Source organism: Balaenoptera ricei, chromosome 15, assembly GCF_028023285.1.
Source record: "Balaenoptera ricei isolate mBalRic1 chromosome 15, mBalRic1.hap2, whole genome shotgun sequence".
Classification (NCBI taxonomy): domain Eukaryota; kingdom Metazoa; phylum Chordata; class Mammalia; order Artiodactyla; family Balaenopteridae; genus Balaenoptera; species Balaenoptera ricei.
The window spans coordinates 72,655,396-72,725,176 of NC_082653.1; the positions used below are offsets into that span (position 1 = coordinate 72,655,396).

The 69,781-nt window shown below is 47.1% G+C and overlaps 4 protein-coding genes and 1 non-coding gene across 5 annotated transcripts; 1 reads left to right on the top strand and 4 right to left on the bottom strand.

Annotated features, from left to right (window-relative positions):
• Positions 1-3,946: 3,946 nt before the first annotated feature.
• Positions 3,947-27,151, bottom strand: LOC132349824 (eukaryotic translation initiation factor 3 subunit C). The gene is made up of 21 exons (XM_059898633.1): positions 27,073-27,151; positions 26,797-26,936; positions 25,545-25,610; positions 25,249-25,438; positions 24,734-24,859; positions 24,488-24,542; positions 24,246-24,355; positions 23,719-23,846; positions 15,020-15,179; positions 14,780-14,883; positions 14,172-14,313; positions 13,857-13,982; positions 13,631-13,724; positions 12,603-12,793; positions 12,139-12,363; positions 6,354-6,717; positions 4,814-4,973; positions 4,657-4,722; positions 4,480-4,567; positions 4,219-4,381; positions 3,947-4,120 (listed from the first exon to the last, which is right to left on the bottom strand). The coding sequence occupies exons 2-21, from the start codon at positions 26,895-26,897 to the stop codon at positions 4,038-4,040; spliced, it is 2,742 nt and encodes a 913-aa protein (XP_059754616.1). The 5' UTR covers positions 26,898-26,936; positions 27,073-27,151; the 3' UTR covers positions 3,947-4,037.
• An 8,299-nt stretch (positions 27,152-35,450) lies between these two features.
• TRNAE-CUC (transfer RNA glutamic acid (anticodon CUC)) lies at positions 35,451-35,523 on the bottom strand. The gene has a single exon. It is a non-coding gene; the product is annotated as a tRNA-Glu (tRNA).
• A 1,382-nt stretch (positions 35,524-36,905) lies between these two features.
• On the bottom strand, positions 36,906-48,029 carry CLN3 (CLN3 lysosomal/endosomal transmembrane protein, battenin). The gene is made up of 16 exons (XM_059896126.1): positions 47,781-48,029; positions 47,470-47,592; positions 47,267-47,345; positions 44,759-44,855; positions 43,875-43,946; positions 43,383-43,462; positions 43,160-43,245; positions 42,456-42,528; positions 42,227-42,370; positions 41,291-41,403; positions 40,369-40,415; positions 40,219-40,287; positions 40,069-40,124; positions 39,837-39,930; positions 37,394-37,534; positions 36,906-37,287 (listed from the first exon to the last, which is right to left on the bottom strand). The coding sequence occupies exons 2-16, from the start codon at positions 47,513-47,515 to the stop codon at positions 37,168-37,170; spliced, it is 1,317 nt and encodes a 438-aa protein (XP_059752109.1). The 5' UTR covers positions 47,516-47,592; positions 47,781-48,029; the 3' UTR covers positions 36,906-37,167.
• Positions 48,030-49,523: 1,494 nt separating this feature from the next.
• Positions 49,524-53,834, top strand: APOBR (apolipoprotein B receptor). The gene is made up of 4 exons (XM_059896125.1): positions 49,524-49,591; positions 49,932-52,598; positions 52,690-52,952; positions 53,043-53,834. The coding sequence occupies exons 1-4, from the start codon at positions 49,535-49,537 to the stop codon at positions 53,110-53,112; spliced, it is 3,057 nt and encodes a 1,018-aa protein (XP_059752108.1). The 5' UTR covers positions 49,524-49,534; the 3' UTR covers positions 53,113-53,834.
• A 249-nt stretch (positions 53,835-54,083) lies between these two features.
• On the bottom strand, positions 54,084-58,707 carry IL27 (interleukin 27). The gene is made up of 5 exons (XM_059897775.1): positions 58,677-58,707; positions 56,439-56,611; positions 56,256-56,354; positions 55,217-55,375; positions 54,084-54,335 (listed from the first exon to the last, which is right to left on the bottom strand). Exons 1-5 carry the CDS (start codon positions 58,705-58,707, stop codon positions 54,084-54,086), a joined length of 714 nt encoding a protein of 237 aa, XP_059753758.1.
• Positions 58,708-69,781: the final 11,074 nt, after the last annotated feature.

The following is a 69,781-nucleotide window of genomic DNA, read 5'->3' on the forward strand; positions in this document are numbered from 1 at the left end:
TTGGGGGCCAGCAGAGGGAAAAAAAGAAATGGATTTCCTATTATGTTCTCCAGCTCACAGGGTCCCTTTTCCCGGTCCTCTGGCCAAAGCCAAGCTGGGTTCTTTAGGGGGTTTTGCAGCCTGACCTCAGAAGTGAAAGCCATGAAAAAGGAAAAACACCAGGAAACTCAGCCCTGTAGGGATTGCGTAAGTTTTGACTCCCCCTCCCTAATCTGACTTCTTTTATTTTTCAGAATCCTCAGGTAACTTTTTGTATTTTTTCCAATTTTTGGTTATAATCAGTTGGAGATAGGCTGTAGTGGGCTTAAATCTTGACCAGCACCAGAAGTTGGGAAGCAATTTCTGAGAACTCATGATCTGTGCTTTCACACAATTTCACAAGAGCCAATACTGTTGCTTTCCACCTACACTTGCATAAACTGATGCTAGGAAGTCGCATCTGAGAACTGTGAATTTGCGCTTGCTTTCACAAAAATGGCTGTCTTAGCTACATTTGCTCAAATTCGTAACAGGAAAATTTATGAATCTAAGCTTAGCTTTCACAAAAACTGTTTCATTCTTATTTCATCCAAATTTGCTTGAACATACTTTTGAGACATTTTGATTGGAGTTTCTTTTAACAAAAAGTGTTTTTTATCCTCTAGGTTTGCTCAAACTCCTGCTGAAGTCTTGAAAACTTTTGAATCTGACTTTATTTTCATAAAAGACTATTGTTTCAGCTAGATTCGTACAACTGAGAAATTCTGTGAACTCTTGAAAATTTTGAGAAAAACTTGTGAAGTTGAGCTTTTCACCAAAACTGAAGGGCGTGGGACTTCTCTGGTGGTCCAGTGGTAAAGAATCTGCCTTCCAATGCAGGGGACGGGAGTTCAAACCCTGGTCAGGGAACTAAGATCCCACATGCCGTGGGGAAACTAAGTCCATGGGCCACAACTACTGAGCTCGCACGCCTCAGCTACAGCGCCTGCATGCCGCAAACTACAGAGCCCACATGCCGCAAACTACAGAGCCCACGTGCTCTGGAGCCTGCACGCCACAACTAGAGAAGAGAAAACCCACACGCCACAACTGGAGAGAAGCCAGCAAGCCACAACAAAGAGCCTGCGTGCCGCAACTAAAACCTGACACAGCCAAAAATAAATAAATAATCTTTAAAACAAAAACAAAAACAAAAACTGAAGGGCGTGCATTGGCAGAGGTCATATTTTGCCTCCCTCCGTAAGGCCAGGCTGAGGCAAAATCATGTTGAACGTATTCTAGGCCTCCGTCAATAATGCCATGTGGTACAATTCCAGGTGGCACCAATCACTCTGTATCTAGGGCAGGGATTGGGGCAAATCTGGTCCGTGGATTGTTTCTGTACAATCAGTTAGCCAAGACTGGATTTTACATGTTTAAAGAGTTGTTCAAAAGAAAAACGGTATATGTGACAGATCACATGTGGCCTACAAAGCTTAAAATATTTAATATCTAGCCCCAGACAGAAAAAGCTTTGACAACACTGTTCAGTGGTTACCAGTTCTAGACTGGAAAATGGAAAGGGACTTCATGGAACCAGGCAACACGATGACTGTACCTTCTGCCAAAGGGTGCTAAACTGGCCAAATTTAGTACGGGGAAGCCTAGTCTAGAGATGCAGACTCTTCAGCCTTTCCATCACCTTTCCTCCCTGGCTCTACTGCCTCTGTGGCCACTCCTTTCTTTGGCTTCCCCCTTTCTCCTACCACTCACATGCTGAGAGTTCAGTCATTAGCTGTCTCCTACTCTATGCTGACCATTCCTGAAATATAATTATCACTAAGTACAACGGTTAAGAGCTAGGATCACAGAGTAAGGCTGCCTTACTGTGCATCTATCTACCATACTTCCTAGTTACGTGATCTCAGGCAAATCACTTAATGTCAGTTTTCCCAACTATAAAATGGAGATAATAGGGTTATTCTAGAAGGAGTAAATGAAGTTAAGGCATGTAAAGCACCCAGCATGTAAGCAGTCAATAATGCTGGCTCTGATAAATGTTACCCACTACCATACTTTTTACAACCATTTACAAGCCACTCAATCCAAAATCTTTTGTTCTTTTCCTTCTGTGACAGACTAATAATTGTGCCCCCATGGTCCACTCTCCTCTTCTTTTAATAATATAACCCCCAAGTTTAAATGAACACACAACCATCCAGATAGAGGCATTTTAGCCTTCTCCACAGGATGGTTAAGAATTTGAGACTAGGTTCTAGCCCATGGGATCAGGGTAATTTCCAGGCCCTCTATTTTCTCTTCCCCTTCCTATGGGCCTGAACAAAGATGTGGGGCTGGTGCACTAGCTTCAACCATACAGATGAGAACCACCACCTAGGGGATGGTGAAGCATTAAGACAGTAGGACCCTGAGTCCCCAGATGATCCTGTAATATAGTTGCTTAACTGCAAGCCAGGGCCACTCACCTACCTCTGGACTGTCACATGAGAACTAAACTATTTTGTGTGAATCATTGCTTTGGAGTCCATTTGTTAGAGCAGCTTAATAGTCTAATTAATATGCATCCCAAACCTTAACCTCCAACTGCCTTGCTTATGTCCCAGAGGAACCTCAAACTCAACATTCGTAAAACCAACCTCATTATCAAGCCCACTCTGCACCCCTGCTCTTCTTGTATTTCTGAACACAAAGACTAGCCCAACAATTTCTTGATAACATCCCTACTGTCAATTTATCCCCAGACACGAGAATCTGTCGCTCTTACTACTCTCAGATTCAACCTGTCACAGAACCCCACAGCTTGACACATACATCCCTCTTCTATCATTCCCTCACCTCTGATCCCAAACCAATCCTGGCTTTATTTATTTATTTAAAAAATTTATTTATTTATTTATTTAGACTGTGCTGGGTTTCACTGCTTCGCGCGGGCTTTCTCTAGTTGCAGTGCACAGGCTTCTCATTGCGGTGGCTTCTCTTGTTGCGCAGCACGGGCTCTAGAGTGCAGGCTCAGTAGTTGTGGCGCACAGGCCTAGCCGCTCCGCGGCACATGGAATCCTCCCGGACCAGGGCTCGAACCCGTGTCCCCTGCATTGGCAGGCGGATTCCCAACCACTGTGCCACCAGGGAAGCCCCACCCTGGCTTTAGATGCTTTTTACTCTGGTAGGCACTCTGCCTCCAACTCTATACTCCACAGTACTGCTCCATTACCCTTCTTAAAAATGGATCCATTCTATTTTGTTTCCACAAGTCCAAAGCATTTAGCCCTCATGAGGTGGCCCCCAGATTAAGCCTCTAGTTGATCTTCTGCACATACTCCACAAACACTTTATACCAACCACACTATTCTTTTGCTCCTCTCATCCTCTTTAAGTGCTCTTTTTCCTTTGCCTACACCAATGCTCTTCAAATGTGGTGAAGGGCCATTAAAAAAATTTCCAGCCTATTGTGGGTAAATACTTTCGAAAACACTATACACACAAATCAGAAAATCGATCACATGCTTAGATATCACAGCAATGGCAAAGTTTCTCAGTGCTTACTCTTAATTATGGTGCCTGTTTTGTCATGGACAGGCTAACTGTGCATCCACACTGGTCTGAGGACTACACTTCACACGGGTCTAGACTAACTCTCCCTTTTCCCTGCCTGGTGAACCACCACCCATCCACTTGCAACGTCCATCACCACTGCCTCCACTATGCTTTCCCTGACATTTATGCCCCATAATCACATCCTATTCAATATGCCCACCACCTTTTAAAAAAACACCCGTTATAACTTATCACATGTTATTACAATTTTCCGGTCAAATGTCAAAAAGCAGCAAGCTCTCTGAAGTCAGGGATACGTGCAAGTCACCCCTGCATCCTGAGCCTTGTGCCTGTCATGGGATAGAAGCTTAGAAATATAATTAGCAAATAAATGTGTCCAACACACCTCTGGCGACACACAGACAGGCAGAACTGCAGCAACTCTAAATAGACCTTTAATGACTGGGGTGTGGCTGGACCTAAACGTTGAATGGTTTAGGGCACTGGGAACTGAAGTCAAGCAATCAGTAGGCCGTCTGAGACTGCTGCTGGCGGTAGCCACCCCGGCGCATGTAGCCCTCATTTTTGCGGTAGCCATCCTTCTGGTCTGCAGGAGAGAGATGGGGAGGGGAGGGGGTGAATGCCAAGGGAGAGGCAGTAAGGGGGCCAGGACCCTGGGAGCGCAGAGGGGATGGAAGCACTCACCTCGGAAGTAGCCACCATAGGTACCCTGCTTGTGGTCAAACACCCGCTCATTGTTTTCCACCAGGCTGCCCAGCTTCTCAGCCAGCTGCAGGGCCAGGTTCTGCTGGGCAGTGGGCTCAGTGCGGTGCATCACCACTGTCTGTGTCGGCTGGTCCAGGGAGGCCTGACAGAAGTGAGGCGGAGGAAGGGACAGATCAGTCTCCTGCACTCCAATCTCTCCATGACTCCACCTGCCCATGTGCCCATGTTGATGGCCCTTACCATCAACTCCTCGTTAATGATCATCTTGCTGATGATGGAGTGCACAGTGGGCAGGTCCAGTTCAAACATGTCAGACAGTGTCTCCATGCTGGGGAGAAAGAAGGCCAAGAGCAGGGAGCAATTAGGACCCTTGACCACAGAGCTGGGGCTCCTGTGCCTCCTCAGGGCCCATCCTACCTGATGGAGTCATAGACACTGCTGTAGGTGAAGAGGTAGGTCCGCAGTGACTCTTCCTGGATCTTCCTGTGGGGAGAAGGGAGAAAAGGGGGAGATTTTCAGTGAAGGAGACCAAGTCTTTTCTTCCCCACCCACTAGGGTCTTGTTCTCTGCTCACCTAACCAGCATGGATCGGACTTTGTCAGCCTCCGGGAAAAGGTCCCACACTTTGCCATTCATCTTCTCGTTGATGATAAAACTGTGGCAGGTCTTCCAGTCACCCATCTTCATGGCCTTGGAGGCAGCGACCACGTGTTCCCTCATTGACTCGGGGGGACCTGAAAAGTTGGGAATGAGGGAGGGCCTAGGGAAACTTGGGATGAGGGCTCCTTCCCCCACAAGCACTATTTAAGGAGGAACCCAGGCTAGGAGAGCAAACAACTGGATTGAGACTCTCCCAGCTCTCCATTAAGTAGCCATGTAACTGTAATAGTCACTTAATATCAGAATAACTATATTTACATTTAGACTTAGTCTATGATGTGCCTCAGGGGATTGGCGAGTTCCTTGAAAATGCTGACAAATTGCTGTGTGTACCCTTATGCACATTTTCCTAGGAAAGGGTCCACAGCTTTTATCAGATTCTTACAAGGTTCACTGACCTAAAAAAAATGTCTAACATCCACTGCAGACAGTAGTAGAGAGGCGGGGAATGTGAACCAAGAAGCCCTAAGAGATGCTGGACATACAGATTTTCACTGGCAATTTTCCAATGAAAACAAAACAAAGTAAAGCACCACTACACAGCGCAGACAAAATGCGCCTAAAGTGTGCCCGCTCTTAATATGACCATACACACAACCAGTAGAGGACAAATCTGTAGAGGGACGTGGCTGTGGGCAATAAGCTTGGCTCACTTGCCAAGTCCTTCCATGCACCAGCCTTACAGGAAAGGCACAATTCAAAGTCCTTTCCCAGTGAAATCACAACTCACTCAACCTCTGGATTGAATGATCAGATCTCTAAAAGTGCTCAAAGAAGCCAATGTCAGATTCTTGAATGCCAAGGGTCTAGTTAGTTAGCTAAAAAATAATATGGATGAAAGGGAAAAAGACAAAAAGGTCAGAGAGACACATACCAGCTGTGTTAACCCTGGGTAAAGTCACTTAACTTTTGTGCCTCAGTTTCTTAATCAGGAAAAAGGAGGGTCATAATAGTATCTTCATAGGGCTATGACTAATGAAGAATAAATGAATTATTATTATTTATAAAACACTTAGTGCCAGGCAGGAAAAAGTAGTACGTAAGTTTATACTAAATTAAAAATACCGTTGGAATCAGGTCATGGAGACTTTAACTTAGTGACTAAGGAGGCTGGACTTCATTCTACAGGCAATGAAGAACTTCTGAAGGTGCTGGGGGTGTATAACATCCTACACTTGGTAGAAAGATACTACTGACAAATACAGACTGAAGGGGAGAATGATAGGAAGCAGGGAGCTTAATTTGTAAGCTAAGACAACGTGTCCGATGGTAAGAGACGATGGAGACTACTTAGTAAAAATGATGCTTTTATGCCATACATGGAAATGCCATTAAATCAAAGGGAATCATCTTGTGGGAAAGCTTACTCCCTTTATCTTCTCTTACTCCTTTGATTACAAGTAATCAAGGAACAAACGAACAAAGTCTGCTGCACTACAGAGCCCCACACTCACCCAGCAAGGGCTGTCGCTCGCCCACCCGCAGCTGGTGATGGAACTGCTTGCTGATCATGCGCCGGCGGGCATCACTCTCATGGGCGGCCATGTAGGGGATCTCCAGGAGCATGGCCGACACCAGGTAAACACACTCCAGCAGCTCCAGATTTATGTGCAGGTGGAAGGGCACCTGCCGGCGCCGCTCCACCTTCTCCTGCTCCTGGTTGCGCTCTTGCAGGCTGCGCAGCAGCAGACCCTGGCCCAGAAGCTCCTTGGCCCGGCCGCTTGACTGGATGTCCAGCAGGGCATTGTGAGCATCCTTGGTCAGGCCTTGGCGGAAGGCACAGATGCCCAGCTGCACCATGGTGCGGTTGTACAGGATCTAAGAGCGAAGGGCAATGCACTCAGAGGTGATAGCCACAAGGCAAGTCTTTCACAGGGTTAGGACAGAGAACAAAATAGACCAGTTCCTCCCCTTCCATGGAGCTTACACTCTAGGGACAGGGGTATGGAGGACAAAATAAGCATAATATGCAGGTGGTGCCTCAAGCTAAGGAGAAAAATAAAGCAGACGAGGAAGTTAAGAAGGGAGTCTGAGTGGTGGCAGTAGTGGTGGGAACTCACAATTTTATGTAGGATAACTAGGGAAGGCCTCATTTTGAAGGGGATGTTTAAAAACAAAGACCTAATAGAAAAAGAAAGAGCAAGTCATACAGATCCCTGGAGGAAGAAGAATATTCTAGGAAACATGAAAAGCAAGTGCAAAGGCCCGATGCCAGACGTATTCAAGGACAAGGAACGAGATATGGCTAGAGCTGGTAAAAGATGTGACCAGAAACTGAAGGCTGGGCAAGCACAGGGCGTTGTAAGCCATGTTAAAGATTTTAAGATGGGAAACCACAGGAAGCTTTTGAGCAAATAAGTTACATAATTTGACTTTATTAACAGGGTTACTCTGGCTGCTGCATTAAGAACAGCCTGAAGGGGCTTCCCTGGTGGTACACTGGTTAAGAATCCGCCTGCCAATGCAGAGGACATGGGTTCGATCCCTGGTCCGGGAAGATCCCACATGTGGAGCAACTAAGCTTGTGTGCCACAACTACTGAGCCCACACGCCACAGCTACTGAAGCCCGCCGGCCTAGAGCCCATGCTCCGCAACAAGAGAAGCCACCGCAAGGAGAAGCCCGCACACTGCAACAAGAGAAAGCCCACGCACAGCTACAAAGACCCAATGCAGCCAAAAATAAATAAGTTTATTTAAAATTAAAAAAAAAAAAAAAAAAAAAAAAAAGAATCTGCCTGCCAAAGCAGGGGACATGGGTTTGAGCCCTGGTCCGGGAAGATCCCACATGCCGCGGAGCAACTAAGCCCATGCGCCGCAACTACTGAAGCCCGCGTGCCCTAGAGCCCGTGCTCCGTAACAAAGAGGAGCCACCACAATGAGAAGCCCGCGCACCGCAATGAAGAGCAGCCCCCACTCGCCGCAACTAGAGAAAGCCCGTGCGCAGCAATGAAGACCCAATGCAGCCAAAAATAAATTAATTAAAAAAGTAAAAGGAATAAACATTAAAAAAAAGAAAAAGAAAAAGAAAAAGAAAGAACAGCCTGAAGGGATAAAAGGGCAGAAGCAGAGAGACAGACCGGGAACCTGATGGTGGCTTAGACCAGAGGGTAGCAGTGGAAGTGATAATAAGTGGTCAGATAGGGATTTTCAACACAGATGGGTGGGGAATCAAATGTGAGAGAAAAACAAGAATCAAAGGTGAATGCAAGGCTTCTGGGCCTAGGCAACTGAAAAGATGGACTTATCAATAATTAAGATAGGGAAGATTGTAGGTAGTATGGATTTTGGTGGGGGGGAAAGACCAAGTCTTTACTGACAACAAAAATATAGAGGTCAATATCGGTCATGAACTTAGATACAAAGAGCCTTAAAAACATACCAGCAAGCAAAATCCAGCAATACATATAAGAGATAATATACCATGACCAAGCAGGATATATCACAGGAATGAAAGTCTGGTATAAAAATCTAAAATCAAGGTTATTCACCACATGAACAGAATAATGGAGAAATAACTGTGCATTATTTCAATAGATGCAGAAAAAGATTTTGACAAAATTCAACACCTATTAAGGACAAAAATTCCCAGCCAACTAGGATCAGAAGAGAACTCCATCAATCTGAGAAAGTCTATCTACAAAAATACTATCTATAAAAATAGGTAACATTCTTCTTAATGGTGAAATGTTCACTGCTTCCCTGCTGATACTGGGAAGGAGGCAAGATGTCTGCTCTCACTTCTATTCAGCACTAAGTATTAGAGATTTGAGTCTTTACAATATGGCAAAAAAATAAAATAAAAAAGAAAGAAAAGTCTCAGAGATTGGTATAGTAATAAAACTGTCCCTATGTGCAGATGACATGATTAATTCAGTAAAAAAAACTTAAGGAATCTATAAAACACTAGACCCAATACAGCTGTCCCTCAGTATCCATGGGGGATTGGTTCCTGGACCCTCCATGGATACCAAAATCTGCAGATGCTCAAGTCTCTTACATGAAATGGCATAGTATTTGAATATAACTTACGGTACATCCTCCCATGTAATTTAAATCATCTGTAGATTACTTGTAACACCTAATACAATGTAAGGGCTATGTAAATAGTTACCAAACAAGGCAAATTTTGTTTTTTTGGGGAACTTTCTGGAATCCCTCCCCCTCCCCCCAAATATCTTCAATCTGCAGTTGGTTGAATCCGCAAATACAGAGGACAGAAGGCCAGACTAAAACTGAATTTAGCAAGATGGCAGGATCCAAGGCCAATGTAAAAAAATTAACTCTATTTTTAGATACTGGTAGTTAACAATTTAAAAATGAAATTAACAGGAGTTCCCTGGTGGTCTACTGGTTAGGATTCAGTGCTTTCTCTGCCGTGGCCCAGGTTCAATCCTTGGTTGAGGAACTGAGATCCCGCAAACCGTGTGGACAAAATAAAAAATAAAATTAAATTAAATTAAATTTAAAAATTGCATTTACGATAGCATCAAAAATCGTATAATTCTCAGGAATAATTTTTTAAAAGATGTGTATTACCTCTGCAGAGAGAAACTGAAGAAATTAAATGAAGAATAACACGTAAGATCAAAAGGTTCAAAGTTGTTAAGGTGTCAGTTCTCCCAAAATTGATTTACAGATTCAATATAATCCCAGCAGGCATTTTTGCACAAATTGACAAGCTGATTTTGAAATTTATGTGGAAATGCAAATGTCACAGAACATTCCAACTATTCTTAAAAAACAACAAAGTTGGAGGAGTCATACTACCTGACTTCAAGACTTACTCTAGGGACTTCCCTTGTGGCACAGTGGTTAAGAATCCGCCTGCCAATGCAGGAGACACGGGTTCGAGCCCTGGTCCGGGAAGATCCCACATGCCGTGGAGCAACTAAGCCCGTGCGCTACAACTACTGAGCCTGCACTCTAGAGCCTGCAAGCCACAACTACTGAGCCCGAGTACCACAAGTACTGAAGCCTGCATGCCTAGAGCCCATGCTGCGCAACAAGAGAAGCCACTGCAATGAGAAGCCCATGCACCGCAACAAAGAGCAACCCCTGCTCGCCGCAACTAGAGAAAGCCTGGGCGAAGCAACGAAGACCCCATGCAGCCATAAATAAATTAATTAATTAATTAAAAAAAAAAAAAAAAAAAAAAAAAGGCTTAACTCTAAAGGCACAGCCATCGAGACAGTGTGGAACTGGCGTAAGGAAAGACAAAAAGATGAATGAATGGAATAGAATAGAGAGCCCAGAAACACATTTATAGGGTCATGTGGTTGGTTTTTCATGTGGTTTTCCACAAAGGCACCAAAGCAATATAATGGGGAAAGAACGTCTCTGACCCTGACTTCACACCATATGCAGAAAACATAGACCTAAATGTGAAAGCTAAAACCACAAGAACTTCCAAAAACTAAAAATAAAAAAAGATTATCCTTATGAATTGCAAGTAGGAAAAAGTTTCTTTAGATAGGACCCAGAAAATAACCAAAAGAGATAAAACTGATATATTAGAATATACATCAAAACACATGGTTAAGAAAATGAATAGGCAAACCACAGCCTGGAAAAAAATATTTGGAAAACATTTATATGACAAAGGACTGGTATCCAGGATATATAAAGATTTCCTACAATGCAATAATAAAAAGATGAATAATCCAATCTTTAAAAAAAGGGGGGGGGCAAAAGTTGACCAGACATCTCACAAAGGAAGACATATAAAGGGCCAATAAAAATTTTAAAAGTAGTCAATTTCAATAGTTACCAGGGAAATACAAACTAACACCACATTGAGACACCATTAGACAACAACTATGATGGCGAAAATTAAGAAGACCAACAACACTAAATATTGACAAGGTAGAAGTGAAAAATGGTACAACCGGGCTTCCCTGGTGGCGCAGCGGTTAAGAATCTGCCTGCCAATGCAGGGGACAGGGGTTCGAGCCCTGGTCTGGGAAGATCCCACATGCCGCGGAGCGACTAAGCCCGTGAGCCACAACTACTGAGCCTGCGCGTCTGGAGCCTGTGCTCCCCAACGGGAGAGGCCGCGACGGTGAGAGGCCGCGCACCGCAATTAAGAGTGGCCCCCGCTTGCCGCAACTGGAGAAAGCCCTCGCACGGAAACGAACACCCAACACAGCCAAAAATAACTATAAATAAATTTATTAAAAGAAAAAAAAAAGAAAAATGGTACAACCATTTCTGAGTTTCATTCTTTTTTTTTTTTTTTTTATAAATTTATTTATTTATTTTTGGCTGCCTTGGGTCTTCATTGATGCGCGCGAGCTTTCTCTAGTTGCAGTGAGCGGGGGTTACTCTTCGTTGAGTAGAGTACTCGTACTGAGCGGGGGCTCAGTAGCCGTGGCTTGCAGGCTCTAGAGTGCAGGCTCAGTAGTTGTGGGCTTAGTTGCTCTGCGGCATGTGGGATCTTCCCGGACCAGGGCTTGAACCCGTGTCCCCTGCATTGGCAGGCAGATTCTTAACCACTGTACCACCGGGGAAGTCTCACTTTTGAGTTTCTTAAAAAACTGCACATACACCTACACTATGATGCAGCAATTCCACTCTTAAGTATTTACCCAAGAGAAACCATACATCCACACAAACTTACACATAAATCACAAGAGCTTCATTTATAATACCCCAAACTGGTTGATCAGGTATCTATCAAGAGGAAACTCAAGAACCTGTGATAAATTCATACAATGGAATAAAAAATAGGAGTGCTATTCAAAAAGCACCACCAGACAGGCTCACCAAATGTTTTATACATAAATCCCTCACAATTGTTCTAAACACACATTTATAGGATCTATACCTAGACACAGCTGTAATACTCCTACATGAAAATGTCCTCACAATGCTGCCACACACAAAATTTTATGTTTCACACGTCACACTGTATTTGGGTCCTTGTCCTTCTCAGTTTAACTGCTTAAATGCTTTTTCATCTTTTTAAGTAAGATGATCTCCTAATGTTTGTTCCAAACCAGACACATAGTAGTTATAATAAATGTTAGTTGAACCCAAATCCTATCCCAGAGGACTCTATGTTAATATGTAGGAGAATCAAAGAATGCTAGCACTAGGGAAGGACCAAGTGTCTCCCTGTATCTGCATTAGCCAGACAGGTGGCTAATCTGCCTGAGACACTTTGCCTGAACAGAGAGGACGGGGGCCTGGCCTGGTCTTCCCTTTGCCACCAGGGCCAGAACGCCTCCTTCCCACCCTACCTGTACTGGCGGGTCCGCGTGCTGAATGTTGTCTTGTAGGTGGCTCATGAGCATAAGGTCACGGGCCTGGTACCAGCGGGAGTGCAGAGCATGATGGTAGATATGGCAGAGGATGGCGCATGTGCGGATTCGGTCTGTGCGGTCCTTGGCATAGATGTACTTGCACAGTCTCTCCATCAGCACAGCTGAGTCCTCGCCCTCATTTTCGGCCTGGTCTTGCTCTGACTGGAGGGGTAGGGGGTGGGGGGAGATATTGCTGGAGGAGGAGATGCGGCAAGGACAATGGTTCTAAATGGCTCAACCTTCAGCAACCAAAGACAAGACTCCATCCAGCCTCATCCTCGTCCCTCTGCTCCACCACAGACAGTCCCCAGGGAATAGAAGATCTGCCATGAAGTCCTGACAGACATGCAGAACCGACGGACACACCCCTCTCCCCTCTGACATGGTGGCCAAGCACTTACCTTTGAGGAGCCCTCAGGGGGGGTAAGCTGCCGCTGATGGGCCTTGTAATCAAACTTGTAGTAGGTGTGGAGGATGCGCCTCAAGTAGACGCGACAGATCTCGTCAGTGGTGCCCTTGTCCTCCAGGTAGCGCTGCACACGCTCAATGATGGTGCACACCTGTGCCTCGTCCTTCAGGTGCTCCACGTACTCTGGCAGGGAGAGCACCCACCCTCAGCTTAGCCAGGCACCCAGGCTTTCCCAATCATATGTCCCTCATCAACCCAATTACCTCTGCATGTGTTTTCTGTACCCATCAGAAAAGTCTACTCACTGTGCCCTAAAAATACCATCCTCTCCTGGGACATGTCAAGCTCACTTTCCATTGCTGTCAGGCACTCTCTTCTGCTAATTCCTCCCCTGATTAACTCCTCCTCCTCCTTCTCATTCGGCTCTCACCTCAAATGGGCCCTACCTACAGATGCTTCTTCAACCATAATCTAAAGCAGCCACCACTCCAGACATCCTCTGTCACATGTCCCGATCTGAATTTCTAATTCACACTTTACATTATCTACAACTGACTCGTTCATTTTTTCTGTAGAACTGCCTTGCTTCAGCACCGAAATGTAAGCTCCATGAGCATGAAGGCCCCAAGTTGTCTTGTTCATCAATACACCTTTGACTTGGTGGACACATGTAGACACTCACATTTTACTGTGTCAGTGTCCTGCATTTCCCCATTCTAATGCTTAAGGCGTACAAGCTAAACAAGCCAAGTGGACAGAGACCATCATACCCCAACAGTTCTCAAAGTAGCAGACAGCAGCATCACTTAGGAACATGTTAGAAATGCAAAATGTGAGGCCTCAGCCAGACCTATTGAATCAGAAGCTATGGGAGTGGGGTCCAGTATCTTAAAGAGGCCCTGTGGTATGAATGCTGGGGTGAGGAAGGGCTGGGTTTCCGCACATTCTCACTTAGTATAATCCTTCATTTTAATCCCTGCACTTTTCCTCTCACTGATGCCCATGCTTGCTCGGGCTCACCTTGGGAGTGAGGATCAGTGTTTTGCATTATCTTGGTAAATTCTTCATCCATTCGTTCCACCAGAGTTAGGATACAGCCACGGACACGCAGCGGCTGAAGAGAAGGCAAAGGAGGAAATAAATTAGCCCAGATTCCAGTCCTGGACTTCAACCCTTCTGTCTCCAACAAGCCTTCCCAAAGCAGACAACACACACTTCCAAATAGCCTGCCAAATCCCCTCTTTACCTGGTCGGCGTTATGCAGGTTCTCACTCTCTTCCAGAATGTTCTCTCCAACAAAGATGTTGGGGTTTGCAAACAGGATGTCCATCAGCTCATTGATGCAGTCCAGACACTTCTGCCACATCTCAGGCTGCCAAGAGATCAGACAGCAGTCAGAGCTGTGAAGGTGGGACAAGCAGATGCCTCCCAAGAGCCCTTCACCAGAAATCCACGGGTCTTCAACCACCAAGATTGCTCCAACAGTCCTTGAGTCTTGAGTCACTAGCCACCTTCCCATGACCCACCAGCTCCGCCGTGGGATGCTCCTTATTGTTCTCACCTTCATGTATGTGGCCAGGTTGGGGTTGTAGTCATAAAGAGAGGCGATGATATTGAACTTGATCTTGACGGTGACACCCTCTCCCAGGTTGTTTTCAGAGGCAATCTGAACCAGCAGCTGTAGCAGCTCAATCTGGGCTGCACTGGAGGGGTACAGAATTGGGTGAGGCACAGGAAACAAATAAAAAAGTCTTATCCTGTCATACAGCATGCCCTCTTCAGACAAGAAAAGCAGCCTCATTCCCAATACCCACCCCTAGCCTCACCACCTATATACTTGCTTCTCCCTCATAAATTCCAAACAGAAATAGCAATAATGCTAACAATCTACCATCCTCTTTCGTCACTGAATAACTAAAGAAGATGAGTATTACTCCCATTTTACGAATGGGAAAACAGCCCCCAAAGGTTAAGTGATTGATCTAAGGTCAAACAGAATGTAAACAGCAGAAAATAGACTGGTGTATTCCAAGTACATCATTCCTTCTACTGTAACCACACAAAGATTTTCCCAAAATAGCACTATTTCCCCACCAACCTTCACCCTGTGTCTTAAGAGAAAATGAGCTTTCACCCTGTAATGACACAGTCCAGGCCCATGAATCTTACCGATCAGTTCCCTTCTTGCCTCGTGCCTGTAGGATTTCATTCAGTTTCTTGATGACAACAGCGTGGGTGATCTCAGTTCCCTTGGCAAACATTTTTGGCTTCTCCTAGGTAACACACAAGTTATGTGCAGGCTGACAGAAACCTGTTCTTGCCTTAAGTGTTCTCCCGAATCCGACCAGGAGGGTACCTGTATGCTCTCCCAAACTGTTTCCCAATTCCTTTTCATTCTAAAATCCTCACCTTAACCAGGGGCACTCCACCCCGGACCCTTTCCCACTCCCCGCCTTCATTGTCTTCCTCCTCCTCATCCAGGCGCTTGGATTTCCTATCGTGCTTCTTCTTGGCTTTGTCCTCCCGTTTCTTCTCAGCTGCCTTCTTGTCCTCCTCTGTGGTGGGGGCCCTGCCAAGAGACACAGGAGAAGATGAAGGATCAGCCCCCTCTCCACCTTGAGGCTTCTTCCTCCCACGAAATTCCTCTTTTTCTCTTCCTGGGTCCAAGTTACACTCTACAAGAATGACCTATGGATAACTAACCATAACCAAAGCAAGGACCACTAAGCATTTGAATCTGCCAGACCACTTACCAAGGTCTGTTACCATATTACACTAAGCAACTCGTATGAAGGAAAGAGTATGGTCTAGTTTAATAAGACAGAGGTGCTAACCAGGCCACTACAGACACAGAAACAGCCTGTCATGTTGCTCCACAACTAAACTCTAAGGTTTTCCAAAGAATCCATAAGCAACACAGTTGTTCTTTGGTACTAGTTGCTCTGTCCAGACTAATCTTTTTTTTTTTTTTTTAAATAAATAAATCTATTTATTTATTTAGTTCGTTAGTTAGTTAGTTATGGCTGCGTTGGGTCTTCGTTGTTGTGCAGGGGTCCTCTCTAGCTGCGGCTAGTGGGGGCTACTCTTTGTTGCAGTGCGCCATCTTCTCACTGCGGTGGCTTCTCTTGTTGCGGAGCACGGGCTCCAGGCGTTGTGGCTCCAGGCTCTAGAGCGCAGGCTCAGTAGTAGTGGTGCACAGGCTTAGTTGCTCCGCGGCACGTGGGATCTTCCTGGACCAGGGCTTGAACCTGTGTCCCTGCACTGGCAGGGAGATTCTTAACCACTGCACCACCAGGGAAGACCCCAGACTAATCTTTTTATCACCAACTGAGTTATCAGTTTAAAATCAGTGCTTAGAAAAAAAAAAGTTTTGCGGTTCCCAGACTGGCTGCTTTTCCCTGCCTTTCTTTCCCCTCTTATGAAAATTATTAATATAAATTCTGAATTAAAAAAAAAAAAACTGTTCAATACAACAAAATGTCCCCAACAAAAGAGAAAAATATCACTGGCTACCTCAAAGTGGACTTAAGCTATTTGATGTCTGAAACCATTTCCAGACTTTAATACTTATATAATGAAATATAAACCAAATGACAGGGACAAATTATTTTAAACTTTATAAAGATACTGAGGAAAAAGTCTCTCCAGAAAGACTTGAGAACAGACATTCAAGTTATCTATGATTAAAACACCATTTAAACATTTATAAATAAATTTCATTTTAACTGCTTAAAAGGTTTGAATATGCTTTAGTAATCGTTTATAAATTTGCCAGTTGGATTAAAACTTGCCCTTGCCAAAAGATTTATGGCATTTTTTTTTTTTTTTTGGGCCATGCCACGTGGCTTGTGGGATGCTTGTGGGATCTCAGTTCTCCAACCAGGGACGGAACCCGGGCCATGGCAGTGACAGCACCGAATCCCAACCACTAGACCACCAGGGAACTCCCTATGCCATAACTCAATAAAAGCTTAATGGTTTTTCCTCCTGTACTAATGCAATACTCCCTAACGATAAAAACTCTCATTTCATAGCTAAAATCCTTTGCAAATACGCTAAGTGTGTTCATTAAGCTGAAACTGCTTGGTCTGCATCATCCATCCCCAAAGCTCTGAGATCACAGGACCTCATGCTATTTAAAAATCAATGCTGTCTAAACTTCAAAAGAACTTAATTATCCTTGGCCTAAAGTTTTACTCGAAGCCCTCAGGATATTGTGATTCACACCTCAAAAACACAAACTCTCACCCTATGAAATTCTAACTGAAAGACCTAAAACTTGACTTGATCTCTCCCCTATGACAGATTATACCTTGGTATATTCACATCGTTAGAATCGATCAGAAAACTGACATTTATGCTCTCAGGTAGAGGGACATCACCAGATACACCTCCACCTAAACACATAGCTAAGAAACTGAAGACATTAAGAGACACCAATAGAAGTTAGTCCTAAAACTACACTGAAAAGGACCATTCCACACCCTCTTAACCACAACTATGATCTAGAGCCCCTAGACATACACTCTTCCTTAAGATCCTAACAACTTGGAGATCCAGTCCCACCAGAGGTCTATCCTGAGGTTCACTTTAAAAAAGGCCTCCAGAAGCAGGTAGCTCTTAGAAGCAGACAGCATCTCGGCGAGATTCCACAGGGCAACCATATCAGATGTAGACAACTTCCTCCAAAACCCTTCAGATTAGGATTCCTAATTGAGACAACAAATGTATTCTGTGTATTCCTCCTCTTTTAACTTCTTTTGAATCAGTTCATCATTATCGAAGTTTCACAGTAAAAATCTTGGTTGCTCACTATTGGAAGAGGTCATTGAGAGGATGTGACCATGGGCTGACCCAAGAGCTGGACCCAGGGTACTGGAGGCTCATTACTCCCTCCCCTGTCCTTGGAATGTACGTTCTGCTCACGGTTCCCACCTTAGGAGCCACTTCAAGGATGCAGCCTTGAGAGCAATGTGTTGAGACCATCTGATCTGAATATGTGACTGAGCTCTATTATAGCCTCTATATAAACTCTTAAGCTTCTGGAAGACAGGTGCAGAGATCTACTCATCTTGAGGCCACCAAAGATAAACCTTGTATTTAAGTCCCCTTGCTTATTACACCTGCCACCTACCAATCTGGAGTGGTCTGCCTCTTTCTTCGGTCTCTCCTTGTCCTCTGTGCATGGGGATAGTTTCAGATTTTACCAGGGAGCTCCCAAGATTGCAAACCAATATTCACATTTGATTAAGACTCCAACATGGTAACTTATGAGAAGGGGTCCAAGATACTAGATTTCATCAGTTTGTACTTAAGAATTCCTACCCCAACTACCAATTCAGAAACACAAACATGTGATCTGTAATTTACCTCTTGTATGGTCCAAAATAACAAATAATTTAAACATTTCAGCACCAAACTAACAAATTCCTTAGCTAAGAATTAAACTTAAATAGGGAATTCCCTGACAGTCCAGTGGTTAGGACGCTAAGCTTTCACTGCCGAGGGCGTGGGTTTAATCCCTGGTCAGGGAACTAAGATTCCATAAGCCACGAGGCTCGGCTAAAAATTAAAAAAAAAAAAAAAAAAAAAGAATTAACCCTAAATAAAACTGATCTCAAATACTGGTCAGTCAAGGCTAATAAATAAAGATGTGCAATAAATAACATCTTATTGAACCTGGATAAATACTTTGGAAAAAACAAATCAATTAAGAAAAAAGCCACTTGATTAAAAGTTCACTAAAGTGATTCTTAAAGACATTCTCCTAGATAGGCTTAGCCTGATTAGAAAATTAAATAAAGGTCCTAAATGTTTCTTTTATTGTATCTGTGACTATCCTCATATTTTCTGCCCAAACCCACTATCTAATATCCAGGTGCTTTAATGTTGCTAGACAACCTTATTATCCCACATCAAAGAAACTGAAGCTCTTGAGATTAAATGTGTTCCTTTACGTGCTTGTTTTGACCAAAAGATGAAAGCTGAGAAATTCTGATGAGAGGAAGGGTATAGTCTGGTTTAATACGGAGATGTTGAAAAAGGATGCTGGCAGACATTATAGGGACAGCCTGTCATGTTTCTAAATAATCCATTAACAACTGAAACTAACCTTGGCTGGCTTAGATAGCTAATGAGTTTACACACACACAAATGTGCAAACAAAATTCAACATTCCCACCACCGTCTGCGGTTTCTCCCTCTCTCCTTATTCCTCTTTCTCTTATCAAATTCTTTTTTGTCTTGGTTAGAAATCGATCTTAAAAGTTGGTCTACCTTGTTATACAAGTAAAATAGTGTCTCTGAGTTATTCTTTGACACTACAAAGCCACAAACTCTTAATGTCAATAAGGCCTTTGAGGATCCCATGGTTAAACCCAACCTCTGACACTTGACACTTTAACTAAATCTAATTTTAGATTTTTTTTTGCGGCCGGGGGGGGGGGGGGGGGTGGTGAATCAGGTGGGTTAGGTACACAAAGTAAAATTTCACAGGTTAAAAAAATATATCAAGGGTAACCTCTAAAGTAAAAATAATAAAGATAGGATTAATCTTAAAATAATTAGTCTGAAAAATAATTCTGAAAGCCAAATCTCTCCCAACCAAATTACATACTGTATGAATCCATTTATATAAAACTCTAAAAAATGCCAACCTATCTAGTGATAGAAAACAAATCAGCAGTTGATCACAGAAAGGGCAAAGAGAAGTGGGGCAGGAGAGAAGGTTTACAAAGGGGCATAAAGCAATTTTTAGGAGTGATGGATTTTATTTACTCTGATTGCAGTGATGGTTTCATGAGTATAAACATGTCACAACTTATCAAACTGCTAACTTAAATATGTGTGGTGGGCTTCCCTGGTGGCACCCTGGTTAAGAATACACCTACCAATGCAAAGGACACAGGTTTGAGCCCTGGTCCAGGAAGATCCCATGTGCCGTGGAGCAACTAAGCCTGTGGGCCACAACTACTGAGCCTGCACGCCACAACTACTGAAGCCCGTGTGCCTAGAGCCCGTGCTCCGAAACAAGAGACACCAACATGGAAGATTGGAATTGACAATATATACAGTAATATGTATAAAATAGATAACTAATAAGAACCTGCTGTATAAAAAAATAAAAATTAATTACTTAAATTAAAAAAAGAGAGGCCACCGCAATGAGAGCCCATGCACTGCAACGAACAGCCCCCGCTTGCTACTACTAGAGACAGCCCACGCGCAGCAATGAAGACCCAATGCAAAAATAAATAAATAAATTTATGTTAAAAAAAGGAAGTTAAAAATAGTAAGAGGATAAATAAAAAGCACATTAATAAGAGAGCAAGAACAAGACAAAATACATTTATAATCACAATAAATGTAAATTAACCTGCAGAGATTAAAAAGCAGAGATCAAGTTTTGGAGACAGTGGTGGTGGTTGCACAACCGAGTGAATGAACTCAATGACACTGAATTGGACACTTAAAAAATGATTAATGGTAAATTTTATGAGTGGCACAATTGAAAACAGAAAAAAAAATAGCAATGATCATGAGATGAAAACGAAAAAAAGCCGAGCTGTGTTTGTAAGAGACATCTCTAAACATAAACCATGGTAAAGTGCAAAATAAAAGGACAGGAGAAGATATACAGTTGACCCATGATCGATGTGGGGTACGACATGGGGATGGGGTGGCAATCCCCCGTCAAAAATCCGCATGTGACTCTACAGTTGGTCCTCTGCATCTGAAGATTCAACCAACCATGGACCGTGTGGTACTACAGCACACATTTATTGAAAAAGTCTGTGTATAAGTGGACCTGTGCAGTTCAAACCAATGTTGTTCAAGGGTCAACTGTATGTGTGTTCTCAAAGATGCCCTATTATCAAGCAGAGGAAGCCCCCTTCTAGTCCTACTTTGTTGAGTGCTTTTATCATGAGGGAGTGTTAGGATTATTCTCAAATGCTTTCTCTGTGTCTACTGAGATGACTATAAGGTTTTTATCCTTTATCCTATTTATATGGTGTATTACGTTAATTGACTGTCGTGCGTTACACTAACTTTGCATTATTAGGATAAATTGCACTTGGTCATGATGTAAAAGCCTTTTTGTATGTTGCTGGACTGGTTTTTGCTGAGGATTTTTGAACCTAAATTCATAAAAGATACTGGTCTGTAGTTTTCTATTCTCATGATATCCTAAGTTTAACCTTAGTCCCCACTTGTTCCCTCAGACAGGAGCCTTTGTGCAATGCACATGTGCAGTGCACACTACACACACTGGTCCAAATAATGGAGACTTCAATACACAATTATTGAAAAAACAAAAACACAAAGGAAATATAAAAGATATGAACCAATAATAAGGTTGATATTTCTATAGGATGTCAGTAGGCTTAAAACATGAGTTTCACAGTAAAGCAAATTTAAGAGATAGCTAATGAAACAAAGTTAAACAGATCAATTTTGCTTAACTGATATATGGTTGTAAACTCTCCAATAAGGGAATATGATACTGTGGCATAATAAGAAATATTTATGTGGGGGCTTCCCTGGTGGCGCAGTGGTTGAGAATCTGCCTGCCAATAATGCAGGGGACACGGGTTCGAGCCCTGGTCTGGGAAGATCCCACATGCCGCGGAGCAACTGGGCCCGTGAGCCACAATTACTGAGCCTGCGCTTCTGGAGCCTGTGCTCCGCAACAAGAGAGGCCGCGATAGTGAGAGGCCCGCGCACCGCGATGAAGAGTGGCCCCCGCTTGCCACAACTAGAGAAAGCCCTCACACAGAAACGAAGACCCAACACAGCCATAAATAAATAAATAAACAAATACTTAAAAAAAAAAATGGCTCCCATGTATCCATATTAAACTGCCCTTTTAAAAAAAAATAAAAATAAAAGTAAAAAAAAAAAAGAAATATTTATGTGGTCTTTGTCCTCAGTTCCCGACACAGAGCTCCTAAATCCCTTGGAATTTCCTGAGCAATAGGAGCATCTTTCATTCTAATGAGGCCTTGACAGGCCTCCAGAAAGCTTTCAGGATGGGGGTTGGTTGCCAGAAAGACCAAAGCATGATTAGAGGGGTGGAACTTATAGCTCCACCCTCTGACCACCAAGGAGGATAAGAGGGACTGGAAATGGAGCCCAGCATCAACGGCCAACGATTTAACCAATCAAGGATATGTAATGAAGCCTCCATAAAAATCCTTAAATGATAATTTGGAGAGCTTCCTGGCTGATGAACCACTGAAATGCTAGGAGGACGATGAACTGAGAGAGGACACTGAAGCTCCATGCCCCTTCTCCCATACCCTGCCCTATGCATCTCTTCCATTTGGCGGTTCCTGAGTTGTATCCTTTATAATACGCTGGTAATAGTAAGTAAAGAGCTTTCCTGAGTTCTGTGGGTCGATCTAGCAAATTATCAAATCTGAGGAGGGGACTGTAGGAACTCTGTGAATTTAGAGCCGGTTGGTCAGAAGTACGGGAGCCACACTTGGAACTTACAACTGGCCTCTAAGGTGGTGGCAGTCTCACGGGGTCTATGCTAACTTTGGGTAGTGTCAGAACTGAATTAGTGTTGAACACCCAGTCGGTGTCCAGAGAGTTGGAAAACTAGCTGGTATGAGAAAAAAACACATATGGTGTCAGAAGTGTTGTGAGTAAAAAGACATCAGATACACAATACTCCCCCTGCATTTGACCAGTGTTCCCTGGAGCACACAATGAAAAATGCTTCTCAATAAAATGGCTGTGTCTGACCCCTCTAGTGTGAGGGAACTCACTAACTCCTGAAGCTGCATAACCCCAACTTTTGAAAGCAGAAAAGCAACCCTTAGAGCATCAGTATTTCTGCCAGTTATCACTGAGCTAGATACTCAACTTCTGTAGAATACACAGGGATAGGTGTCACCTTGACTTCAGAGGAGGAAACCAGGACCTAAGAAGGTTAAGTAACTCACCCAAGTTGACAGATACTAAAGTAGTAAGGGCTGTGACCAGAATCCAAATCAGAATCCTCCCCCATACCATGACGATACTAGTAAAGTTCAGGAAGGCTTGCTGCAGTCTATATGCTATATGCTAGGTTCTCAGAAGAGTGAGAAGAGACGCTACTGTCACTGAGGGCACACCACATGCCAGTCCCAGGCTGAGCCAGGCGTATCACCTCCCTATATTTTTGCAGGTATCCTTGAGACAGGGTCAAGTACCACTCCATTTTACAAAAGATAAAACTGAAGACTGGAAAGGTTAAGTAGCTTACCCAATATCACACAGCTAATCAGCATCAAAGAGAGATAACACTCAGTCCACATGCAGCAAGTAATGTCATGGTTAAATATTTGGACAGTGGAACCTTCAAATCTCATCTGCAGGACACATTAGCTTTATGACCTTAGCCAACTAACATACTTGACTCTGAGATCCCTCTGTTGGCCTCTACAACCTAAAAGGACTCCATGGGGGGAGGAGCAATATAGGAGTAGGGGATTAAGAGGTACAAATCACTAGGTATAAAATAAGCTACAAGGATATACTGTACAACACCGGGAACTAATCTATAAATGGAGTATGACTTTTAAAAATTATGGATAACTAGGGACTTCCCTGGTGGTCCAGTGCTTAAGAATCCACCTTCCAATGCAGGGGACGTGGGTTCAACCCTTGGTCGGGGAACTAAGATCCCACATGCTGTGGGGCAACTAAGCCCATGTGCCGCAACTACTGAGCCTGCAAGCCACAACTACAAAGAAGCCCGCGCCTCAATGAAGAGCCTGTGCACCGCAACAAAAGATCCCGCATGCTGCAAACAAGATCCCACGTGCCACAACTAAGACCCGACACAGCCAAATAAATAAAATAAAATAAAAAATAAGTTAAAAAAATTATGGATCACTATACTGTACACCCATAACTTATATAATATTATACAGCAACTATACTTCAATAAAAAAACCTTTTAATGTCAAAATAAAAAATAAAAGACAAATAAAAATTAAAACTGAAATGGAAAAAATAAATAAATAAATAAAAGGACTCCACAGGAGCAACAACTTTCAAGATGATTAAAGGCTTCCTACCCCTCCCACTGTGGCCCAAACTACCACTACTTTTCTTACTTTTTAAGGAATCTTGATGCCAGCACTGTCTGTTTCCCTTCTTCCTCCTCTGAATCTGAATCAGAAGATGTGGAACCTGTGTCCCAATCTTCATCATCTTCTGAATCTTCTGAGTCCTCATCTTCATCCTTAGAGAAAAAAAAGATGATCAGAAGAAACAAGATGGGAAGACTGACTGGTGTCTCTGCTCTCCCTGCTGACACATGTTTCAGAGACTCTCAGGAGCAGAAGAAGAGTGGTTGAATCAGGATATTAAGAGCTGGACTGGACCACCAAGACCCAGAGAGAAGTGGTAACTTGCTCCAGGGACACAAAGCTACCCTGGGGCAGAGCTGGGCCCGCAATCTAGTTCTCCAGATTCCAAGTCACTCAGTGCTCTAATCGAAGAGGAAACCTGTCCCCAGACCAGACTCTGCTAAACCCCACCCCTCCCAACCCTAGGGCTCTGTGAGTCTTTTCTTCTCCCCAGAGACCCAAGAATGGTCCACAACAGACAAACCACCCCTCAGTGTAACCCTGGCTCTTACCTCCATCTTTTTGAGGAACTTCCGACTCTCCCCAGAAGGAGCTTCTGATTTCTTCTTTAGGAAAGCTGCAGCACTGACTCCTTCATCATCCTCATCCTCATCTGAAGAGCCTGGTGGGAAAGGGGAGAGAAAAAAAAGAGTTAGAATGGTGAAGAGCTGAATGACAACCAAGAAAACAAGCCAAGGAAACCCTTAATTTTAGACTTCCTAACCATCTGCAATTAAGGGTTTTCCTCACTCACCTTCTGAATCCTCCTCATTCTTCTCAGCATCTTCATCTGCAGACTGCTCAGGGTTCTTGACAGAAGGAAAGGAGAGAATAATTAAGGATGCCTGCCAACCACTACCCCACCCCATCTCCTCCACCGCACAGAGCTTTCTCATGATTCCTTCTCCAGTCACACACCTCCCATTTGCAAATACTTTTTTGTCTCAGTCATGAGGTCACTGTCCCCAAAGTTCAGAGAGTCTCCCTCTAGCAGCCTCACCTGCTTGTAATTTGTAATATGGGACTCAAAATCTCGGTTGTATTTTCGGATCTTCTGGCGCAGGGTGCTCAGGGCCTTGGCATTATTCTTGTTCATCTTCTTCTTCCCTTCCTTATCTTCCCATAGCTGAAGGAAAGAATAGGGAAGAAAGGGAGAACAGAGATCTGAGATTAAGTAGTATTCCCTAAACTTCAGACTTCACAACTTTTGAGTTTTGCTATCTATAAACATCTATACTACTTAATAACGATATCTGTTAACTTATTGTTTACCAATGCTTCATTTATGTATCAAAAGTACAAAACCACAAATAAGAGGTAATATAAAAATATATACGATTAAAATTCTTAGCATAAATGAAGCTCCTTGCTTCATCCCCCTATTTCTTATGTTCTGGGAAATACTGAATATCTGCCAAACAACTCAGAGAAGACATGATCCCTGGGTGTGGGTCAGGAGAAAGCTCCAGGTCCACAATCCCCTTCTAGATCCCCCTGCACCCACAGGAATCACACCTCATTAAGGTAGTCCTCCAGGTCAGCCAGGATTCGGATATAGAACCGGGGGACACCTTCCTTGTCCACAATGCTCTTAGCCTTCCCATATGCTTTTCCCAGGAGCTCAAACTCTTCCAGGCACTTGGTTACATCCCGAATCTTCATGGCATTACGGATGGTCCGGATAAGGTTGGTCAGTTCCTCAAACCTGGTTTGAGAGCCCAATACCACATTGCACATGCCCACCATCACCAACCAGAAAATCCACCACTGCTCCAGAAACTCCCCATCACCCCGCCTCCCCATGGCCTCACCTCTTATCCTTGGCGCTTCGGACAACTCTCTTGGTATCTTCTTCATCCTCACTCAGCAACAATGGCCTATTTGGAAGGAAAAGAGACCATTAACCTCTATTCCTAGCTCCAGTCTTTCCAAATGATCTCTTTTTCTTCTCAGATGGGGCAGGTAGCCCATTCCTACCACACTCATCTTGTTTTATTCTTCCTCTTCACAGCCGCATCATATAGAACTCAATCTTTTGAGCTTACTTCAAGTAAAGCCTTTTATCAAATGTCGTAACACATTTAAAAAATGACCGTCTCCAGCCTCTCAAACATAAACAAACGACAGTGCTTACTTACTGTGTCAAGAAATTAATTATGTGAAGACACAAGTCACTAAGAATTACTAAAACAAGTTGACAAAAGAGGTACTTTACCTAGAATGAATGAAAAAGGTGGTACCTGAACTAGGTCCTAGAAAGCAATATTTCCTAGAGTGTGACAGGCCAAGGGCAAGGAAGGAGTCTCAACGGCTTTGACACCTCCATTACTAGTTATTTTTACTTAATAATTAAAAACCAGACCACAGACAGCATTCAGCTGGCAACAATACCTCTTTTCTTTCCATCTTATTAACTTTTCCAATTATTTCCTATTTTATAGCAAGTGATGTTGATTTTCCACTTGTGGCACAGATATGAAATCATATTCATGTGGGTATACACAGATTGTATTTTTCACCTTTAAAAATGAGTTTTATGCTGAAACAAGACTTTGAAGTGGTATGTATATATATTCTTAAGTACAAGTATGTGGCAAAAATAATGAAAGTGGCATGTGTATGACCAAAGTTTGAAAAACAACATTCCAACGTTCCAAAGGGAGAAAAGAATTTTAATTTGCAGAGATGGGAGAAGAGTATTTAAATGGAAATAAACAACAGGAAAATACTAATAGATGTTTAAGAACCTCAGAGCCACATCAAGGAACTCCCAGGTATCAAGCGAGTATTGGGGGTTTCTTGCTGATGCAACACACCCAGCCAGTGGGAAACCTCTTCTCTGTGACTCTATCCTTTGCCGGGTGGGTGGATTCCCACAATTCACAGCACCCTTAGCGTTACGGTTGTCCCTCCAACACTGCTCCGGTCCCTTAAACTCTCAACATCCTTAGAACCCGCTCTCACCGCCCCCATTTCCATTCCCCTCCCATATACGCGGCCTTCCACAGCCTGCCGAACCCCTCACCCCCACGAGTGGTCCCCATGACCCAGGCCCTCACTCACTGTTTGCCGTAGTTACCCCCGACAGGTTTGGTGACGAGCTCCTCCCCGGACAGGGACGACTCGGACTCGCTGTCCGAACCGGTGGTAAAAAACCGCGACATGGCGACGGCGCTGAGCGGCTGCGGCGGGCACGGCCAGACCTACGGTAGAGCCCGAAAGTCACGGGCCACGAGAAAGGGCCCGGGCCGCCACCTCCTGACCCCCATCCTCACCGTCTCCGCACGTACCCCAACCCGGGCCCTCCTCCCCAAAGCACGAGGCCCAAGAAGTACGTACCTGCTGACCTCCCGAATCACACTACTTAGCCGAAGCAGCGGAAACGCGGCGAGGAGAAGGCGGGACCTTTGCGTCACTTCCGGGAGACGCCGACGAACTATACTGTGAGACTACAACTCCCAGTGGCCCTCGCGCCTCGCAGGGGGCAGGGTCAGGCCTGCAGTAAACTTGGCCGCGAGGAGGCGGTCTCGACATTCCTGGATCCGACCGCGCTTTGCCCTCGGGTGTTGTTGCTCACAGCCAGCCAACCAAGCACACACCTCACCTGTGGAATCAGAATTTCAGGGCCAGTTTACTTTCTTAAAGCGCCCACGCGATGCTGATGAGCTGCAAGGTTTTGGAGCCAGGCTTAGAGCAAACTTCGGATCGGACTTTGTATTTGAATCCCAGCTCCATCACTTACTAGTGTGTGAACCTAGGCAGATTTCCTAACCTCTCTGTGATTCAGTTTCCCCAGGTTAGGACCATAATAGGACCTACTTCATAGGGTGTTATGAGAATTAAGTGGCTTAGTATATGTGAAGCATTTAGGACAATGACTTGCACAACATAAGCATATAATAAATATTAGCTAGTATTCATTCACTATTCCACAAATGCTTATGCGACTGTTTTACATTTTTTAAGGTGGTTTCATTCATTCAGCACTTGCTGCATGTCTGGTACTGTTTAGCACTGGGGGTACAATGCTCCCCTGAAAGAAAACTGGGACTTAGCAGATCACGGGGAAAGAAGGAGGCCACTTTAGGTAGAGGAAACAGTCTGAACAAAATCCTAGAGACAGGAAAGTTCAGGGCAAGTTCAACAGCTGGTATATTGGGGTTAGAATTTGGCAGGGCCTTTCCACACATCCTGGCCTGTCACCCCTGTTCTCCTTCCACTTTCCCCCCTTTTCCTCTCTCTCTTTCTCTCTCCTTTCCTCTCTTCTTCCCTCTCTCCCCACAGATCCACCTGATGCTGAAGTCAACCTCTTTACCTCCCAAAACAGAAAGGGAATGCACTGAAATGGCCAAGGGAGCTTGAGTAAAGGGTAAAGGAGGTTGAGTGATTTGAAGATCATTGTCACTGAAGATGAAGAAATGCAAATTCAGACTAAAGTAAAGCTACTGATTTTAGAGTGGTTTCTAGTTACTCCCAAGACCCTGATCATTTGCAAAGGAAAAATCATATCCAAACTGTTTATTTTTCACTAATCCTTTACTAAGTCATTATGAAATTTTTCGATTTAACAGGGAGGGGGCTTTTTTAGTAAAATTTTTATTGAACTGTAACATAGATTCAGATGAGTGACAGATCATAAGTGTACAGCTTGATGAGTTTCCACGAAGTGAGCACATCTGTATGCCCACATCAAGAAACAGAACATGACCAGAACCCCACCCAAACTCCCTTCTCGTATCCCCCTCCTGTCACTACCCAGCAGGCTTCTTAAATTTTTTTTATTGTGAAATATTTCAAACATAGAGACAAGAATAAACACTATTTTAATGAACACCTATGTACCGACAATCCAATAAGCATTGTCAAAACTTCATGTGATACCACATACCACATTCTGCTGTGGTTCGTTTTTGTTTTTAAAGAAAAAATTTAAATACATTTGGGACATCTTAGTTAAATGAACAAGGTTCACTGGACATCCACAAATATCTTTAAAGCACCTACCATGTTCCAGGCCCTTTCATGTGATCATCTCTCTTTATCTGAAAATAATACTTGTACATGATTAAAAATATAAATGATACAAAAGAATATACAGGGGGGAAAAAAATCTCCTTTCCACCCCAATCTCCAGTTCCTTAGCTTCTCTCCCTAGGGGCAAATATAATGATCAGTCTATAGCGTAATCTTCCAGATGTCTCTCTCTGTATTTAGATATAGATACATAAAAGGATATAGATATATGGGTGTATGTATACGTGTAAGAATTGTATAAACATCTATCTATCTATCTCTTGGATGTCTACATGTGATATTGGATATCTCTCTCTGTCTATATATCCTTATCTATATAATCCTTATACATGAACATACATACATATATCTATATCCTTTTATGTACCTATATCTATATACAGAAAGGCAGGTCGACAGATCTATTGATAACTATTTATCTGTCTATCTATAACCATCTGTCTGTCTACCTAGAGAGAGAGATGGGATGACATGATTTCTTACACAAATCATGTCATATTTTATGTGCTCTTCTACATCTTATTTCATTATTCATATATCTTGCAGCTCATTCTTTAATGCTTATGGATCTCTCCTTTTTTTTAATATATTTATTTATTTATTTTTATTTTTGGCCGCATTGGGTCTTCGTTGCGGTGTGCAGGCTTCTCATTGGGTGGCTTCTCTTGTTGCATAGCACGGGCTCTAGGCGCGTGGGCTTCAGTAGTTGTGGCACTCGGGCTCAGTAGTTGTGGCTCGTGGGCTCTAGAGCACAGGCTCAGTAGTTGTGGTGCACAGGCTTAGTTGCTCTGCGGCATGTGGGATCTTCCCAGACCAGGGCTCGAACCTGTGTCCCCTGCATTGGCAGGCAGATTCTTAACCACTGTGCCACCAGGGAAGCCCTCTCATTCTTTTTTTAAATTTTATTTTTAATTGAAATATAGTTCATTTACAATGTTTCAGGTATACAGCAAAGTTATTTAGTTATACATGCATATATAAATAGGTATTCTTTTTCAGATTGCTTTCCACTATAGGTTATTACAAGACATTGAATATAGTCCCCTGTGCTATACACTAGGTCCTTGTTGATTATCTATTTTATATACAGTAGTGTGTATCTATTAATTCCAAATTCCAAATTTATCCCTCTTCCCTTCTCATTCTTTTTAATGGCAGACTATCATATCATTATATATCATGAAATATAAAATGTGTTCCTATTGATGAATACCTCTTTTAAATCTTCACAACAACCCTGTAAGGCAGATATTATTGTCCCAACCCTCTTTTTTTTTTTTTTTTTTGCCATATGTCACTGTTTGTGGGATCTTAGTTCCTTGACCAGGGATCGAACCCAGGCCCCCTGCAGTGGAAGCACGGAGCCTTAACCACTGGACTGCCAGGGAATTCCTTGGCCCTCCTAAGAGGCCAAGTGACTTGCCCAGGATTACACTGCTAGCCTGTATTTTAACCCAAATATTATTTCACAGCCATCTGAACTATTGGGAGGTTTGCTGTTTTAGAGCTAGACGCTAACAATGTTTGAGTTGCCACAACTTGGTCTTATGAAGAAGATGGATGGGAGTGAGGGCAGCAAAGTAAAAAAAACCCCGAGGATGTCTTCCTTTGTGAGTATAACTAGGTTCTGTAACTGGAGCCAAGCAGAACGTGGGTGTTTTTAACGGATGAATTTTGTTAATGCCTAGATTTTGATGAGGTCCTTAATGGTTCCAGAGCAAGAAGCACACCCTGGAGGAACTTTTGATCAGTCTGGCATCTCCAGTTCATTGTGGGCGTCACATGACCCTAAGCAAATTGCTTCTCTCCCAGTGCCTGTAATAATGTAACCAGCAAGCAGAAAGGTGATAATCATTACTGGCAATTGAATAGCAATTTCAAATGCATAAAGGCATGTAAAACTCATAACAAACTTGTAGGTAGGCAGGAAAAGCAGCTATTACTAACCTCATTTTACAAATGAGAAAACTAAGACTCTGAAAGAGCAGGAAATGGTTAAGCTAGTGACAGAGTGAGGTCCTCTGATTTAGAAGCCACAGAAGACTCTTCTGAATGTATAATTTTATTTTCTAATACTGACCACAGTGGAATAAATCATAACTTGGAAGGGGAGTGGACTGAGAGGAGGCAGAGAACAGAGCATGGGGTAGGGAAGGAGGTGGTGCTGACTCCTCGTTGGGACTAAATCCTGGGTACCATGCCCTCTCTTACTCAACTCCAGCCATTGAGGCCTCAGCTCAGGCAGAGCCAATGCCCCACTTTTAAAACAAATATCTTGAAACATTTTATGAAATTAATAGATAATATAAACTTCTGACACACACTATTTTATTTTACTTTGTATGTGTTTTATTTTCCCAAATAGCCACCAAGCTCCTTGAAGACAAGGATAGTATCTTGTATGTCTTAGTAGCCCTCTCAGTGCATTTCCCATAGTACGTGTTCAATAATGTGTTCTTTTCATTAGTATTATTGAAAGACAATAATAATAATAAATATTGAAGATATATACAGCTGAGTGCACCAACTGTTTTGACTTCTACCGTAATCAATTAGTTTTGCCTTTTCTTGAGTTTCATGTAAAAAGTAGAATTATAAGGTATGTCCTCTTTAGTGTTTGGCTACTTTAAGAAGCCTATAAGATTCATCCATGTTGTTACGTGAACTGAAAGTTCCTTCTTTTTTGATTGCTGAATAGTCTTCAATCGCATGACTATGTCACCATGTATTAATTCTCCTGTTGATCTGGGCTCTTTCCAGTCTTGGGCTATTGTGAATAAAGCTTTTGTCAACATCTTGATACGAGTCTTTTTGTGGACATAAATACTTATCCTCTTCGGTGGGATAGCTGAGTCATTGAGTAAGTGTACATTCAGCTTCAGTAAATACTGCTGTGCTCTAAGTATATTTATAAAGGAAAAAAATTTTATTGAAAATATGCATTTAAATATGTAAATGTTGAGATGTGATTTCCCTAGAAGATATAAAGAAATAGAGATTTGCACCTACTTGCAATGACATAGTTTGGATTTATGAAACGACGATTATCATATGAACAAACGTTGAATTTTTTTCTTCATATTTGATATTTTGAAATAAGTATGTGTATATATACTTAGCATTTTTATATGTACTTAGAATCACAGTGAATGAGACACTGGGTGTTGCCTTTAGTGAGGGGATTTTCCAAATACAGCAAAAAGCTCTTGGTAAATGTTCAAACAAAACGAAGTGCAGTCTTCCTTCAATGAACATGATAGTTGAAATCCTGGAAAATTCACGTATATTAAAACCAAGCAAGATATACTTTGGGTTCACATGTAAAATGGAATTAGATGTCTGGGTTGCGGGGAGACACTAAAAAGCCACTCAGACGTAGGAAAATTACTCTTCACACAGGACCATGTTGTGCTTGGCAGGATGGCTAGGCCCTCACCCTCTAAAGGGCTCTGCTCCATTTACATGAGATTCAAAACCCCACAAACTTCCAGAATGACGATAGGGGGCAATACCACCCCATTGAGTACCACTGTTCAAGACCTGTTCTGTAAGAACAACCATCTGTGGCTTATTATATTTAACCTAATTAATTAATATTAAATGAAATTAAAATTTCAGTTTCTCAGTCATACTAACCACATATTAACTGCTTAAAAACCACATGTAGCAAAAAGTACCCACAGAGAAAAGCCCAGATCCAGATCATTTCACTAGTTAATTCCTCAAATATTTAAAGAATTAACACCAGTTCTTCACAAACTCATCACAAAAAATAGAAGAGGGAACACTTCCCAACTCATTCTCTGAGGCCTGCATTGCCTGGATATCAAAACCAGACAAAAATGACAAGAGAAAAGAAAATTACAGACCAATTTCTCTTACGAATAGAGGCATAAAAATCCTCAGCAAAATACTAGAAAATCTAATACATAGACCATGACCAAGTGGGATTTATCAGAAATGCAAAGTCAGCTTTACATGTGAAAATGAATATTAGTTCGCTAATACACCATATCAATAGAATAAAGGACAAAAACCACACGATCATCTCAATAGATGAAAAAAAAAGCAGTTGACAATATTGAAAACCCCTTCATGATCAAAACACCTAACAAACTAGGAATAGAAGGGAACTTCCTCAGTATGATAAAGGGCATCCACAAAAAATCCACAGCTAATATCATACTTAATGATGAAAGACTAAAAGCTTTTTCCCTAATATCAGGAACAAGACAAAAATGTCTACTTTTATTTGAATGTTGAAGAATGTTGCCACTTCTATTTAATGTTGTAATGGAGGCTCTAGTCAAGGCAATTAGGCCAGAAAGTGAAATAAAAAGCATCCCGATTAGAAAGGTTTGCAGAGGACATAATCTTGTATATAGAAAATCCTAAGGAATCTACAAAAATCTATTTGAACTAATAACAAGTTCAGCAGAGTTGGAGCATAAAAGATCAATAGACAAAAATCAATTGTATTTCTAGACACTTGTAATGAAGAATCCAAAAAGGAAATTAGGAAAGTAATTCCATGTACAAAAGCACCAAAAAGAATAAAATACTTAGGCATAAATTTAACAAAAGAGGTTCAAATATATACGATGAAAACTACAAAGCACTGTTGAAAGAAAATAAAGATCTAAATAAGCAGAAAGACATCCTATGTTCATGGATCATAAATTAGCGCTTTCACTGCTGTGGCCTATGTTCAATCCCTGGATGGGGAACCAAGATCCCACAAGCTGAGTGGCGTAGCCAAAAAAAAAAAAGTGTTTTTTTTTTTTTTTATTCCACATGTAAGTGAAATCATACAGTGTTTGTCCTTCTCTATCTGACTTATTTCACTTACTATAATGCCTTCAAGCTTCATCCATGTAGTTGCAAATGGTAGAATTTCCTCATTTTTAACAGCTGAATAATATTCCATTGTATATATATATAAATATTCCACAAATTCTTCATCCATTCATCCATCAATGGACACTTAGGTTGTTTCCATGTCTTGGCTATTGTAAATAATGCTGCTATGTACATAGGGGTGCAGATATCTTTTCAAATTAGTGTTTTTGTTTCCTTTGGATATATTTGCAGAAGTGGAATTTCTGCATCATATGGTAGTTCTTTTAATTTTTTGAGGATCTTCTATACTGTTTTCCCTAGTGGCTGTGCAAATTTACAATCCCACCAACAGTGCCCAAGTGTTCCCTTTTCTATACATCCATGCCAGCATTTGTTACCTCTGGTCTTTTTGATGATGGCTCTTCTAAGAGGTGTGAGGTGACATCTCATTGTGGTTTTGATTTGCATTTCCCTAATGACTAGTTTTTTTTTTTTTGGCCGCGCCACTCGGTTTGCGGGATATCAGTTCCCCGACCAGGGATTGAACCCTGGCACGGCAGTGAAAGCCCCGAATCCTAACTACTAGGTCACCAAGGAACTCCCATGACTAGTGCTGTTGAGCATCTTTTCAAGTACCTGTTGGCCTGTTGGCCTTTCGTATTTCTTTGGAGAAACATCTATTCAGTTCCTTTGCCCATTTTTAAATTGGATTATTTCCTTTTTTTGCTATTGGATTGTATGGTTTCTTTATATATTTTGGATATGAACCCAGCAATCTGTACTTTTTAAAAAAATTTATTTATTTTATTAATTTATTTTTGGCTGCACTGGGTCTTCGTTGCTGCATGCGGGCTTTCTCTAGTTGCAGTGAGTAGGGGCTACTCTTCATTGTGGTGCACGGGCTTCTCATTGCGGTGGCTTCTTTGTTGCGGAGCACAGGCTCTAGGTGCGCGGGCTCAGTATTTGTGGCTTGCAGGCTCAGTAGTTGTGGTGCAAGGGCTTAGTTGCTCCGTGGCATGTGGGATCTTCCCGGACTAGGGATTGAACCTGTGTCCCCTGCATTGGCAGGCAGATTCTCAACCACTGCACCACCAGGGAAGTCCCAGCAATCTGTACTTTAACAAGCCCTCTGGTGCACACTAAAGTTTGAGAACCACTGGCATAAGGCAATGTAAAAGGTAAAGGCGGGATTCAAACCATAGCATGATCTAAGCTAACATATACTGAGTGCTATGGTTTCCCAGGAGCTCGTGTAATTTCCACAACCACCTTATGCTGTGTTGATACTATTGTTATTCCCATTTGACACGTCAAGAAATTAAGGTGCAGAGAGATGGAGAGACTTGTCTAAGATCATAGAGCTACTGAATAGCGGAGTTGGGACCCCAAAACCAGGTTTCTCCACCGCCAAAGCCCATGCTATCAAGCACTGTGTCAGCATTTCCCCTGAGTGTGGGCCACAAGCATCACTGGTAGAGATGAGGTAGTCTCAGGGGGTACCTGAATGTTCATTTTACACTCTTAACAGCTATGTATTTTTAAAAAATATTTATTTATTTGGCTGCGCCAGGTCTTAGTTGTGGCCCGCAGGATCTAGTTCCGTGATCAGGGATCTAGCCTGGACCCCCTGCAATGGGAGCTCAGAGTGTTAACCACTGGACCACCAGGGAAGTCCTATGTATTTATTTTAATGTGTCATAGAAAAAATATATATAACTAGCATTCCAAGCTCATGATTTCAATAGTAACATCGTTTCCCTTTAAAATGAGTGAATTTTGTTAAAAATTAGTTGCTTTAATGAAAAGTATTTATTTGGCCATACTGTGAGGCTGTGGGAACTTAGTTCCCTGACCAGGGATTGAACCCAGGCCCTCAGCAGTGAGAGTGCTATGTCCTAACCACTGGACCACCAGGAAATTCCCTTTAGTGAAAAAAAAATTTTTTTTTTTAGCTGCACCACATGGGATCTTAATTCCCCGACGGAACCCTTACCCCCTGCAGTGGAAGCACAGAGTCCTAACCACTGGACCGCCAAGGGAATTCCCAAAAAATCTTAATAAATGTACTGTTATGCACAGATATCACAAATATGGTAGAGACGGTTAACAGTGAAGTATGGGAAATACTGCTAAGCCAACCTCAGTTACTTTAAAAATATATAACGATTTGTGCATTTTACTGTATATAAATAGTACCTTATTTTTAAAATTTTATTTATTTATTTATTTATTTATTTTTGGCTGTGTTGGGTCTTCGTTGCTGTGTGTGGGATTTCTCTAGTTGTGGCGAGCGGGGGCTACTCTTCGTTGCAGTGTGTGGGCTTCTCATTGCGGTGGCTTCTCTTGTTGCGGAGCACAGGTTCTAGGCGCGTGGGCTTCAGTAGTTGTGGCACGTGGGCTCAGTAGTTGTGGCTCACGGGCATAGTTGCTCTGCGGCACGTGGGATCTTCCTGGATCAGGGCTCGAACCTGTGTCCCCTGCATTGGCAGGTGGATTCTTAACCACTGTGCCACCAGGGAAGTCCCCCTACAAGTCCTTTTTTAAGGTACTGTTGGGACTTCCCACACGCCGTGGAGCAGCTAAGCCTATGTGCCAGAACTACTGAAGCCTGCATGCCCTAGAGCCCACGAACCGCAACTACTGAGCCCGTGTGCCGCAACTACTGAAGCCCAAGCGCCTAGAGCCCATGCTCCGCAACAAGAGAAGCCACCACAATGAGAAGCCCTCGCACCACAACGAAGAGTAGCCCCCGCTCGCCACAACTAGAGAAAGCCTGCGCGCGCAGCAATGAAGACCCAACGCAGCCAAAAATAAATAAATTAAAAAAAAAGAAAGGGGACTTGTAAAATAGACTGGATTCTAGGTAAAAATGTGCATGCTGAAGCATTAAGAGGGAGGTGTATTGCAGTCAACCTCCTACTTTGAAATGCATCACAAAAATAAGTTGAACTAAGGAAAGGATAGATTTGCGTGGAAGGTTGGCTACATGACAAAGCAACTAGAACAAAACATTCGTTGTAGAACCCAGGTGGTACATACATCAGTACTCATTGTGTAAGTTCTTTCAACTTCTCTGTAGGTTTGGAAACTTACATGTTGGGAAAAAAATGCATACAGATTGTCCCACACAGTGAATGAATGAGTAAATGAATAAAGGAATTAACAAATAAGCAAAGCCTCAAAGACTAGACAATTTGCTGAAAGACTTTCTTTACACGCTCCTGTATATATTCCAAAGTGAGCTTACTGCTTTTATAATAGAAGAAAATGTTTTTTCGGAGAGAAAAATGGCACAAGAGTCAATTGATAAATTAGGCATTTATTCTGAAGGCATAATGCCAAGAAATTCCCCGAAAGCAGCTTGGAAGTGGAAGAAAACTGCTGCGCCTCCATCAAAGGGGAACAGGACCTCAGCACTTTTCTACATCCCAGCCGTGTAGGGATGGCTGGGGGCAGAGCTCGTGGGTGGGCTCTGGGCTGTGGGTCTGGGGTCGGTCCGACCTGCCCGCCTGTCAGTGTGGGCCCAGGTCAGTGTGTCCTATGTTCCAAGGAGTCAGAGTGTCAGGAGAACTGGCAGAGGAAGTCGTGCAGAGGCAGGGCCAGGAGCCCTGACAGCGAGATCCCCAAGGTGTCGGAGATACAGGCGGTTGCCATGGCAAACTCCCGGTGCTCACTGCTGGTCTGGGGAGGGTGGGGAGCAGGCGTGAGGCTTCAGTCCTAGCTACCCCTGCCTGGCACTTTCCCAGAGGGGCCACCCACCCACAGCCCTCGACCGGCTGGTGCTGACCTCCAGGGCAATGTTGTGAAAGGTGTTCACGTAGGCTGCGCCCCCCAGGAGTCCCTCATACAGAATGATCAGGAAGACAAGGTAGATGCTCGGCAGGAAGCTCAGCCACACGTCCGCCAGCAGGAAGGCCAGGTTGAGGCACTGTGGGTGCAGGTGGAGGGGAGGGCTGAGCCTGGGACCAGAGATGGGCAGGAAGGGAGGTGCCATCCCGTCCAGTGGGCCCCGGTTCTGAGAGAAGCTGATGAGGGTGAGGGCTGACAGGCCTCGATCAAATCCCAACACCCAGCTGGCCTACCAGACCCTGGGATCTGGGGTAGGCCTTCTCCCTACCGCATCCCAGCATCCTAGACCTTGGGGGTCTCCTCCCTTTGCCCATGTCACTCCTACCGCCTGCGATGCTATCCCACCTTCCCCCACTTGGGCTCTCCTAGTCACCACCGTTCACAGCTCAGCTTGGATCAGGGTCACTCTCACTCCTATGATCTCATTCCTCTTCCCAAAGTCTCCCTGAATGGAGAGGTTCCCCTCTATTTTACCAAACTGAGGCTATGGTGAGACCAGAGGTTCTCAACTAGGCGTGACTTTGCTGCCTAGGGGACATTTGGCAACATCTGGAGATGTTCCTGGTTGTTACAACCGGGAAGGGAGGGTGTTACGGGCATGTAGTGGGCAGAGGCCAGGGATGCTGCTCGACATCCTACAGCTCACAGGACAGCTTCACAACAAAGAAGGATCCAGCCCGAAATGCAGTAACGCCAAGGGTGAGAAACCGTGGCTTAGATGTTCCCACGCCTTCTAAGAAGGCTCGCTGACCCCACCCAAGGGTGTAGGTCCCTTTCTCTGTGCCCCAGTCCTTCAGGGGATCCCACTGTCCCAGTCCTCAGCGCACAGGGTTGCCTCCCCAGTGTGTAGGCCACCCCAGTGGTTCACATGCTTAACATACACACAGATCACTTGTGGATCTTGTTACCTACACAGGCCTTGCCCTCAGAGGTTCTAATTCAGGAAGAGTGAGGTGGGCTCAGAGATCTGCATTTAAAAGAACACACCCTGGTAATACTAATATGACCCTAGAAACACTGCAGATGCTTTCATCTGGAGCATTAGGCCAGACACTTTCTGTAATGGAATTAAATGATTATAAGCCGCTAATTCTATGAAGCAGCCTTGGTTAAAATTATAGCTAAAATCATAAGCTACACATTTCAGTGGCATCTAATGAAGAACCCTGAGTTAAGAATTGTTGATACAGGGACTTCCCTGGCGGTCCAGTGGTTAAGACTCCGTGCTTCCACTGCAGGGGGCACGGGTTCCATCCCTGGTCAGGGGACTAAGAACCCAAATGCCCCGCGGTGCAGTCAAAAAAAAAAAGAATTGTTGATACAATCTGGGACTTTGCGGGTACAAAGCTCTGGGGTAGCAGTCCTGCTCAGACAAATAAGGAAGAAAGTTAGAGGATATTTGCCTGCTGTTGACATAACATTAAAGTGTAATCTACCCTAATTCTCTATATTGTTATCACAGAATTGAGTTAAAATTATTAAAAAGGGCAAAGAACTTTCCTGTAAGAGTTGAAGCTTTATTTTAAAGGCGATTTTTTATATGCCCTTCTGGTCCCAAGATTATGGCCCAGAGGGATATTAGAGTCACCGAGAATAATTTGGAGGTTGCCAATGACTTGTTTTAAAGTGTTTTCAAGTCTGACCACGGAGAACTCTGACATTTAGAAACAAGTAAGAAGACATGAATGTTTAAAATCATGTTTTCTTTCCAAAAAAAAAAAGAGTTGAAGGTTTTTTTTAATAGTTTCCTTCAGTGGCTGTAGACATGTGACAATGAAACATGAATGCTGGTTACATAAAACTCCTTTTGTTAGACTGTTGCAGGTATTTTCGTTCATTTAAAGCTTAATCACTTACATGACCGTTGCCATGAATTTGCTCACCAGCCTTGAGATAAATAACCTGTTGACTACAATGTCACTGATTCTATTGTAATTAACCATCCAGGATAAAAGAACTGGACATTATCCTATCCTTGGAAACATTATTTGAAAGCCTGCCTCTCTGCATGAGGCTTGGGCAAATAATCATTAAATAAGTGCTTCTAGCTGATTAAGACACAATACAAATTCTTGTTCTTTCATTCTTCGCATTTCTATTTCTTACACCATGCCTGATTTATACATGAGGAAACTGAGGCTCAGATGAGTTCAGGGACCTGCCCTAAATCACGCAGCTACTGAGTACAGAAGCTGGGATCTGCACCCAGGTTCGCCTGGCTCCTGAGGCCACTCATTTTACACAGAGCCCTGCTGGCCTCCGTTCCCGTGCTTAGAACATGACGGTATGCAATCAATAACCCCTGCTGAGGGAGGGAAGCATGGGGCCTAGGGAAGCTGGGAGCCAAGGCAGGCGGAGAGTGAGGGCCAGGGGCTCAGTACCTGTAGCAAGGCCAGGGCCCATGTGTGGCGGATGCGACAGCAGCGGAGAGAGGAGCGGGAGGCAAAGACGCCGGCCTGGTACAGCATCTGGTACCTTCAAGGGGGCAGGGAGTAAGAGGAAGCCCCTCCGGTGCCTACTCGGCAGGGCAGCCCCTCCCAACCCCAGTCTTTATCATCTAAGTCCCGCCCCCCAGCCCACCGACATGCTGCCACCCACCCTCAATCTTCTCACCAGCGGTATTGCTGAGCATGACTCAGGAACGTGTTCCGGAAGAAGAGGAGTTCAAACTGCAGCAAAGACCAGACGGGGGAGATGGACGGGGATGTGTGGGTCCCCACCCTCATCACTATTTCCACACCCCTCCTGGCAGCCCTCACTCACGAGTCCCTGGTTGATGAAATACTCAGCAAAGTAAACCAGCACCAAGGGGACGATGTAGCGCAGCAGGCCCTGGAAGGGTCAGGAGACATAAGCGGGAGGCTGGGAGATGAACACTGGCCACAGGGGACACGCCAGAGCCACCGTCCGTACCTTAAACACGGTCCACCTTTCCCGAAGGGACAGGTGTGAGCTGGAGCCTGCAGGGGGGCAGGGAGAGAAGGGCAGGTGAGGTCGGCACACTGACTCAGAAAAGGGGTGCTGGTGTGCAAGAATCAGCCAGCCAACACAACAGTGTGAATGCACATATGCCACTGGACTGTACAATTAAAAATGGTTAAATTGGCAAACTTCATGGTATGGATACTTTACCATGATTAAAAAAAAAAAAGTAACTAGATGAGACTTCTTCATGGCTCTTGTACAGCTTGATGGCGGTACACCCCTACCCCAGCCACAGTGGGCCCTTCTTTCTGTTTTTGAACACCCAAGCTCATTCCCACCACAGGGCCTTAGCACTTGCTGTTCCCGCTACCTGGAACCTGTTCACCTGGATGTGCACAGGGCTGACTCCTTGTCATTCATATTTCAGCCCAATGAGATGTCCTCAAAAAGGCCTTCACTGACCACCTTCTCTAAATAGAACCCCTTTCCTCCCCCCATCTGTCATTTCTTGCTTTTTTTTTTTTTTTTTTTGGCCTCACTGCATGGCATGTGGGATCTTAGTTCTCCAACCAGGGATCAAACCCGTGCCCCCTGCAGTGGAAGCGCAGAGTCCTAACCACTGGACCACCAGGGAAGTCCCCCCATCTGTCATTTCTAAGCACATCACTCTGTTATGTTCTTCTAGTACTTATCAACGTGTGAAAACAACGTGCTTCCAATTCAGTTATTTGTTTATGAATGGTACAACACATAGTCAGTACTCAGTGAGTATTTCTTGAGTAGATGAATGTGATTGGCTCTCACCATAACCAGCACGCCTATCCACTTCCTCTTCTGACTGCCCACAGTAGAGAGGAAAAGGCTGAAACTCAGAGAAAGTGACCACTCCGACGGTCACTGTGTCTCCTACCTGGCTTCGACTCTGGGGCCTCGCTGTTTATCAGGGGCTGCCGGGCTGCCGTGTCTGCCTCCCCTTCCCCTCCAGGGTCCTGGGGCCCAGGAGACGTGAGCAACAAGAAATAGCTAGAAGTGGGCAGAATGAAAAGAAGATTGAAGAGCCTCTGTCGGGCTGGAAAGGTCACTTCTTCCCAGGGCAGCCCCCCCTCATTCCTCCTCTCCGCCAAGGCCCTCCATCCCCCGCCAGAGAACTCCAACTGCGCAAAAATGCTTCTTTCTCTGGAACTGAAATGTATCTTCCTGTTGTTTCTAATCCACGGGCCCTCGTTTTGACTCCTGGCTCACACCAAGCGTGTCAGCCCTGTTTTCTTGTTGTTTTTCTAATAATCACTCTAGCTACCATTTATCACGTGTTCATTTTGTGCTAGGCCAGAAGTTTCCAAAGTTTGGTCACTTATGTTTTGCCTTCATGATATTTGCCATATCCACATTCCCTCTGTGTATAATATTTTTTATTTAATATTTCCCTTTCAATTGATTCACTTTTTCTACATGGCCTTATCCTAAGTGATAATCTGTGAAATCACAGGTTTGGTCGACCAATTGAAACTTTTCCTAATTCACATGAAAATACACACAAAATGAACAGAGTCTGTCCTTGTCCCCTCATCGTGGGAACCACATTGTAATGAATGCTTCACGCATGTCACCGCACGGGGAAGCAAGGAAGGCCACCACTATTTGAAATACGGGAAAACTGAGGGTCAGAGACGTAAAGTAACTCGTCCCATACAACACAGTTAACAAGTGGCAGCTCCAGGACTCAAACTCGGGCCTATCGGAGTCCAGAATCCACATCCCCCCACATGACTGCAGGGATCTGAAGAATGGGATCGTGATCAAGTTCTCTCTCCTCGAGTCCCTCTTCCTCCCAGCCCAGGCCGCTTACCTGGCCAGCAGCAGTGCGGGTATACCCAGCATGGACAGCAGGGTGTGCTCGGGAGAGAGGCCAGCCTGGGTGAGGCCCAGGTAGGACAGTGCCCCCAGCAGACCTGCTCCCCCAGTACCTGAGGACCACCAGGAGATCACAGCCCTGAGAAGGAGAACACAGTAGCACGAAGAAGGACCAAAGCCAGCAGTGGGACCCCCTCCCCTCACTCCCTGCTCTGCCTGCTTACCTGGGGTAGAAGGCGGTGAGTGCAAGGAAGGTGACCTCCCCCAGACCTGAAGAGATGCTAGCCAAGACCACACCTGGGGAAAGACAAGCATGGCCATACCTACCTAGCCTTTCCCCAATAGCCTCAATCCCCTAAGGGGTGTGGCCACAGCCTCCTCTGCATCCGCAGAGTGGGGCTAAAAACAGATCCCTTGGATAGGCTGGGCTCCAGATCTGAAGTAGAACCAACCCCTTCCTCTGCATGTCCTCTCATAGGGAATGGTACTTGCATCCGCCCAGTTATCAAATCAGGAGTAAGAACTCATTCTTTTTTTTTTTGGCCACGCTGCGAGGTTTGTGGGATCTTAGTTCCCCAACCAGAGACTGACCCCAGGCCACGGCAGTGAAAGCACCAAGTCCTAACCACTGGACTGCCAGGGAATTCCCAAGAACTCATCCTTGATGCCTCCTCCACCTCCATCACAGACGCTTGGTGACTCTGCTCATCTTGATCTCCATCTAATCTGTCCGTTTCCTCCCATCTTCCCCACCGCCTACCCCTCCAAATCAACCTCATCTCCCTTCCCCTATTGTGACAGTCTTAGCATGCTTCTCGGGGGTTACAAAAATAATCCCTCTCCTCTGGGAAGCTTGGGAGATTACCCCCACCAATGCTCTGTTGTAGTTCCTTGGAACCCCCCACCTGACACAAAACCTCACACTCACCACACAGGCTGATTCCCACCGAATGAGAAAAGGCAACCAGGATGAAGCTTCCAGCAGCACAAATCCCACTGGTGAGCACCCGGGGGCTGAAGGGAGATACAGTCCGGGGGGGATGGTCAGCTGCCATTCTCAGCTCCCCAGCCTTCACGCCACCTCCTCTGCTCTCCCAGCCTCCCCACTCTCAGATCCCACCTGCCTTTCCTCCCGCCACCTCCACCCAGACCTGTAGGGCAGCAGATGAAGGCCAAGAGGAGCCAGCAATTTGATGACGAGGGTGGGAAGGATGTCTGCCAGGAGCACCGCCTGGGACCGGAGAACAGAGTAAGACCCCAGACCTTCCCAGGGACAACCCTCCCAACCAAGTGGCCAAGCAAAGATAGAAACCAGCCCATTAGACCTGCTACAAACACAGGCTCTGAAGTCACACAGATCTGAGTTCCAGTCCCAGGTCTGCCGCTCCTTAGCTGTGGGTCAAGGTATTCACATTCTCTGAGCTTCAGTCTCCTTATTTGGAAAACGGGGATGATTACAGAGCCTAACTCACAGTACTGTTGTATGGATTCAATAAGCTAATATATGCTGCACACAGAAAGGGCTCAGTAAATGGCAGTCTTAATCAGTAGAGTCATGATAGTACCAGCTGGGTGCTGAGGGGGTGTGGGTGGGGTCTATAGACCCAGAGTAAGGGTAAAGGGAGGACCAGATGGGTACTCACAGCTGTGGAGACAGAATTGCAGTCAAATCGAGATGAGCTATTATGGGAGGTGGGTGTTGGGTCTGGGTCCACCTGATGGGAGACAAGAAAATCTTTCACCCAGGGAGGCAGGAGGGCAGACAAACAGGGCCAGGCTCCATTCCCAGCTCTGCTCTAACTTGAAGGATGGCCTTGGGTCAGCACTGGCTTCTTAAGACCTCAGTTTCTCTATGTGCACAAGGGGGAAGGGGAGGTTTCCACAGAAGTCTCAAACTAATGGTCCACACGCCAAAGATGGCCTTGTAAGTGGACTTTATTTGGGTAACACACTCGGGAACTTTCATTTAAAAAATTTGGGTTTCCAGAAAAATCTGTTCTTGGACCAAATTCCCTGTTGGACCTGCAAGGTGGTAGCTGTTCCCCTTGGGGCTGCATCCTCCAGCTCATCATAGACAAGAGGTTCTCGACCAGAGATGATTATACCCTTCAGGGAACATCTGGCAATGTCTGGAGACATTCTTGTTTGTCACAACTGGAGGGTGAGGGATATGCTATTGTCATCCAGTGGGTAGAGGCCAGAGATGCTGCTAAACACCCTACAATGCACAGGAAAGTCACACAACAAAGAATTATCCAGCCCAAAACATCAACAGTGCTGGGGTTAAAAAACCATGGCTTAGACCATAGTCCCACCTGGCCAACGTTTGAGTTTGCAATTGCTTTACAAGAACAAATTGATTCTTAAAGACCCTTCCTGTTCTGAGGTCTGGGAACTTTAGCCATCTTGCCCCACCCCTTAGCCACCTCATTCCATGAATTTTTCAAGTGGGTTTCTGCCCAAGGGTGAGTCCGTCATCTTCCCATAGGGACTAAACATGGTGGTGGTGGTAGAGAGGGTCACTTACATGGCTCTGGTTCCCAGGTGCTCTCTGGTGACTGAGGATGTCGTGGGCAGCGCTGAGCATCACCACGTAAGAGAAGTTGTTGCAGAGGCCCAGGAGCCTGGAGTGAGCAGGACAGATCCCCCCACCCCCCAGTTTTACTGAGATATAATTGACATAGAAAAATAGACATATAATTATATACAATCTATCCACAGTCCTAGCACCAAACCTCCCCCTTTCCTGTGCTTTCTTTTTTCTCTATCGCCAGACCCCATCCCCACTTAGTGCGAAGGTTAGAAATACAGGCTTTGGGACAACAAACTTAGGTTCATATCTAATCTCTGAGACTCTCCCAGGAAGAGAAGGAAGTTATCCTTGATGACTCTCTCCTCCAAGCTCCCACCGTGATCCAGTTCCCGGGGCATTTCTCATCCACTGATCCACTGTCTCTGACTGTGGTATGGTAGAAAGATCCTGGGGGCTTGAAACCCAAAGGACTATGTTCAGGTCCCAAGTCTGCCACTTCCTACTTGAGTGGCCTCAGTCTACTCATGTGTAAAATGGGGATCCAAATTTCTCTCCTGACTATCTCACAGAGTGCTGTAGGGATCAAAACAAGATGATACCCTTTATGATCCATGAAGGATCTGGTTCACTTATTCTCATCTCCCAGAGCTGCCATCAGTGATGGGACGGGAACAGGGCCCAGCACCAGGATATCATGTGTCCTTTTCACAAGCCTCTGAAGTGGTACTGCTGCTCTTCCCATTTTACTGCTGAGAAACTGAGGCTCAGAGAGAGAGCCTCACTTCCAACCCAATCTGTTACCCAAGTCCTTGATGTTTAGGTTAGTGCTAGAAGTATTTCCCAAAGCTCAGTATTCGAATGATTTTAGGAGGTAGATGGATGACTGTTAAAAGGTAGTGATGCATTTATTTAAACGTGCATTAGGAAAATACTGGCTTTCCGTCCAGAGTAGTGATTCATAGTTTTTTTTTTAAAAAGTACATGTATTTACAAATTTAAAGGCTGAATTGGATCTCCAAAATATACAAGCAGCTCATACAGCTCCATATCAAAAAAACAAAAAACCCAATCCAAAAATGGGCAGAAGACCTAAATAGACATTTCTCCAAAGAAGACATACAGATGGCCCAAACACATGAAACGATGCTCAACATCACTAATTATTAGAGAAATGCAAATCAAAACTACAGTGAGGTATCACCTCACACCAGTCAGAATGGCCATCATCAAAAAATCTACAAACAGCAAATGCTGGAGAGGGTGTGGAGAAAAGGGAACCCTCATACCCTGTTGGTGGGAGTGTAAATTGATACAGCCACTATGTAAAACAGTATGGAGTTTCCTTAAAAAACTAAAAATGGAACTACCATATGACCCAGCAATCCCACTCCTGGGCATATACCCAGAGAAGACTATAATTCAAAAAAACACATGCACCCCAATGTTCACAGCAGCACTATTTACAACAGCCAGGACATGGAAGCAACCTAAATGTCCATCAATGGAGGAATGGATAAAGAAAATGTGGTACATAATTACAATGGAATATTACCCAGCCATAAAAAGGAACGAAATTGGGTCATTTGTAGAGATGTGGATGGACCTAGAAAGTGTCATACAGAGTGAAGTAAGTCAGAAAGAGAAAAGCAAGTATCGTATAATAACGCATGTATATGGGATCTAGAAAAATGGTATAGGTGATCTTATTTGCAAAGCAGAAATAGATACATAGACGTAGAGAACAAATGTACGGATACCAAGGGGGAAAGGGGTGGGGAGGCAGGAATTGGGAGACTGGGATTGACACATATACATTATTCATACTATGTATAAAATAGACAAGAGATGGGAACATACTGTATAGCACAAGGAACTCTACCTAATGCACTGTGGTAACCTAAATGGGAGTGAAGTCCGAAAGGGAGGGGATATCTGTATGTGTATGGCTGATTCATTTTGTTGTGCAGTGGAGGCTAACACCACATACTAAAGCAACCATACTCCAATAAAAATTAATAAAATAAAATAAAGTCCTCACAACATGGCAAGACACCTGCTATCATCCCATTTTACAGACAAGAAAAAGAAAATTCAGAGAAACTAAAATCAAGAAGATAACCGATGACATTGAGATTTGTCTAGAAATTAAATGATTTGTTACTGATATTCATCTCAGAAATGGTCACACAGAAAATTTCAGAGACACGAATTCTGAATTTGAATAGATATTATTTTCATGAAAAAATAAAATAAAGGCTGAGTTGGTTGGAGTAAAAACATGAAGAAAATATCCCTACAGGTCATATGAGAAGTTGGCCAAAAGGTGAAGGTGATAAGGGAATGAGTGAAATTTGGGAAATTTACACATGGCCTCAGGGCAAACCAAGCGGTTCAGTAAATATTTTGTGGATTCAGCTCCTTTTTGGAAGCTCAACTCTCTTTTCTCAACCCTCTTGTTGCTTCCCTCTTCCCACCCTACTTTTATTTCTTCAGGCCACTCACCAGAAGCCCACCGCGTTCTTCCAATGGGCGCCCTGACGGTCCTGCGGCGGGGGCCTAGGTGCCGGATCGGCCTCCTCTCCTGGAAGGGGGAAAAGAAGAGGGCCTGACCCCTACCCCACTCTCAGGTGCACGATGGGACAACGGGCGTTCTCCCGGGACCGAGGAAGTCAATCCCGTGAGGGTGGGCAGGAATGAATACTCACCCTCCGAATCCGAAAGGCGCCGCCGAGAGCCCGCACAGCCTCCCATGGCATCAAGTTCAGGTCCCCCGAGGGGTCCAAAGTCAGCGAGAGTTCAGAGTTGGCTCCGATGAGGCGGATGAGGGTCTACGACAGGCGAGAGGGATCAACGCCCCATTGCCGGTCCCAGCTCCGGCTTCTCCGCTGCACTGGCGGCCCCACGAGCCACGGCCCTAACCCCAGGTTCCACCTCGCGCCCTCGTACGCCCCACCACGCCCCACCCGTCGGACTCTGCCCCCGCCCCCTCTAAAGCAGGGGGCCCTGCAGCCTGTACCTTTAAGAGCACCTAAACATTCCGTACCCAGGAATGACGGGTCACGTGACAGCACCTGTGGGTCCCTCATCACGTGCCTGAAGGTCCTCACCACTTCCGGGTCTTTTCTCGATCTTCTCTTTAGACCTTCCCAGCTTCGGGGCGGGGGACTGAGAGAGGCTGGGAGAACCCTGGAACCACCGGTTTAAAACTGGGGTGGGTAGGATCAGCAAGAAGAACCATGACGTTAGCTGGGGACGCCCAAGGCCGTGACCTACCGTACCAGCACTAATCATGGCTGCCAGTGGCTTCAGCTCCTCTGCAACTGCCGGAAATAAATATGGCCACCTGCCTAAGCGGATACTGTTTCTGGCTGACAACAAAGGCAAGGCAGCCAGCTTCAGGTCATTCTTATTTCTATCTGTTGCCTTTAGATTGCTTTAGAAACTGCAAATAAAGATAACACCCACCTAAAAAGATTTCATGAATTGTCTGTTGGCAGTATCCAAGGTGGTTAAGAGAGACCTTTTCTCAAATTACCTTAGAACCAAAGTAGTAGTTCAACCCTGGTTTTACAGATGAGAAAACAAAAAAGGAAAGTTACTGATGAACATACAACGTTAGACCTAAAGGTGACCTTAGAGACTCGGCAATAAGAAATAGAGCACCGGAGGCAGGGGTGCTGGCTGAGCTGGCTGCCGCAGGATTCCTGCCTGCATTAAGGGTGCTTAGACCAGATGATTCTAAGGCCCAAGATTCTGATTCTGTGATCTCATCTAGTTCCTCTAATTGGAAATTTGGAAAGTGAGGCTCAGGGAGGGGACCCAAGGAAGAGGTGTCGATTAAGGTCACTTCACAAAGTCCCAGATAAGCAGCGATTATTCTCTTACCTTCCTCTAGGTGGTAAAGCAACATCCTGAATTTTCTTCATCACGTCTTTCCCCTGCTAATCTCTCTTGTGGGCTTCCAACAGTCAGTGCCCACCTCTCCCAGCTCTTTCTCACCACCAGGCCCTCAGACTGCTGTTTGAAATGTACCCCCTTTGGTCTGCTTCCCAGATCACTCAACCAATGAAAAATGGGGTCCTACTACCCATGCAGGGCTCTAGAAATTCAGCAACATGTCATACATGGCCTCCACCTTCAAGGAACTCAAAGGAGGGTAGGAGGTAGACGTGAATAACCACAGTACAAAGTTTAGCCAAGTTTCGTTTCGCAAGAATGACTACAGGTGAGGGAATGGGCATTGGAGCCACCAATCCAGCCCCTTCTTCCTCTTGGGCAAGCATTAATGACCCTGAAATGAGAAGCCAGCGCTCTTACCAGCCCCCTCCTCACTCCTACTCCTTGTCCCCAGGCAAAACAGGAACCACAAACCCCAGCTTCCTCTCACAGAGAGGCTGTGGCTTTGGGGGGAGACGGAAACGGCTGAGGTGTAAATACAAGACCTGAGTCACTTGAGCTGCAGTTGCCACATGCCCCCTCCCCCCTCCCCAATTTTGAGGTCTTCTGCTCCTGCTTTTTCCTTTGGGTCCTCCTCCCTTGCCCTTTAGCTCCGAATGTACACCACCTGAGTCCCCTGTGTGATATACACCCATTTCCCAACCTGGGCTGGAAGCAGCTGTGGGCATTGCAGAAGGTGGGCAGGGCTCGGGGTGGGGATGCGTCAGGGAGAGACAGGGGAAGAGGAAGTGTCTTAGGTCCTGGGGAAGACTGGCTTGGTGGGTGGGGACAATCATTGTCAGCTTTCTGGACACACAGACAGAGACAGACAGGATGGATTTCCTCCGGCTACATCTCCCTGGGCTGCATCAGGCCTTGAGGGGGGCACTGGTGAGAGGGGCAAAGAGAGGCCAGAGATTTTCACCCTGCTCCCTGGGGCCTCACCTTCCTTTCTCCCTTTGAGCTTCTCCTCAGACTCAAGATTCCTTCCCCAGGATCAGACAGACTGCTAGCCCGATCTTCTCTGGATTTCAATCCCCTCATCTCCACAAACACATCCACACACCTCTAATCTAGGCCCTTTCCTGCTCCTTCTGCAGATCCTGTCCCCCTCCTCCTCCTAGATCCTAGAACCCCTCTTCCTTCTCCCGAGTCCCTCTGGCCCAGGGCCCCGAGGGAGAGGGCTGGGCGTCCCCTTAATACCTTTGTCCCCATCCCTCTTTTCTTCTAGGAGTCTTTCAGCACCTTTGTCTCCTACCTTATGGGAGATGATGTCCCCACTGCAGAGAGGAGGGAGGCGTGTGCAGCTGAGGAACTGGGGGAGGTGGCTGCAAGAAGGCTTGGGGGGAAGGTGGAGGAGGAAGCCCAGGAGGCCGTGGAGGGCCTTGGAGGCAGCCAAAGCAAGGGGGATGGAGGGCTGAGAGGGCCTGGAGAGGCTGGAAGATGCCAGGAGGAAAGCTCAGCTACAGAACAGACCTGGGGTGGGGGAGAAGGCAGATCCCATGGGTCTCAAGCAGATAGGCAGGACACTGGGGCCTGGGAGGCAGCCACGGCCACTAGATGCCAGCATTCAAGTATCCCCCTGGAGCCCAGAAAGAAGTCTGAGGCAGGGTCTGAGGCTGGTCGAGACAGGAGTAGCCAAGCGCAGGACAGTCAGCAGCCCAATGAGCAGGAAGTGAAGAGAGAGGAGACACTGAGAACCTGGGAACGGGAGGAGGAGGAGGAAGAGGTCAGGGCAACAGAGCCAGGGGTGGCTGGAGGGGCGGAGTCAGAGGGGACCTGGCACAAGGAGCTTGAGCGGAAGGTGAGTGTTGATGGGCAAAATGTGGCAGAGGACAGAAAGGAGTCAGAGCATGGGGTTGATGAGACAGCTGCAGAGGAGATCCAGGGGCCTGGGGCCAAAGGGGCTGGGAGGGAAGAAGAGGTGGTAGTGGTAAGGGGTGGCCAAAGCACAAGGGCACAGGGGACACAGGAGCCAGGGGCAGAATCTGAGGACAGGGAAACCTCAGGCAGGGAGGAGGCTGACCTCCCAGGGGTTGGGGAGACTGAACATGGGGCAGTCCCAAGAGAAAGGATCCCAGAGGGTACTGGGAGAGTCTGGGCCCTAGAGGAGATCTCCAAGGGAGACCAGGAGGAGGAGGAGGTGGATGAGAATAGAGAGGCTGAAGTGAGCCTGTTCCCCAAACAGACCCAGGCCCTGGGAACTGAGAGAGTGGAAGAAGCGGCCAAGCACCAGGCAGCAGGGAGGGAAGCTGAGGAAGGTCAGGAGTCAGAGGCGGAGGGAGGGGAGGGCTTTGAGGGCCAGGCAGATCAGGCTGAGGAAGAGGCTGTGGAGAGGCAAGACTCAGAGATCAGGGCTGCTCAGACCAGTCTCAAGGAGGCGGTGCAGGCAGAGGAGGCCGAGGAGCAGCAGAAGAGTTGCTGGGCTGCAGAGGCTGAGCTGCTCCAGGACAAAGTAGCAAATGAGGCTGAAGGTGATGTTGACTTGGAGGCAACCCCAGAGGCCAGGCCCAAGAAGGAGTGCAGCAGGGAGAGGGGTGAGGAAGAGGCTGAGACCAGGGGGGAAGCACTGGAGGTGGGGTGGGGTGGCCTTGAGCACAGGGTCACTGAAGGCCAAGAACCTGAGCTGGTGGGAGGCCCCCAGACCCCCACAGAGCAACCTGAGGAAGGGCAGGCATGTAAGGAAGAGCTCTGGAGCATTCCAGCCCTGAGCAGAGAGGAGACAGACAGGAGCCTGGAGGAATATCCCAGGAACGTGGGGTATGTAGAACCTAACAGCTCTGTGGCTGAAGCCTGGGAAGACAGAAGAAGGGATGTGGAGACAGGGAACACCCGGGAGGAAAAAGCAGATGCTGAAGAGGGGAAGGAGGAGGCTACAGGAGGCCAGGCACCGGTGGCTGAGGCTGAAGGAGGCCGAGAGTCTGCACGACCAGAGGTCCCAGAGGCAGGCGGGGAGTGGATGAAAGTAAAGGAAGCCTGGCATGAAGCAGAGGAGGGGGAGGCCCCTGGAGCGGAGAACCAGGAGCTGGGTGGAAGGCAGGGAGCAGAAGCAGGGACCGTCCAGTCATTGGGAGAGTCAGACATCACAGAAACCAAGGAGGAGGAGGTGGAGGCCGCCGTGCCCTGGGGGGCAGACAGAACATCCAGGAGAGGCTGGAGGCTGGAGGCGGAGGCTCCGAGTCTCCAGGACAGCAACGACATGGAGACAAATTCTTTGGCTACCGAGATCGTGGAGGATAAGGCAGCTCTGGATGGAAGGGCTCCTGGGACTGGGGACAGGCCCGGCAGAGAGGCTGAGGAAGCATTCGGGAGAGACCGGGATTCAGAAGGGAGAGAGGAAGCCGGCGGAGGTGAGGACCTGGTAGAGGCTGCAGAGGGGGAGAAAACAGGTGGGCAGGAGTTTGGCCTGGAGGGCTCAGCAGAGGAGGAGGTGCCTGGCAGAGGTGGCCAAGGAGAGGCTTCTGAGGCCACTCGGGAGGGTGAGCCCGGGGGAGAGCAGGCTGAGGTGGAGGAATCCGCAGTAGCAGAAGGAAGCTGGGGGATGGATGGCGTTACCTCGGGCTCCCAGGTGGTGAGGGTAGAGGGCCTCCCAGGAGGGCACACGCTGGGGGAAGAAGAGGCTGGAGGATGGCAAGCGAGGGAGCAGGGGCAAAGCAGTGAGGGGCAGCATGGGGACAAGCACCCCGAGGGAGAGGCACAAAGGCCCCTTGAGGTGGAGGATATCGAGGTGACTGGAGACCAAAAGGCAGAGGCCAAGGAGGTGGATCCAGAAGGCCTGGAGGACGTCCAGGGCCAAGAGGACCAGTCAACCAACCAGGACCCTGCAGAGGCTGAGCCTGGACCATGCAGGGAGGCCACCGGGAGCGCCAGAGGGGGTACTCACAGCAGCTGGAGCGAGGTGAGGGCTCCAGGTAGCGTCCTGGGCTGGACAAAGCAGAGTCTCGAAGCTGAAGCCGGCCCCGTGGTACCCCGTGCCCTCTTCCCCGTAGGCCCTGCTGCCTGGGTCTCGCCTGGATGTCTCTGTCCCGAGGAGCCGAGTACTCCTTTCCCGCAGCTCCTCGCAGCGCCGCTCCCGGCCCTCCTTCCGACGGACCCCCGCCCCTGAGCAACCGGAGGAGCCTCCCAGCCCCCCACCGGAGGGAGAGCTGGTAGCCCCCGAACAGAGACTTCTCGAGCCAGAGCACCCCCCAGAGCCAAGCTCCTCCAGCCCTGAAGGGACTCCATTGCCAGCCAGAAGGCCCCTGGGACAGAGGTAAGCACAGGGTGAGGTGACCGGCCTGGGATGGGGAGGAGGCTGACGGCATCTGGACACCAGCTCCCACGGCCTGTCTTCCGTCTGCAGGTTTGGCCTGGCACACCCTGGCATGATGCAGGAGCTGCGAGCCAGGCTGGGCCAGCCAAAGCCCCAGTGACTGGGACGTGAGGCTCGGAAGGCTGGGTTGAACCCTGCTCAGCCTGACTCCCTCTGCCGCTTTGGACGTGTCCTTTCCACCCTCTGGGCCTTAGTTTCTTGATGTGTCATTCACGGAGCAGACAGAACCAGATGTCTGCGCGAACCATGAACTTAAGGAGTCTGACTCTGCAATGTGGCTGGTGGACCACTGCCCCGCTGGGGTCACCTCTCTCTGATGGCCTGCCTTGCCTACCTCCCCAACCTGTCTCAGCTGCTTGGAGGACTGAGCGAGGACAGAGACAGTTCTCCCCACAGCCTTCCCTCTCTACTGCGCCCACTCCTCGACCCCCCCATTCTCAACCCCCCACCAGGCCCTGGAGAGCCGTGTAGGACTAACGCAAACCTCTGGGGCTGAAGCCGGCCTCGAGGAAAAGGTCAGGAGGGCCAGTGGTGCTCCATTTGCAATCAAAGAGAAGCAGACCAGCTGCCTTGAGCTTCCGAAATGGGAGCTCAGTCTCAGAACTCCGCTGGTTACTACGGCAGCCACCAGCTGAACAAGCCAGAGTGGGGGAAGGTGGGCCAGGAACCCCAAAAATGTAAGATCAGAGAGGAGTCCAGGGTAACCAGAAGCTGCAGACTCTGTTCCAGGGCCCCTTTGCATGTCAGGCACCCCTTCTCTGAAAAGAAGCCGAGGCAGAGAGAGGGTGAGAGTGCTTTATTAGGCACCCAGCGTGGCAGCCTAGTCTGAGGATGACTAGCAGGTCCCCGAAACAATAAATAAACCATTTTTCTAAACAATAAATAAATATCTAAGAAATAAATATCTGGCAAGGACTGGAGGGGCCTTAAGTTATTGGATAGGGTCTGGGGCGGGACACCAGTGGAGTCGTGCCTTGTCTAAGGCAGATGAGCCGGAGCCTGTCTGCTGGCCCAGACTCCAGTCCTCAAGTCCTGATGGGTGGAGGGAAGGGGCTAAGAAGTCACCCTCCATCAGGGCTGGGAGCTGGGTGTGGGGAACCCCAAGGCCTGGGCTGAGTTCCCGGCCTGGGAAAGCAGCAGCAAGTCCCTCACCGCCCGAGACAAGACAATTTCCAAGGAGTGTAGCGACTGGTAGGTGTAGAGGAGCTGGGGCCAGGACACCTGGGCTGACATCTGCAAGGGGCCGCCCAGAGCCCCTGGGAGCAGCCCCTCCCCCTCCTCATTCTCCTCCTCCTCAGGCAGGTTGAATCCTGCAGCCAGCACCTGTGGGGAGAGACCCATGGGTCAGAGAATGGCCCGCCTGAGACCCTGAGTGAATCCTTGTTTCTTTATGTGCCCAGTGGTGCAGAATGACATCAGAGACCACAAGGGCATGATTTCCCTGGACAACCCCTACTTCACATCTTCCATTACGTCATCGTTTCATGTGAACTGCCTGATTTTTTTTTTTGGTTCAAAAAAATGGAAGTCACAGAGCAAGATGGTGCTCATGGAGCTGGCTCTCACTCATCCAGGACTGCCCGGGGGACTGGGGGCTCTGGAAGGTCCTCTCTTTCTCTCTCTCTCTCTTTTTTTTTTTTTGCTGTGTCATGGGGCTTTCGGGATGTTCCCCTACCAGGGATAGAACCCGGTCCCCGGCAGTGAAAGCCTGGAGTCCTAACCACTAGGCCATCAGGGAACTGGAAGTTCCTCTCTTAAGGGTTGTCTTAAGATCAGAAATGGGCAGAAAGGTGATATGGTTAGTTTTTATGCTGTTTTCATTTTCTATTCTTTTATTAAGGGTAAAATTCCTATTTCCCTTTGAAATGTTCAGGAGAATCTGGTGATGTCAGAGGATGAGGGAGAAGGGAACGTACTTTGCCGTAGGGCCTGCTCACGCCAGATGCTGTCCTGGCTTCTGTCATTTAAGACCAAGACCCCAAGAGAAGGCAGAGATTCAGGGGGTAGAGGTAGGACCTGGTACACCTACACATACACACACACACACACACACACACACACACACACACACACTCAGAGGATCTGGAGCATCTCCTTCCAGACTTATCCTACCTCTGGGCAAGGGGTGTTTTAAAAGGGAACCAATGAGCCTCAATTTTGGGTGTTAGTCTCTGGGGGTCGAGGAGGGTGGGTGGGCACTCTACCTGGAAGTGGAGATGCTGCTGCAAATCTCGGAGATCCAGCCTCATGGCCCACAGTTGCAACCTCTCTGAACTGGTCCAGAACCCCTGCCTCCCCAGCCCTCCCAACAGGGTATGGAAGGGGTGAAGTGTCATGGAGAGGAAGCGGAGTCTTTCTGGGTCCTATGGAAGGGGAGGGAAGGCATCAGGAAAGGCCTGCAGGCCAAGGATGACCCACTTCAAACCCAACCTCATCTCTATTTGGGTCCCATTCCCAGCATGAACTCCAATCCCCATTCCATCCCCATATCTATTCTCATCCTTAACCCCATCTCCATCCCTACTCCCTTCCTATGTTCATCACCATTCCCATCTCCACTGTCTCTGATCTCTATCCTATCTCCTTTTCCAACCTCATTTTCAGTCACACCCGAACTCATCTCCAACCCCCAAGCCCATCTCCATCCTTCTGTCACTCTCTATCCACAACCCCATTCCATTCCCTTCTCTACCGCCCCGCCCCATCTCCATCTCCTCACTTGTTTTCATTCTGTCTTCAACTTCTTTCCCATCCTTGTTCCCATTCTTATCCCAATTCCATCCCTCTTTCATGTGTCCAGCCTCAATGTCACCATCTCTCCATCCCATCTCCAACTCTACCCAACCCCATTCCATTCCCATCCTCACCAGCGACCCCCATTCTTTCTCTATCCCCACTTCATTTTCACTCTCATCCCCAACCTTCTTCCCATCCCTAACCTCTTATCGTTCTCACTCATAATACCAACTCCACGCCTCCTCCATACTAATCTCTAACCCCAATCCCATTCTGTTCCCATCCCCACATCTTTCCTTGCTCAACTTCATTCTTACCTTCTTCCTAACGCCATTTCTTTATTCCAGCCTCATCTTTATATTCAGTGACCTACCCAGCCTCATCCAGATTCTCTCCCTCAATTTATCCCCAAATCCATCTTCAATTCAATCCCCAACTTTATCTCCATCCCCCCAACCCAGCCTTATTGCCAGTTTGCCTGTCCCACCCCGCCAGTCCGCCACTCACAGAGAGGCCACGCCAGGCCTGGAAGGTCAGGGAAACGTTGGGGAGCTGCTCTCCCAGGGGCAGAAGGTCCAGGTTCACTCCTGGCAGGTGAGATTCAGCCTATGGGGCAAGGTCTTTTAGTGGGGGCCCGAGGGGATTGCGGATCTTCCCATCCCCAGAGCCAGCTGCATTAGGGAGACTCACAAAGTCACGGGCCTGGACCCGAACCTCGGAGAGCAGCTTCCTGGCGAGATGCAGGCTGACCTTGAACTCCCTCTGCAACTCCTGCAGGCTCCGGAGGGGCCTCCCTGGGGGCCTCGGGAATCCCCAGACACCAGCTCGAGCCAGGAGCAAGGAGAGCAGCAAAAGGCTGAGCCCTGGAGCAATGAGGAGGGGGTGGGCAAGATGAGGGGAAGAGCTGGAGAAGAACTCAGGAAAAGGAAGGGACCGTGCCTTTTCTGAGCCTGTGCTACAGGCACACTCTGTGTGTCATCTCACTGACCCCTCAAAACCACTAACAAGCTGTTGAGACACTATATGGCATCTCTGTACAGTGAAAGGAAAGTGCCCCTTCCCCCAGGCAGATACAGTCGTGCACAGAGTGCCCGCCTTTGCAAGCAGATCTCGGGCTGGATCTTGAACCCCACTATCTCCCTTGGCCAAGTGTCTTTCTCAGTGAACAAACTGCACAAGGGTATGTGGCAGCCTGGGTGCTATTATTCTCCCTATTTTGCAGATGGGGAAAGTGAGGCTCAGTGAGGTTGACTTGCCCAAGGGCACATAGCCAGAGGGTGAGGGGACCAGGACTGGATTCCAGATCTGCCCAAATGCAGAGCCTGCATGCTTCCCCCAGGGAACTCAGAGGAGACCGCCACCTCCCCTGGAGTGGGCACGGTCTGTTCTGCCAAGGATTCCCCGGGCTCAGCCAGGTGGCTCTGATGGCCTGAACCGGGGTCCCAGGGGTGGGCTGATGATGCTGAGGCTCTATCCCAGGGAGTCAGAAGGACAGATTGGTCCAGCCTCCCCCAAGGCAGGTAGATCACTCTGCAGGGTGGGAGGAACACGGGGTGCCAGGAGAGGGAGGAGGGTCTGGAATGGGAGGCTGAACCTCTGTTTCTCATTTGGGTTCTTCCCTTGAGCAAGTCACGTCTTATCTCTGTGCCTCAGGCTCCCATCTGTAAAATGGGGGAGTCAGACTGGCTGATTTCTGAAAGTGCTTCCTGCCCTGCATTTCCTGGAAAGAAGGAAGAGGGGCAGTGGGGCTGGAGCTCTGGGAAGACGGCAGTTTCTTCTTCAGGGAGAGGAAATCTAGCAATCACTAGGGAGTTACACAATTCTCCTCGAAACCCAAACCAAAACTGGTCACTAAGTCGAAGTCTATTCCTGCTCCCCCTTCTCTCCATGCCTCTTTCCTATCCATTCTTGATCTCTAAGCCCTGGGCTCTGCTCCTCGAAATGTCCTCTCAGTAAAGACTAAGGGGAGATTCTGGGCGCTTCCACTACCCCATGGACTTACACAGGTGGTGGGTCATGCCTGCAATCTGTAGCATTCAGGCTCCCTGGCTTGGGGGCCACTCTGGCACCCTGGAGACTTAAGGCAGAGTGGGGTTCTTCCTAGCTCTATGGATGGGCACCCCCAGGCCCTGGTGGATATTGCCCACCCAGAACTGAACTGTGCCGTCTCCTACTGACCCCCTGCTTTCTGAGCTCTGGAGTCCCCAGACCCTTCCCTTGGTTTCTCCTTCCCCTCTGCAGCCAATCCTGGGGCTTTTGCCCGGCCTTTGAAGGTTCTGTCCCCGTCTTTCAGTCCTTGGTCCCTACCCTGACCCTACCATCGGCTCCTCTGTCTAGAGCTCTCTTTCCAGCCTCTGAGCTCTTCAGCCACCAGCTGTAGCTTGGACCTCCTTCCAAGCTTCAAACTCCAGACCCTTGACCCAGTTAGGCTGCTGACTCCTTGGCCCCAGCCCCCTGCTCCTGCTGTTCTTCCTCTAGCCAGCCCCAGTTCTCAGCCAAGCTGATTGGCCCCTGCTCATTCACCCCAAATAAACGCTTCATTTATGCGCCTGGTCCTGATCCTGGTCAAAGCGCCTGCCCAACTCTCCCCATTCATGCCAGTCAAGTCTTCCCATCCTCAGCCCAGCCCTCACCAAACTTCCACCCTTCTACAGAACCCTGGCCCCCCATTCATGCCAGCCAACCTGCCCTGCCCCATCCTCTGCCCAGCCCTGGCTTGATCACTACCCCTTTGCCCCAGCCCCTCTCCCCAGTTTATGCCTGTGTCACTCCCATCCTCCAGTCAGCTGTATCCTGTATCCTTAGTCTTGCCCACATAGTAGCACCTCAGCCCTTGGCGCCCATCCACAGCAGGCAAGCTCACCCATCCTCTGCCCAGTCTCAGCCAAGTCCCCCACCCCTCTGCCCCAGCCCTGGCCTCAAACTCACGCCAGCCAAGGTCGCCTGCCATCTGGCCCATGGTGGGGCCAGCCTCTTTGGACAGCCATCTCCCGGGCAGGGGGAGTCTTATACTGGGGGCTGCGCCCGGTTTCACTTTCCGTCCTGCTTGTACTTTCGGCTTTGTGTTCACTCAGTCTTCCCTCTCACCACCCCTTGCTAAAATGGGGAAATGTAATTTCCCTTCCCAGAGGGGGTGGGAGGTGCAGTGAGGGTGGTGGGAAGCTGGGGTTTTGGTCAATCCCAGCTCCTGACTCCCTGCTGCTCTACCAGATCCAGCCCTCCCCTCACTTCCCCACTCTTGGGTGAGCCACCCCGCTCTGCTTGCTGGTAGATCCCGGAGACTCTAACCCCCTCCTGTTTCTCTTCTTTGTCATCATCATCCTAGTGCCATCACCAGCTCACTGTCCTTCAAAAGACGGATGGCCAGGTAAGGGGATTGCCCATTAGAGGGGACTTGGGGTTTTGAGTCATCCTTACTCTCTTCTGGTTTACCAGATGGCTGAGGGAGGGAGTGCCAGGGAAGTCAGGGCTCAGTGGGTAGCTGGGATGAGGTTTTGTGTGAGGCGGTGGGGTCTCAGTCTGGGCAGAGTCAGAGTTCAGTCTATAGTCAGGGTCAGGGCTGGATGAGAACACGTTCATTCAGGGCCAAGCTCAGACTTCAGCCAGAGGCAGATCTAGGATTAGCGTTCAGTCTATAACTCTGATCAAGACTTGGTCTAGGGCTGGACTCAGAGCTTTGTCTGGGGCCAACATCCTGCCTCTGCCTGTGTTTGGGGTCAGAGCTATCAATGACCTGGGGGCTCTGCATGGGGCCAGTTAGGATTGGGCTTAGAGCTCAGTCCAAATGGGGCACAGACCTCAGTCTGCGGCCAAGGTTCCGACTGAGCCTGTGACTCAGGTCAGGACTCAGGCTTGGGCTGGGATGAGAGCTCAGTTGATGACCAGGGTCAGGGCTCAGTCTGTGGCCAGGTTGGGGTTTCTGTGAGGTCAGAATCAGGGCTCAGCCAGGTCCCAGGATAGTTCTGGTGTTTCTGCTCTGTAGAGGGCTGTCAGGGGCCGTCAGGGCTGGTTACAGATCTTCCTTCCAGCACAGCCCCGCCCTCAGCCCCACCCTGGATTTCCCATCTTCAGGGAGAAGATGGGGGTTTCTTGGTCTTCCCCCAAGCCCACTGCTGCCACTTTCCTTTTAGGACCCATGGGGTTTCCCTGCTGGGTCCCTGCTGTGAGACAGAAACCAAGGGGGCTTCCCCTTCCTATACCCTGCCTCCTCAGCCGTGCCTGGGCAGGGACACCTGGGACCAACTGCCAGGGAAGTACCAGCACAAGCGGGGGAGCAATCCCAGAGGGCTGCAGGAGGAGAAGGAAAAGGAAGAGCGGCTGGCACCTGCCTAGCCCAGACCAGTTTCCGTTACAGTGCCCCCCAGTGGTGGCAGCCCATTTCCCCACATGCCATGCAGCTGGTGCTTCTCACTGTGGGGTCCCATCCATCCTGAGACTGATGGTGAGGACAGGCAGAGGCCCTGGCTGGTCTTCCTCACATCCCCAAGTCCTGCCATTGTCCAGGAGGTGTGGCCACCCACTCACCCCTCTGACCACAGCCGCTCCTGACTCTTTGCCATCATCCAGAACTGCTTTCCCTTTCAAACTTTGAACCCCATCTCCCACTCTCTGACTACAACCTTCTGGCCTTCCCAACCTTCTCAGAGACCTCCCAGCCCTTGCTGCTTCTCAGCCCTTCTCAATCTGGCTGCAGCTGACTCCTCCAGCCTCGTGCCTCAGCCTTCTTCCTGCTCCACCAACTGCTTCTTTGCCTTTGCACAAGCTGGTCTCCCTGCCTAGAATGCCCTCACTGCTTTCTCCAGAGTTCTCTTTCCCCAGCCTTCTCTGTGCCCAGACCCCTTGGCACGGGCTTTCTCCCCTGAGTGGCTCATCCCTTCCTGCCATAAATCTTGTCTCCAATGGACATTTCACATTTCTTTATCTTGCCCACTCTATACTCACTCATACCTCTCCAGCCGTACTGGCCTCCTCCTTGCTCCTAGAACATTCCAGTCATGCTCCTGCCTCAGGGCCTTTGCTCTTGCTGTTTCTTCTGCCTAGGACACTCTTCTTCATATCTGCAAAGCTCACTCTCTCCTTACTACTCTGCTCAAGTATCTCCTTTATAAATGGGGTCTTCACTGGCTACCCTGAAAAAAGGCAGCCCTGCCCCTGGAACTCTCTATCCCCTTCCCTGCATTATTTTTCTACATAGCATTTTAGATATCAAACATTTTTCGATATTGAACATTTTCTCTCTCTCTCTCTCTCTCTTTTTTTTTCGGTCTGTCTCCATGCACTAGAATATGCGTTCCACAGAGATGGGAATTTTTGCCTGTTCTGTGCACTGATGGATCCCCAGTAGCTAACAACAGCAGGTTCTCAGTAAATCATTGAACAGATCTGTCTTCTGCCACAAGTGTCTAATCCAGGTTCTGCTCATGGCTGGTGAACTGTAAGTTGCCTGGACGGAGCAGCAGGTCTGGGAGCAGCCAGAGCCCTGAAGTCTCACAGTCAGCTTTCTCCCAGTCTGTCCAAGGCTTCAGCCACGTGCTGAGGGCGGTAAGGAGGCACCTGGGCTGCTGGGCAAGGCTGTGGGCTGACGATCTTAGCAGATCCTTGGCAAAAAGCCAGAGGGTCAGTGAGGGCAGTGCCAGCCTCTGTCCATATCCTTAGAGGACGGGCCTGGCCCATCTCTGCCCCCCTGGGCCTGTTTCCACAGGTGGATCTTGGCAGGTAGGCTGAGGCTTGGGTTGGGGCCAGCAGGAAATGGAAGGGATGTGGTGAGGGGTGAGAACTGCTGGAAAGGGCTGTAGACGCCGGTGTGCAGCTAACCCTTCTGGTGACCTCAGGTGAGTCACTAGCCTACTCTGGACCTCAGTTTCCTCATTGAAAAGTGATCACAATTTTCAAATGCTGCCTATTATTACATAGAGAAATTAAAACCCAGATGATTAAAAAAAGAGAGAGAAAGGAACCACCCACCAATTTTTCTGATTATTTTCCAAGCCCTGTTACGGCTCTGACCGTGTGGGGCACTCCATGGGGTTGCATGGGAATCCTGAGTTCAGGAAGCAGAAGTTAGAAGCCTCAGATGTGACATCAGGATGGAATCAGGGAGGGGAAGTCTTGTTCAAGGTCACACAGCAGATCAGTGACAGAATGAAGACTGGAACTCGAGTCCCTCATTTTCACCTTGGGCTGGCGAGGGGAATCCCTGGGCCCCATGATCTCAGCTTCGAGATCTAACCCCTCGGTGGAACCAAGATGGGCTTCAGTGAAGGTGGGAAGGCTGGGAGGAGGTGAGGCCAGGCTGGAGCTGGGGCCACACCTCTGAGTCTCCCAAACACGAGTGATGAGACCCCGAGGCTAGGCACAGCTCCCACCCGCTCCCAGGAGAGTAGAGGTGAATAAAGCCCTGCATCCCAGCCCTAATCACTGGGCCCATTGTACCAATGCGCCCTGCTGCACACCACGCCTAGGGTTTATTTTGCAGCGTGCACTCAAGGCCGCAGCAAGACAGCTTGGGTGCCCCACCCACTTCCACCCACCTTGGGGCCCGCCTCTAAATGGGACTACTGACCCTGGGGTTGCAGGGGCAGGGCGGGAGGAGCCTGGAAGGGGAAAAGGGTTTCTCACGCTCGGTCCCACCTCTTTTTTCCTCGGTTGGGGGGGGCACTCTCAAGGCCACAGCAGGCACGTGAGGGGAGGGCTGAGAGAAAGGGAGTGCAGGAGGCACCTTGCCAGGGACTAGATGTTCATCGCTGGGTGTTCTATGTAAATGACACAGGAATGCAGGGGCAGGAAGACTGAGCTATGCAGGGGGTGAGGAGAAGGTGGGAAGCCAGGTCTGTTGAGTGCCAGGAAGAGAGTTCCTGAGGCAGGGCTGCAGAGAAAAAAACACCAGCCTGGGGGTGAAAAGTCCCGGTGCAAGTCCCGGCTCTGCTCTGCCCAAGCACACTGGGCTTCAGTTTCCCCATCTGGAAAATGAGGCCCGCGACCCCAGCCCTGCCCACCTCTCAGCCCAGAGGTGAAGGCAAAATTGGGAAGGTACAGGGCTTCAAGGGTCAGGGCCCCACTGGGGAGTCAGACAGACCTTTCACAGCTCCAGCACTTCCCAGGGTGACCTTGGTCAAGGCAGGAAGGGGACGCTACTCCTACCAGCCAGATAGGACAGCTGTGATGATTATGCATATAAATGGCTGGCACTGCCACTGAGTAGCTGTGTGATCTTACACAAGTTAGTTAACCTCTCTGTGCCTAGGTTCATCATCTATAACATGAGAAAAATAATCCAAACTCATAAGACTGTTTAGAGGATTCAATGAGCTATTGTTTATAAAGTGCTTGGAACAGGAGCTGGCACGTGGTAAGACTGTAGGTTTTAGCTATTGGTATTAGTATAAGGCCTGACCCACAAGGAAACTCTCAAGAAATGCTAGTTGTCGGGCTTCCCTGGTGGCGCAGTGGTTGAGAATCTGCCTGCCAATGCAGGGGACACGGGTTCGAGCCCTGGTCTGGGAAGATCCCACATGCCGCGGAGCAACTAGGCCCGTGAGCCACAACTACTGAGCCTGCGCGTCTGGAGCCCGTGCTCCGCAACAAGAGAGGCCGCGATAGTGAGAGGCCCGCGCACCGCGATGAAGAGTGGCCCCCGCTTGCCACAACTAGAGGAAGCCCTCGCACAGAAACGAAGACCCAACACAGCCATAAATAAATAAATAAATAATTAAAAAAAAAAAAAAAAAAAAGAAATGCTAGTTGTCATTAATAAATACTTGGGATGGTTGTCATCAATGGGCAAAGAAAGGCCAAAGGAGAGTTGGAGGAAGAGGGTAAAGAAGAGGCTGCAGTTAGAGCTTAGGAAGTTCCGATAGGTACAGGGTGCAGGTGGGGGGCCCCAGGCAGAAGGCACCTGGTAACACAGAGACATGCATCAGAGCAGAGTTCGGGCCAGAAGCAGACACCTCAGGGAGACAGCCAATCAGGCCCTGGGCCACAGTGTGGACAGCCTCAGCTCTTAGGACCACTGGTTGGGACTCATTTCCTAAGTTGGGTGGGGCTTCATCAAACCTCCCTATGGAGAGGACTTGGAATGGAGAGACTCTGGGCTGAGCCCCAGGCCAGGCCCTGCCAGGTGTCTGAGAGAGGCAGGCAGGCCCCGGGCAGACACCAGGCCCTCCAGCAGCCCTAAGCTCTGAGGCTGACACTGGGCCCCACCCAATCCGGGGGCCCTCACCTGGCAGCCTCCTTGGGGTCTCAGCCACCCCTGACTGCTGTGTCCCTTGCTTGTCCTGAACCCTGCGTTTGAGCCCCCCAGTTCACTCCCCAGGAATGGAACACGCTCACAGCTTATATTTTTATGTACCATCTGATCTGAGCAAAAGAATGTATACAACATATATGTTTCTGCTCACCCACTTTTCTTCCTTCTACCTCAGTTTTGGTCCTGGGTCCCAACAGGCTATCTGCACAACGGATTCACTGATTCCCATGGCTCCTCATTTCTCCCTGAGTGAAAGCAAAAGCCCTTCCAGGGGCTTACAGTGTCCTCGTGATCCCTCCCATTGACCTCTTCTGTTCTCCTGGCTGCCCCACAAACACACCAGGCACATGTCTACCTCAGGGCCTTTGTACCTGCTGTTTCCTCTGCCCAGAACACTTTTCCCTCACCTCTTCAAATAACTGGCTCCTTGTCCCTCCTTCAGGTCTCAACTTCTCATAAATGGCTTCTTCATTCTATGTCTCTGAGAACTGTCCAATCTCATTCCCACCTACACTAAGACCCTGTTACAACCCGAAGATATAGATGTTAGTCTCTTAGCCTTTCAATTTTTCTACATATTCCAGGCCCTTCCCGAACTCCTGGAGTATTCTCCAGACCTTGAGCATCCACCCAGCTTATCAGGCATCTGGGTCCTGTCGGCAGTGTTGGTCTGAACAACGTCCAGTCCTTCCATACTTCTGCTTTGAGGTAGGAGAGGGGAAGACAGAATTAGGTTGAATGTCAAGGTGTGGGAACCCTGGTCCTTGCCCACAGAGGCAGCTGCCTAGCCGAGCAGACTGACCCGATGTGAAACCAGAGGGGACACGACAAAGCAGAGCACTTTGTAACTTACTGGGAGACACTGGTAACCACTTTTTGGCCTTCATTTCTTCACCTGGAGAGTGGGCGTAGCAATACCTTTCTCCCAGAGAAAGAGGGCACATGAACGTGTGCTCTGGTGCTCTTGAAACTGGAAAGTGCTATTAATATTGAGAGCTCATTGGGAATTCCCTGGCAGTCCAGTTGTTACAACTCCACGCTTCCACAGCCGGGACATGGGTTCAATCCCTGGTCTGGGAACTAAAGTCACACAAGCTGCATGGCTAAAAAAAAAAAAAAAAAAAAAAAAAAAAAAAATATATATATATATATATATATATATATATATATATATATATATATATTGAGAGCTCATAAACAAAGATTGTCAACTGGCCAGTGGGTAAGAGGATAAGGAGAGAAAAGCCTCGCTCGGGATGCAGTTGACGTCTGTCATTTCCACCTGCCCACCATTCTTCTATTTTTAAAAAATTTTAAATTATTTTTTATTCTTTCTTTTTAAATTAAAAAATATAGTAAAGTATCTGGATTTTCCTTTGGGGAATTATCCATCCTCTCTCCCTGAGGCTGACATCCCTAACCCTCATGGTGGGCACATGACCCAGGCCCAGAGAGTCAGGGTGCCCCACACCTCTCACTACAATGAAGGATTCGAGGATGGGTACACAACACACTGAGAGGGACTTGCTGTCAGGAAAGAGGCTTTCTCTTGGCGGAGGTGCTAAACTGGAAGGTTGTGAAGCTGATCTGCCATGAGGGAAGACCCTGCCTCAGACTGGAGTCAGTGCATGGGAAAGTAGAGCTGAGAGCTGGAGAGGGAGCCGACAATCGTGATGATGATTTACTTTGAGCTCCTGGATCCAGACACTCCTGAAGCAATTAATTCTGAAATATTCAGTTTCACGAGCCCATCCTCTTTTTTGCTTCAGCTATTTTGAATTGTGTTTCTGCCACTCGTAACATATGTCCCCTCTCCTGCCTGGATCTACCTTCACTGTTGATTTCCAATGTCAAAAGTCACAGACTAGATTTTAAAAATCATGACAAAGTCAAATAGTATTATATAGTAGAAAGAGCACTGTGTCAGATCCAGGGGAGAGAGCACTTCAGGGAGAAAGAACAGCGTGAAAACAGAGTAGCTGCTTGATCAATATTTACTGAGCAACTCAGCATATCCCAGGCATTGTTCTAGGCATTAGAGATACAGCAGTGAATGAAGCCGACTGAAAGTTCTGGCTTCATGGAGCTTACACTAAATGGAATAAAATTGTAATCAAAATCTAATCAAATGCTTATATAGGCCAGACACTTTTCAACTATTGGCTCATTTAATTCTCACAATAACCGTGTGTTGTAGGTATTATTATTCGTGTTCATTTCATGCAGAAGAGGAAACTGAGGCCCAGAGAGGTTAAGATTTTGTGCGCAAGGTTACAGAGCTAGTAAATGGCAGCTCTGGGATTTAAACCCAGGATGTCTGGCTTTTTTTTTTTGGGCGCACCGTGGGGCATGTGGGGATCTTAGTTCCCTGACCAGGGATTGAACCCACTCCCCCTGCAGTGAAAGTGCAGAGTCTTAACCACTGGACCACCAGGAAATTCCCCATGCTTTCTTTTCTTCTTTTTTTTTCAATTAATTTATTTATTGTTGGCTGCGTTGGGTCTTCGTTGCTGCACGTAGGCTTTCTCTAGTTGTGGTGAGCGGGGGCTACTCTTCATTGCTGTGTGTGGGCTTCTCACTGTGGTGGCTTCTCTCGTTGCAGAGCATGGGCTTTAGGCGCGCGGGCTTCAGTAGTTGTGGCTCATGGGCTCAGTAGTTGCGGCTCGCTGGCTCTAGAGCACAGGCTCAGTAGTTGTGGTGCACAGGCTTAGTTGCTCTGAGGCATGTGGGATCTTCCCGGACCACGGCTTGAACCTGTGTCCCCTGCATTGGCAGGCAGATTCTTAACCACTGTGCCACCAGGGAAGCCCCTATCTGGCTTTCTTAACCACTATACTCTACTGCCTGGTATAGCAGTTAGCATTTACTGAGTCTTCTCTCTATGTCAGACACTGTTCTAATGGCTTTACATGCATAAAATCATGTAATCCTCAAAACAATCCATTTCACAGAGGATGAAACTGAGGTTAAATGACAGTAACAGAACTGAAATTTGAACCAAAACAGTATGGCTTGAGAGTACACACTCTTTTTTTTCTTCCAGCTTTATTGAGTTATAATTGACAAATAAAATTATAAGTTATTTAAAGTGTACAACAATCATCACAACAAAAAATTTTTTTCTATTTCTTTAATTTGGTATCTATATAAGATGATGGATGTTCACTAAACTTATTGTGGCCATCATTTCATGATGTATGTAAGTCATATCATGACACTGTACACCTTAAACTTACACAGTGTTGTATGCAGTTGTATCTCAATAAAATTGGAAGAAAAAAGATAACAAAGTGTACAATGTGAGGATCTGGTATACATATACATTGTGAAAGGATTGCCCCCGTCGAGTTAATTAACACATCCATCACCTCACATACTTATCTTTGTGTGTGGGGGGGGCGGGGGGAACATTTAAGTTCTACTCTCTTAGCAAATTTCAATTATACAATACAGTGTAATCAACTATAGTCACAAGAGTCCACACTCTTAACCCCTAGTGCATATGACCTATAATGAATAAACAAAGGAATGAAGAGGGACCAGAAAACAGAAACCAGGCCCGGAAATGAGGGACAGCAAGAGGCCCAGCCCTGAGGTCCCGCCTTTTCAGATTCTTTTCCATTATAGTTTATTACGAGATATTGAATATAGTTCCCTGTGCTAAGCAAGACTATTTCTGACGCACTGATTCGTGAATATTTATTGTGCACCTACTTAGTGCCAGGTACCAGCTCTGAAGCAGAGGAACCAGAGGGCACTTACACTAAGGTACAGGTAGGTGATGGAGGTCCTGGAATGCCACACTCAAGAATATGGACTGGGTCAAAGGGGCAGTTGGGAACCATGGTAAGAAGGATGGTGACAGAGAGGCCTTCTGACAGAATGACCACAGAGACTCCTGGTGGAGATGGCGTATCTCCTCCATGGAGTGGGGCGGCAGCTCCTGACTGCAGGGAGGGTGGGTGAGACCTAAGCAGAAAAGAGGACACTTAGGCCTACCTGCCTGGCCCCTAGGGCCCTGCCAACCCTCACCCTCTGCTTGTGGTCACTCAGCCTCCAGCCCTTCTCATGGCCTCCGGTTTCTTATTTATTTATTTATTTTTACTGAAGGAGAGTTGATTGACAATGCTGTGCCAATCCCTGCTGTACAGCAAAGTGACTCAGTTATACACAGACATACATTCTTCTCCATTATGGTTTATCACAGGATATTGAATATAGTTCCCTGTGCTATACGTAGGACCTTGTTTATCCATTCTAAATGTAATAGTTCACATCTACCAACCCCAGACTCCCAGTCCATCCCTCTCCTTCCCCCCTCCCCTGCTTGGCAACCACAAGTCTGTTCTCTATGGCTTCAGGTTTCTTAGCTGCCAGTGTTCCCCTCCGCTAACTCTAAACAATAAATTAATCAGTAAATATACAGTATGTCAGATGGTACTACGCGCTCTTAAGGAAATAAAGAGGAATTTTAGCATGAATCACTCCCTAACTTCCTTCTGGTCTTTGCTTCAATGCCACCTTCTCGGTGAGGCTTTCCTTAACCAAGGCATTTTAAATTGCACAAGCCGGCGGAAATTCTTGTTTTTGTTTGTTCACTTGTGATCCTTTGTCTGCCCCCACTGCAATGTAAATTTCACGAGAAAAGAGCTCATTTACCAGGGTATCCGTAGCTTTTAGAATATTCCCTGGCTCTAGAAATATTTATCGCATGAATAAATGATTCTTTCCTTAAACAGTTGAAATGACAACTCTCCAAACTATTCTCCAGAAAAGAGATAACAGGATAAGGTTGCACAGAGCTGGTTCAAACATTCCACAAAGTGATTAATTTTATAACTTAAGTGTTTTGCCAAAGTTGGAAGGAGAACATGTTCGGTCAAGAGGACGGAACAAGAGGTTAGGGGTTATCTTCTGTTCCACAGCATCAGCTGCTTTTGTAATCAGAAAAGCAAAGAGAACTTGTTTTACAAAGAAAAGAAGGTGCAGAGATCTGGGTTCCGGGTCCAGCCTCTGGGAAATGGTCTCCTTTGTCAAGGCTGGCTGCTTGCACAGGGGATCGGTGGGGTGGGTGGTGAGGTGCTCTTGCTTCTTTGCTTGCTCCCCCCAGATTCCCTGAAGACCACAGAACTCTAGAAAGCTTGGGTGTGGTTGTCAGCACACCTGGTCTACTCCTGGCTCAGCCTGTGACAGGTGGTGAACTCATGACCCAAGTCTTTTCCCTTCCACAGGGCTTTGGTAAATGTTCAGTGTGATAATAAAAGTCATTGTGGCTGTATAATATTTTTATCTACAAACCAAGGTGGAGTTTTCCCCCTCTTCCTTTACACTCATCCCATTACTGAGGGAGGACATTCATGGCTACAGTAAAAGGATGTCACTGAAGTTTCCTTTTTAGTTCAACAGCCTTAGGGGACTCAAGGCACAGAGAATCACGAGGACACAAGAGCAAGGTGGATGGGGTGGGGAGTGGGCAAATTTTAAAATACTCCCCAAGTCAAGGAGGAAGGAGGAATTTGGAAAGGACACAGAGAGATCTTAGAACAGATGTGTCCTCAAGAAAGGGTGCCTGTGTCCTGCCTGTCCTGAAGAGTTTGGTGAGATCTGAGGATGGAAGGAACTGTACCCCGTTTTCCAGGTGGACAGACCCCAGCAGTGCCTCTACACCCCAGTGTGACACAAAGGCTGTGGGAGGTGGCCCAGAGCACACAGACCAAGAGGAGGGGCTGTATGGGCTGACAGTAAAGAACAGACAGAAAAGGGGCTTCCCTGGTGGCGCAGTGGTAAA

Excerpts from the sequence above, each read along its gene's own strand:
- LOC132349824 (XM_059898633.1), bottom strand. The coding sequence starts at position 26,897 with ATGTCGCGGTTTTTTACCACCGGTTCGGACAGCGAGTCCGAGTCGTCC. Across the intron at positions 14,314-14,779 it reads GGCAAGAAGGGAACTGATCG|TGCAGCCCAGATTGAGCTGC; the intron begins GTAAGATTCATG and ends GTACCCCTCCAG. Across the intron at positions 12,364-12,602 it reads CCCCTGAGGGCTCCTCAAAG|TCAGAGCAAGACCAGGCCGA; the intron begins GTAAGTGCTTGG and ends CTACCCCTCCAG.
- CLN3 (XM_059896126.1), bottom strand. The coding sequence starts at position 47,515 with ATGGGAGGCTGTGCGGGCTCTCGGCGGCGCCTTTCGGATTCGGAGG. Across the intron at positions 42,371-42,455 it reads CTCACCGCCTTCTACCCCAG|GGCTGTGATCTCCTGGTGGT; the intron begins GTAAGCAGGCAG and ends TCTCCTTCTCAG. Across the intron at positions 39,931-40,068 it reads CATGCTCAGCAATACCGCTG|GTACCAGATGCTGTACCAGG; the intron begins GTGAGAAGATTG and ends GCCCCCTTGAAG.
- APOBR (XM_059896125.1), top strand. The coding sequence starts at position 49,535 with ATGGATTTCCTCCGGCTACATCTCCCTGGGCTGCATCAGGCCTTGAGG. Across the intron at positions 49,592-49,931 it reads AGGCCTTGAGGGGGGCACTG|GAGTCTTTCAGCACCTTTGT; the intron begins GTGAGAGGGGCA and ends CTTTTCTTCTAG. Across the intron at positions 52,953-53,042 it reads AGAAGGCCCCTGGGACAGAG|GTTTGGCCTGGCACACCCTG; the intron begins GTAAGCACAGGG and ends TTCCGTCTGCAG.
- IL27 (XM_059897775.1), bottom strand. The coding sequence starts at position 58,707 with ATGGGCCAGATGGCAGGCGACCTTGGCTGGC. Across the intron at positions 56,612-58,676 it reads GGCAGGCGACCTTGGCTGGC|GGCTCAGCCTTTTGCTGCTC; the intron begins GTGAGTTTGAGG and ends TCATTGCTCCAG. Across the intron at positions 55,376-56,255 it reads AGGCCTGGCGTGGCCTCTCT|GACCCAGAAAGACTCCGCTT; the intron begins GTGAGTGGCGGA and ends CCCCTTCCATAG.